This window comes from Lynx rufus, unplaced genomic scaffold, assembly GCF_022079265.1.
Source record: "Lynx rufus isolate CCGP_SWC_20201006 ecotype Redwood Valley unplaced genomic scaffold, mLynRuf1.p SCAF_5, whole genome shotgun sequence".
NCBI lineage: Eukaryota > Metazoa > Chordata > Mammalia > Carnivora > Felidae > Lynx > Lynx rufus.
The window spans coordinates 84,874,715-84,935,662 of record NW_025814867.1 but is presented as its reverse complement, the minus strand read 5'-3'; the positions used below and the strand labels follow the sequence as shown (position 1 = coordinate 84,935,662).

At 48.2% G+C, this 60,948-nt stretch overlaps 1 protein-coding gene across 1 annotated transcript; it reads left to right on the top strand.

Annotated features, from left to right (window-relative positions):
- Positions 1-4,759: 4,759 nt before the first annotated feature.
- Positions 4,760-28,261, top strand: TMEM44 (transmembrane protein 44). The gene is given in 11 exon segments (XM_047100325.1): positions 4,760-4,896; positions 8,047-8,173; positions 9,896-9,989; positions 11,042-11,208; positions 11,379-11,465; positions 16,080-16,250; positions 18,396-18,524; positions 20,383-20,487; positions 25,483-25,641; positions 27,990-28,005; positions 28,008-28,261. Coding segments are annotated over 11 exon segments (1,446 nt in total).
- The last annotated feature ends 32,687 nt before the right edge of the window (positions 28,262-60,948 follow it).

The window sequence follows — 60,948 nt, the reverse complement described above, 5'->3', positions numbered from 1 at the left end:
CAAGCCTCAGAGGAGCCTGCTAAAGGAACTGATTCACTTCCCGAGGGCCGACCACGGAAAAAGCCCTTTGGAAGGTCCTGGCAGAATTTGGGAGGGGTCCTAACTCCAGGAGGGAGGGGAGTAGATTAGCACATACAATCCTGAGTGTTCCCCACCAGATGAAGAGCTGGTGGGTGCCAGCAGCCTGCCTCTCTCGCCCCACATCCTCCCTCGCTGCAGGACCTCTGCCATTTGCAGGCATCCGCCAGCCAGCGTCTTCCTGCCGCCAGGACAGCTTTCCAAGATTGCTGCCGCACTAATTGCCAAAAGCAAACTCGTTCTCCAAAGCCCAGCTCGTGGGTTTCTTGAAAGCCCTCCCAACACCCCCCCTACAGACACACACAATGGTAGGGGCCACCAAAGCTTTGTAAACATGCTCTCACTACAGAAGGGCACTGTACCTTTTTACAGCCTATCTAAAAATCAATTCATTCGGTAACTATGTTCCTTATTACGTGCTAGGCAGTGAGTCAGGTGCTGGGGTACAGATCTGAGCTCAGCAGCCCCGGCTGAAGACTCTCACAGCGGGGTTGAAGGACAACACCTGCCACACTGTAAGGGGTGCCCTGGTTGAGGAGGAGCACAGGCCCAGGGGCTTGTGCCTGTCCCCTATAGGACCAGGACACAGAGGCAGCCTGGGCAGGGAGGACAGCAGGTGGAGGCGCCTCAGGAGGGAAAATCGCGAGTCTGGTTGTAGATGTGTTCAATCGGACATGCGAGTGGAGATGTCGAATAGGCAGCTGCGTATATGAATCTAAAGTCTGGGAAGGAGGTCTGATCTGGAGATAGATACTCGGGAGGCACAGGCACAGGGGCGGTATATAAAGCTAGAAGTTCAGATGTTTCAGGCGTCTGGTAAAGAGAAGAGAACCAAGACCCGAGCTCTGTGTCTCCACGCCATTAGCTATTCATATTTTCTTTGAACCATTATTATTATTTTTTTTTTTTTTAGTGGATCAGAGGTTCTTCCCAGGAAAGACAACAGCAATAATAACTTCCAGATGCTTCACCTCCAGGGTTTCTACTAATCCCAGTTGCCCTGACGGAGGCACTATCATCCCCACTCGACAGGTAAGAATACACAGTTGCAGAGGACCCATGCTTTGCCCCAAGTCACAGGTGCGAGGAGGCAGAGTGAGAACTGCAGTCCGACTTGCGGGCTCCGAAGCGCCCATTTTTCCCATTGCATTTTTCTCTGAGCCAATGTGTCCAGTGACTGGCAATGGCTCCCCACACTTGTCCAAGCCCCCGAGGGCCATCTCCACAAGCCCGTGTTCCTCGTATGAATCTCACAGGAAGCTTGCGGGAAGGCAGTTTAGTAGGCTGAATGATGGCCCCCCAAAATACAAGGTCTTAATCCCTGGAACCTATAAATGTCACCTTCTGTGACATCCGAACTCTTCACAGACGTGATTAAGGATCTTGAGACGGGGTGCGTAACATAAATTACCTGAGCAGGTCACAAGGGCCATCTTTATAGGAAAGAGACAGAGGGAGATTTCACACACACAAGACAAGAGGGAAATGTGACCACGAGAGGAAGAGATTAAGTGACGCGGCTGCCAGGCAGGTAGTGCTGGAAGCCACCAGATGCTGGATAAAGAGAGACAATGAAGAGATTCCCCTTCTAGGGTCCCCGGAAGGGAGGCAGCCCTGCGGCCTTGACCGTGGTCCAGCGAACCTGATTTCAGAATAGGGAGAGAATACATTTCTGTTATTTTAAGCTGCTAAGTTTTTGGTAATTTGTTAGAGCAGCCACAAGAAATGAATCCATGCAGATTCCAAGGACACACGCCCAGAGAGTTGGATTTCGCCAGGCTGGTTTTTGACAGGCAGTCAGAGTGATCCTGAAACCATGATCCATGATCTATGGACCACACCCCTTCCAAAGGCTTTGGGAGGGGGCTCAGGATTTAAATGCTTAAACTAGGGGGTTTAGTCTGGGGTCTAGCCCTCCACGAAATCCACAGTTGAATTTCAGAGACTATAAATTCCTAAAGATTGTATGAACACTGTGTGGGGGTGCATACATGTTCATATTTTTCAGGGACGAGGTCTTCCTCAAATTCTCTGAGTTCACCGCAAAGGCTGAGAACTAACCACTCTGAGGAAAAGCTGTTGAGGTGCGTAAACCTGGTCCAGGGTGTGGTGGGAGGAATGAAGCAATTTTTCATTTATTTTGTTTTTTGATGTTTATTTTTGAGGGAAAGAGAGAGCATGAGAGGCAGAGAGAGAGGGACCGAGGATTCGAAGTGGGCTCCACACTGACAGCACAGAGCCCGACGTGGGGCTCGAACTCACGAAACCACGAGATCATGACCTGAGCCAAAGTTGGATGCTTGACCGACTGAGCCACCCAGGCGCCCCAGAATGAAGCCATTTTTAAATTGGATCCAACCTCCAAGGGCTTATACTGAGCCTGAGGGAGAGGAAAGTCATCATAAGTGAATCAAATTAAATGGCGGTATCTTTAAGTCTCAACAAAACAGAGCATAAGGTAGCCCTGCCTAGGGCCTAGGGAGAGGGTGACATGAGACGGGGAAGGTGTGTCCTCATTTCAGCGAGATAGTTAGTGCGATGGATTATCTTTCCAGAACAGTAAGTAGGCAACGTCACTAGAGAAACCGGGGAGCTGGGCAGTCACAGGTCAGTATCCACAGGTCGGCTAGAAGAATCCACAAAGAATCAGCAGGCAGGGACTTCAGGGTACTTGGTTATCATCTATGAGACACTTGGCTACTGTATTTTTCCCCTTTTTTTAAAAAAAAAATTTTTTTTTGAACTTTTATTTATTTTTGGGACAGAGAGAGACAGAGCATGTATGGGGGAGGGGCAGAGAGAGAGGGAGACACAGAATCGGAAGCAGGCTCCAGGCTCTGAGCCATCAGCCCAGAGCCTGACGCGAGGCTTGAACCCACGGACCGTGAGATCGTGACCTGAGCCGAAGTCGGACACTCAACCGACTGAGCCACCCAGGCGCCCCTGTATTTTTCCGCTTTTATTTTAACCTTTCAATCTTGTCTTCGCTGGTATTCATTTTGTATTACTTTATCTTATCATCATCATTTTTACATTTTAATTTTGGCCCCTTTTGTCGAATAACCTATTTTAATTTTACCTTTACTCGCTCTTTTGCTTGTTCAGTGTCACTCTCTCTCCTACTGGACTGTTAGCTCAATGAAGGCAGGGACTTGTCTGTTTTTCTCAAAAACGTGTCCCCAGCTCCTCGTCTGACAATGTCTGACAAATTATGTTTCATGACCAAAAGCGGTCATAACTTTAAAAATAAATGAAACAGTAAAATAATGTAGCCCCTTTAGAAAAACAGTCTGGGGGCGCCTGGGTGGCTCAGTCGGTTAAGCGGCCGACTTCGGCTCAGGTCATGATCTCGCAGTCCGTGAGTTCGAGCGCCGCGTCGGGTTCTGGGCTGATGGCTCAGAGCCTGGAGCCTGCTTCCGATCCTGTGTCTCCCTCTCTCTCTGCCCCTCCCCCGTTCATGCTCTGTCTCTCTCTGTCTCAAAAATAAATAAAAACATTTAAAAAATTAAAAAAAAACCATTATGCTAGGTGAAAAAAGCTCGTCACAAAAAGTTCACCTATTGGATGGGATTGCATTAATAAGGAATTTTCCACAACAGGCAAGTCCGTAGAATCCTAAGGTAGATTTGTGGTTGCCTAGGGCTGGGAGTGTGGAGAAGAAAGTTAACTGCTAATGAGTACTTGCTTTTTTAACAAGTGATGAAAATGTTGTAAAATTAGATAGCAGTAGTGGTAGCACAACTCTGGATACACTAAAACACTGTACACGTTAACAGGGTGAATTTTATGGTATATGAATGAGATCTCAAGAAAACTGCTGTTTTTAACAACGAAAATAACGAAATGACGGGGTCACCTTCTTTAAGCAAACTTACTAAAATCAACAAGGACATTTTAAAATTACAATAGCTTGTTTTCAAGAACAGCTCTGCCTGCCAGGACTGTGTGGCAACGTGGCTGGATGGGACAGCATGACGGCCAAGACCACTGGCCTCCTGGGGGCATCTTCTAGGGTGACTTCTGGAAGTCCGGCTTGGGCGACTAGAGTGGGGGTGGAGGGTGCCGTTGACGCCTTCAGACCAGAGAGTGGGAGAAGATGCGTTGGGGGGGGAGGGGGCTGTATCCTTCTGCCGCCCCCCTCCGCCCCCTTTCTTTTGTACCTTTTGAAGGATCAGACCAGCCGCTCACGCCCGGGATCCCCAGCACCCAAGAGCTGCGTCAGGCGCGAAGCATGTGTACCGTTCGGCTCAGAAAATGGGGCGCACTAATGGGCGGACAAAGCGCCTTACCGTGGCCGGGCAGGTCACGGTATTCGGCCCTGGCCGCCGGGAGACCGCAAGGGGTCTGCGAGCGGCACCGCCACCGCTGTCGGGGAGCGGGGGCTGGGGCCGCAGCCTTTGTGCCGAGGCCGCTCCCAGCTCCCGCCGCTGGGGGGCGGCCTCCGGCCCGCCGACCCCCGACAATAGCGCGCCGGGTGGGGAGCCGCGCGGTCCCGGAAACTTTTCCCTCGCGCCTCCGCCGCCGCCGCCAGCGCCCGTCTCCCGGCCGCGGACGTGCGCTGGGCCGGGGCCGCCGCCGCCGCCGCGGGGGCACCGGGCCGGGGAAAGGGGGCGCGCGGAGGCTGCGCCCCGGCGGGGCCACGCGGGAGGCTGGGGCCCGGGCCGGGCGGAGCCAGCGAGCCATGGGGGAGGCGGCCAGCCCCGCGCCCGCGCTCTGGGACTGGGACTACCTGGACCGCTGCTTCGCCCGCCACCGCGTCTGCATCTCCTTCGGCCTGTGGATCTGCGCCTCCTCCTGCTGGATCGCCGCCCACGCGCTGTAATGGGGACTGGGACCGGGCGGCGCGGGGGAGGGGGCCGGGTCTGCGGCGGGGGGCGCGGGGCGACGCCTCCCGCCAACTCCCTCCTGGAAACCTGGAGGGAAGGGGGCATAAAGCGGGGAGGCAGGAGGCGGCGCGGTGCCAGGATCGAAACGACCCTTCCGCTGTGGACTGAAGTCGGATAGGACTTCTTTCCGGATTCCGTGCACAGGGAGGGGGAGGCTGGGCTGTGGGCCAGTAGGAAGAGGCCGGGTCGTGCGGTGCGTGGAGCCCTCGAAGGCAGCCGCGAGTCCTGGGTTCTATTGTCACCCTTTCTCCATCGACCGGAGGTGTGAGCTGGGCAAGCTGTAAAGCCTCAGAGCCTCATTTTCCTCACCTAAACGGGGTTAATAACTGATGGGACGGATGGCAGGATTAAATGAGTTAGTTTCCGTAAAGCTCTTAGTATGTGCTCATTAAACATCCTTATTATTGCTCCTGTCCTGCCACCAACCTTTGGCAGAGGGCAAGGACCTTGGACAAGGCTCTTGGCGTTTCTGGTCTCCCTTTACCCCAGGCCCTCTGATCTGGGGATGTGGACTGGCTGTGATCTGATTCTGGCCAGTACCTGGAGCCATCTGGCCAGGTGGTCACCATAACCTGGGTTCTATGAAGTCTGGCTAAAGAGGGCCTCCAGATCTTCGGGCACCCTGTCCCAAGCTGGTGCAACCCAAGTATTCCCTGGCAGAGGAGAAAGGATCAGCACCCCGGGAGAGGTTGGCACCTGCTCATCTTAGGCACTCTTAAGATGATATTTGATATTGTTGCGGAGATCTGGCAACCCCCCTACCCAGTCATTGGAACGCAAATGAAAAGACACTTGGAACATTTAACGTGGGCCTAGTGTTGCATTTATTAGCTCATGTCTTCCCTGCCACAACCCCACGAGGGAGGGACCGTTATTACTCCCATTTACCCCCCCAGGAAGCTGGAGGTTCTGACAGCTTTACTAACTTGCCCTAGCGAATGGAAAGAACCGGACCGCCAGACCCTTTTCGAAAGGGGCACACTTGTGAGGATTAAACTGTCCAGATCAGAGGTGGACACCAACGAGCCACTCTCTGTGCGTTATCTCATTTGGTCCTCACAGCCGCCCTGAAGTCAGCAGTATTAGACATTTCCTGAGCTGGAAACTAAAGGTGGGAGAGGTTAGGTAACTCCGTTGAGAATGCCCAGCCACTGATGGCTCAGAGCCTGGAGCCTGTTTCCGATTCTGTGTCTCCCTCTCGCTCTGCCCCTCCCCCGTTCATGCTCTGTCTCTCTCTGTCCCAAAAATAAATAAACGTTGAGAATGCCCAGCCAGTCAGTCTGATGAGAGCTGAATCTGCTTTTTCAGCCTGCCTCAGGTCTGGACACACCCATCTGTTGTCAGGACTTTGCCATCCCTGAGCCTCCTCTTGTCCTTGGGGAATGTGTATCCTCCGAGCTGTGTGTGGCCTGGGGTAGGGTCAGCCCGGATCCCTGACCCGAGGGCTGGGGAAATGGCTAAAGAACAGCAGGGTACAGAGAAAGCCTCCACGTGTGAAGCCAGAGGGTCGGCCATTAACTCAGCTGGTCACCATCGGCCTCACTTTTCTCCACTCTCTAATGGGAGGGTTGAAATAAACTATTTCTTTTCTTTTTTTTTTTTTTTTTTTAAGCCTTTGTTTTTTTGAGAGACAGAGACAGAGCATGAGCAGGGGAGGGGCAGAGAGAAAGGGAGTCACAGAATCGGAAGCAGGCTCCAGGCTCTGAGCTGTCAGCACAGAGCCCGGCACGGGGCTCGAACTCATGAGCCGTGAGAGCATGACCTGAACTGAAGTCGAACACTTAACTGACAGAGCCACCCAGGCGCCCTGAAATAAACTATTTCTAATCTGAATCCAACTCAGAGAGTCTCTAGAGCCTTCACTCTTAGGCTTTGAATTGGTGCCAGGAGCCCAGGGCCTAGATGAAAGGTTGCTGTTCCCACTGTGAGCTCTGGGCTTCGTCTGGCAGATCAGGAAATGTTCTGGAACCCAGCAGCCTTCCATCCCCATCCCCTGCTCCCAAGGGCCGACCCTCAGAACCAGGCAAACAGTCTAACCGTGAGGAGTGAGTACCACCCTGTGGTTGATGGAAATAAAACAAGAAGTGCAGTTATCCCGGCCCAGATATGTAACATGGAAACATCTAGAACAAAGTGTTTCTGAGATCCGATCAGGTGTTTCTGAGCGACCTCTGACTCCTTCCATCCTGTTGTGCCTTTCTGTGCTTGTTCTAGGGGAGTGGGGTGGGGCAGGAAGAGGGGAATAAGGGAGAGAGACCAGCAGTGGGCGACTCTAGGGAGAGGTCAGCCCAAAGTGCCATGGCATCTTCGAGGAGTTTTGCTCTCCGTGTATGTTAAGAACATGCTCCGGGCGCCTGGGTGGCTCAGTCGGTTAAGCGGCCGACTTCAGCTCAGGTCATGATCTCGCGGTCCGTGAGTTCAAGCCCCGCATCAGGCTCTGTGCTGACAGCTCAGAGCCTGGAGCCTGTTTCAGATTCTGTGTCTCCCTCTCTCTGACCCTCCCCCGTTCATGCTTTGTCTCTCTCTGTCTCAAAAATAAATAAACGTTAAAAAAATTAAAAAAAAAAAAAAAAAAAAGAACATGCTCAACTTGACAAGGGCCAGCAAAAGCCCAGCCGCCCCACTGCACACATGAACTCCTTAGCAGGATTTCACTTGAATTGAAAAGAAACAAGTTGCCTTTTTAATTTAGGCAATTAACTGTACTCTGCAGTTAACCACAGTGATTGGGTTACTTTTATAACCCACAAGCTTCCTTTCAAAAAATAAAACCCCATAGCTAGTTTGTTAGCATTGAGTGGTGGGTCATGAACTTGAGTTGGCCAGATTTGTAGGAGGAAAGAAATGCCTCTTCGTTAGAGAGGCAGGTCTGGCTCCTGCCACGGGCTGGTTCTGGAGTCTTTGATCCTTTATTTTCCCATCTGTAAACTAAGTTCAGAAATACCTGCTGAATATCTGGGGGAGAGAGTGCCTCACGAGGACACAAAATCACAGTTGCCCTCTGCAGACACCTGCATTGGGAACCCACTCATGGCTCCCGCGTTCCGTCCATACCCATCCACACCCCCGTCTGTCACCACAGGCTTCTCTATCTGAGGTGTACAAAGAAATCCGGACGGGACCAGTCAGCGCTGTGCGCGGCATGCTGCCTCCTGACCAGCCTGTGTGACACCATCGGAGCGATTCTGGCCAGACAGCTCACGATCCAGGTGCGTAGGGCCCACAGGGTGACAGTAGCTTCTGTCTAGTTCCCTCACCATTGAGGTACGGTCTCACCTCATGCCCGCGCCCCTGTTGGTCTGTCTGCCCCTGCCCAGTGCCCCTGCCCTGATAGCCACAGGGCTCACTGCTCACCTCCTTCAAGTCTTTGCTCAAAAGTCACCTTCTCGATGAGGCCTAACCAGAGCACTCGTGTAGACTTGGGCTCTCCCTCTACCGCAGGTGCTCCGGACTCCTTCGTCCTGCTCCGTTTTTTCCCAAAGCGGACCACCCCCCCCCCCTCAATACACCATCTGTTTTACTGAGTGTGTCTGTTGCTCATTGAACTACTAGTGTGCCAGTTCTCCGGGGGCAAAACTTTGTATTCACTACCGTATCCCCATCCCTTAAAACAGCAGCTGGTACATCGTAGATGCTCCATAAGTAGCGATTGTTGTGGTCATTGTTTTTAGAGCCTGGAGCCCAGCCTCAGTTCAAACAGGGGTGGCTGAGTGCTTTCCCAAGTGGTAATGCAGGCCTTGGGGCAAGTGAGAAACAGTTGCAAGCTCTTCTGAAGTCTAGGCCCTCAAACCTGTGTAGATGGGGCCTGTCCCAAAACACATATCCCAAAGGAATGTGCCCTGGAGAGGCACCTCATGGGGCTGGCACCCACCCAGGTAGACATGGAGGAAGGCGGCCTCATGGCCGGGACACACACCTGGGAGTTCTAGACCCTGCTTCAAACAGTATTGTCTCACAAACAAACCACCTTTCATTCTGGGTGCCCATTCTCATTGGCTGCTGGAACCCAATGATGCTCAGCCCGAGTCCAAGAATAGTAGCTGATGTTTATTAAATCCTTCGCTGCGGGGGCGCCTGGGTGGCGCAGTGGGTTGAGCGTCTGACTTCGGCTCAGGTCATGATCTCACAGTTCGTGAGTTCGAGCCCCACGTCGGGCTCTGTGCTGACAGCTCAGAACCTGGAGCCTGCTTCGGATTCTGTGTCTCCTCCCTAACTTGTGCTCTGTCTCTGTCGCTCTCAAAAATAAATAAATGTAAAGAGAAAAAAAAAAAATCCTTCACTACGTGCTTGGCAATGAGGGCTTGTCATGCATTCACTCATTTAATCCTCGAATTATCTTAGGACGTAGGCTCTCTCCTTATCCCTGTTTTACACATGTGGACACTCAGACTTAGCGGCTGAACAACTTTGGGAAGGATCCAGTAAGCAGCAGTGGCAAGATCCAGACTCCAGAGTTTGCTCCTCACCATTGTTACACTGGCATAGTAGCTGGTGCGTTTGTGGGTAGGAGCCTTGTGCTTTCCTGCTTGCCGGTGCTGGTCTAAGCACTTTCCCTGTAGTGCTTCATGTAATCTGCTTAGCACTGAGAGAGGCACCATGACTACCCCTGTTTTACAGACGATGAAACAGAGGCCCAGAGAAGTCCAGCGGTTGGGCCAGAGTCACACAGCAAAGAGTAACCGTGCACCGGAAAGAGCGCAGCATGGGAAGTGGAGGGCGGGTTCTGCCGATGGGCCTCCACGTAAGGGATTGCTCGTTTCAGCGCCCCGTTCTCCTCGTCAGGCAAATAGAGGTGATGACCAGCCTTTCCTGGGGTTGGCAGGCGGCTTCGGAGGAAGTACCTCATCAGGGGCAGAGGAGATCCAGGATGACAGGTGCTGTGATTGCTGGAGAATGTTTGGATGCCATGACTCTATTTCCTTTGCCCCCAGGTTTTCACGGGTGCCTACCTAGCAGCTGTTGACTTGGTAAACTTTGTGTTCATCCTCTTCCCGGTCTGCGGCTCCAAGTTGAAGTCTAATTTGGGTGAGTGTGTGGCCATCTGTTCCTGTCTTCATTCATCAGTGCGCCAAGCGCCTACCCCCTGTCAGGCTTCAGCTGGGCCCCTGCCAGGCACGGACACATGAATGAGCTCGGAGACCCCACCCAGGGCCGAGAGACGGGGCCCTAAACGGTCATTAACGCAGCTTTCGAGGAGGTGCGTGCACACCGTGGGCAACCAGAGGGAAGGATGTGACGTTAGATCAGGGGCCGCAGGGAAGGGTATTCCAGGTGAAAAGAACAGCATGAGCGAAGGCCAGGAGGATGGGTGTGCATGACTCGGGGGATGAACAGTGATATCTCAGTTTGTGAACCCGGGTTGGCCAAACACAGCCCCGTAACTTCCAGAAATGGATGCCAGGAATGGGCGCAGGCCACCTCAGGCAGAGTGGGGGCTGGAAGTTACTGAGGTAGGATGGGTCGCCCTGAGTATGCCGGACCGGGCGTTCTGAGAAGGGGCAGCCATGTGCCCCCGCCGTGGCGCAAAAGGGGAGTGCTTGCATCAGTGGGGTAACGTAAGATCCCCAAGCTGCTCAGCGCTGCCCAGAGGAGACGTGTTCCTACTACAGTTCTCGGAGGACTGTCTGTCTCATATTTTAAGGAGACTTCCAAGACCGTGCTCCTTTTTGGCTCACAGCTTCAGGCCCTGGCACAAACACCGTGATGCATTCTCCAAAGCTGTGCCGGTTCAGCTCTGTGCCAGGCTCTGTGGAGATTACAGAAACTGCCGGCCCTCGGGGGGTTCCAGTCTCGCAGAGGCAACTCTGTGTGCACAGACACGTGTGAAAAGAAAATGCTTTGAGGGCCGAGGAAGGAGAAGAGCGCCAGTCGTGCGAGTGGGTGGGATGAGGTGGTGGGGAGGAAAGATTCCTCCAACGGGGTGGCAGAGCTACGGGGCCTTGAAGGGTGGAGAGGATCTGGCCTGTCGAGCAACGTGGGAACCCGCTCTGGCATCGGAGATGGGTGCACACCGGAGATGCAGCTCTCCGTTGAGTTCTAGACCCCAGGGGCCTGTGGGATTTTGGTGTTTGTTGCAGGTCGGGGCTCCCGGGAGAGGAAGAGGAGGCAGCGGCTCAGGGCCAGTGTCTTTGCTCTGGCCCTGCCGCTGAGCCTGGGGCCAGGCTGGGCTCTCTGGGCCGCCGTCCAGAAGGCGTCAGGCCCTGTCCGAGGGCCCCAGCGGAGGCTACTGGAGAGCCTGCTGCAGGTGAGGCCGAGCCTGCCCAGGAGGGCGTGGGGATATGCATTCCCTTCCCTCTTCACGGCCCCAACAAATGCCCTGGGCAGGGGCAGGGGCAGCCCTAGCCAGAAAGTACTAAAAGCGGGAAAGGATGGGCTGTCTCCTCAGGGTGCTGAGTGTATCACCTGTTCCCTCAGGACAACACTGAAATCTTCGGCTACCTGCTGGGTGCCATCGCTGCCTTCGGCTCCTGGGCTTCCCGAATCCCCCCGCTCTCCAGAATCGTGAGGCTGGGTCGGGGCTGGGGCTGTGGGTCGCCATGGCGGGTCTTAGGGCATCTGGGAGCGTCTTCCGAGCTCCCGAGTCCTGGGGTGGAGGGGTTGTGTCGTGTGTGTGCATGTGTGCATGTGTGCACGTGCAGGGGGTGGGCCGCCCACCCAGGGGAGGTCCTGAGGTCTGCGAGAGCCTCTCACAGGGGAGCCCACTGAGGTCTCTCCAGAGCAAAGGAAAGGCAGGCTGTCAGGAAGAAGGCATTGGGGTCCGATAAACAAACATTCCACTAGGAGACGAGAAGGTTTTAGAGGAGAGAATCCTGCAGGTATTGGGGTTCCATCTGGGATCATTTTGCTGCAGATCCTGTCCAGGCATCCAGGGTGAGGAAAGCCCTGTGTTGGCCAGTTCTGTAGGAGACTTGAGATGTGACTGGAGATGTGACTGGAGATGTGACGGGAGATGCTGTGCTTACCCTTGGGAAGCTCCCAGTCTCATGGAAGACATGGAAATGCAAAGCAGAATATTTTAAATGTTTATTTATTCATTTTGAGAGAGAGAGAGGGAGAGAGAGAATTCCAGCAGGTTCCACACTGCCAGCACAGAGCCCTACTCAGGGCTTGATCTCAAGAACCATGAGATCATGACCTGAGCTGAGATCAGGAGTTGGATGCTCAACCGGCTGAGCCACCCAGTCGCCCCAAAAGCAGGTTATTTTAATGCTCGAAGAAAGAATCAGGTGTTAGGGGGTTCGCAAGAGGGAGAGAAGGCTCCTATGCTATTCCTATGAGTGAGGGTGAAAACTTCACACTGCCTGGTGGACGGGGCCAGAGACGCTTCCCATTGGCTCTGAAGGGAAGGCGAGATTGGAGGAGGCAGAGGTGAGGGAGGGAAAGCGGAGAGCACGCGGGAAAAGCCACTGAGGCAGGAAGAGCAAGATATCGTGGGTGTGCAGAACTGCTCTACTGTGCCGGGAGGGCCTCCCCGACAGGAATAATGGCCAGGCCTAACACAGGAAACGTGATGGGCCATCACTAGGTCTAAAGAAACCGCTTGCCCCAGAGCATCATTGAACAGCAGTTCCAGGATTTGGGGGGTATGGGGGGCAGGTGCTTAGTTGATCATTGGTAGGAAGCTGATGCCTGTGCTGTCATGGCCAGAAACCTCACGGGTGACGGGGCCTCCCAGCAAAGGCGCTGCCTCCGGATCAAGGGAGGGGAGAGTGGGGCGCCCCTGGGACGGTGGGGCTCGAAGCTGCATCACGTGAACACCTTCAGAGGGGCTGGTACAGTGCCTGGCTGTATTAGTTTCCTTGGGGCTGCCATTAGAAAGTATCACAGACTTTGAATAGCAGAAACGTATTGTCTCAAAGTACTAGAGGCCAGAAGTCCAGTATCAAGGTGTCCGCAGGGCCATGCTCCCTCTGAAGGCGCTAGGGAAGGATCTCTTCCAGGCCTCTTTCTAAATTTCTGGAAGTTCCTTGGCTGATGGCCGCGTAACTGCGCAACTCCAGTGTCCGCATGGCGTTCTTTCTCCCTGTGTGTGTCCTCATGTGGCCTTCCCTCTGGTCGTGTCTGTGCCCAGGCTTCCCTTTCATAAGGACACGGTCATACTGGATGAGGGTGCACTCTAATGACCTCATCTTTAACGTGATCATCTGCAGGGATCCTATTGCCAAAGAAGGCCACATTCACAGGCTCTGGAGGTTGGGACTTCAACATCTTTTGAGAGAGGGGAACGCGGTTCAACCCCTGATACCACCCACCTAACATAGCCCCAGGCCAGCCCCACCACTGACCTTCACTCCACTACATTTTATTCACGGCCTTGGTCACAACCTGAAATTAGCTCCTTCAATTATTTACCAAGTTGGTCCCAGGTAGGACATCAGCGCCATGAGAACAGTGGTCTTGTCTGTTTTATTTCCCCTGTATTCCAGGTGCTGGGAGCCTGCTCATGGTCGGCTCTCAAATGAGTTACCTAAGGGGTACCTGGATGGGTGGCTCAGTCGTTTGGGTGACCGACTCTTGATTTTGGCTCAGGTCCTGAGCTCATGGTTTGTGAGATGGATCCCTGAGTCGGAGTCTGGGCTAACGGCATAGAGCCTGCGTGGGATTCTCTCTCTCTCTCTCTCTCTCTCTCTCTCTGCCCCTCCTCCACTTGTGTGCATATGCATGTGTGTTCCCTCTCTTTCAAAAGAAATAAATGAACATTTAAATAATAATGATGATGATGATAGCAAGCGACATAATCTGGTCTGGAAAAAAAGAAGCTTATGGATGCAGGAACCAGAAGAGCCGTTTGGGGGCAGAAAGAGCAGCTTTGTTCTCTGTGGTCTTGGGAAATAGAAGCAAAACCAAGAGTGGAGAGAGGTTATGGGGGGTCCACATCCCAGTTACGGGTTAGATGCTTTGCATGGCTTCTGGCATATTGAGAGCAATTAGTATTGTTATTCTTGCCTTAGGAGCTAGTGGAGTCCCCATCACTAAAGGCATTCAAGCCTGATGGCCCCTTGGCAGGAAGATAGAGTTAGATTCTATTAAGGATAAGGTTGGGCAATCTCTGAGGCACTGCCAGCCTTGAGTATCTCTGGTTCCATAAAGAAGAACCCAGAGCTAGGGTCCCCTTATTACAGAGAAACTCAGCAGGGTTTGGGGTGTTCTAAGCAGCCTAGCCAGCATGGCCTTGAACCCTAGATCCCCCAGAAGCTGCTTCTAATTTACCCCTGCTGGGGGTGCTGAGGAGCAGAAGGCTGGGTGGCTTTGGTGGAAGAAGTTTCCATTCTTTCAGGAGTGCTTGAACAGAGCAAGGGGCATGACCCACCCGCTGACCAGTATGGGGTTGTGCTGGCAGCACTGGGACCCATCGCTGCTGCAGGAGCTGACGCACGTCCTGCTTCGAGCGCCCCACAATGGTTTCGCCAGGTAGCCACCCTGAGTTCTGTGTGACCAGCCAGACGAAGCCCACATGTGCTGGACAAAGACCTGCTGTATCTCCAGTCGGCAAGCCAGTCCCAGTCTTCAGCAGCTGCTAAGCACCTACAGCGTATCCAGCGTGTAGGCAGACAGAACCCAACAGGCCCCAGGACTGACCAGGAAGAGAGATGGGAGTTTTGAAGTCAGTGAGCTCTGTGCGCGGGTTGGCACATGAATGACGGCAGAGAGCCCACGCAGAGCAGCAGCAAGTGCGAGTCAAGAGGCAGAAGGCAGTTCCCAGCCCTGACCCTGCAAGTCACTGGCCATCAGTGTCCTCTGTAAATGGGGGTCAGTAGCCTGGGGGACCCCTAAGGGTTTCTCACCACAACAGTGCTGTCTGGGACAGAGCCACTTCCTGGGCCGAGTCAGGTGGAAGGGGACAGGGCTGCTTCCCGGGCTGTGTCAGGTGGGAAGGGCCTCTGGGGCCGACAAGCCAGGGGCCACCCTCCCCAGCCTGGCTGCTGTCTCTGTTTACCAGTCTTCAGGGCAAGGCTAAAAACAAAATAACCAAAAACAGGAAACCCTGGAAACCAAACCTGAAGAAATGCAAAGGGAAGTGTAACACTCCCAAGGAATCTTTTTGAGAGTTAAAATAAAAATGGGGAAAATCAGCCAAACCTTGCTTTTTCCTCTGAAAGTTTTTCAATCTCTAGCCAATACCTGTATATCTCTAGATACAGTCATTTAATGAGTAAAATAAACTACATATAATTTATACTTCTATAGATTTAAATATACTATGTTATTATATATAATTGAAAATATACAGTATTTGTGTATATACATATAAATGTATATATAAGGTGACTTCATACCTGTAAAAGGTATTTAACATATAAATATTGAATATGTTTCTTTTTTTTTTTTTTAACCAATATTGCCATCACTCTTTCTCCAAAAATATTCCCTTGGCTTCAAAACTTCCAGAATGTCACCTCTAATTGTCCTGACTTTTTCCGGCTGGCCAGGTTGAGGATTGGTGGTCCCAGGAAGAGAAGTCAATCCTTACCTGTTCATACTTCATCAAAAGTCCCTCCCGTTCTCCCAGGTGACATTCGTGAGCCACTACCCAGTGCCAAGGGTTAGGGGTGCCGAGATGGGCAGGACCCTGCCCTGCTCTCAGGAGCCCTCTGTCTGTTGAGATGTGTCATGTGTGATGGAGCCTAGAATGGGAGTTATTCACCCCTGTTAGGGTGGAGGTGTATGGAAGACTTCTTTTTTTTTTTAAGTTTATTTATTTATTTCGAGAGAGAGAGAGAGAGAGAGAGAGAGTGAGCACAAGTGGGGGAAGGGCAGAGCCCAACGTGGGGCTCGAACTCACCAACTTTGAGATCACAACCTGAGCCGAAACCAAGAGTTGGACACTTAGCCGACTATGCCACCTAAGTGTGGGGGGGGGCGGGGGGTGGGTTTGTTAGAGTTGAGCTTACGCCAGGTTTTGAGGCATGAATAGGAGTTCACCAGGTAAAGGAAGCAGCTTGAGCAAAAGCTGGAAAACTAATAGAAGCAGCACCTTTGGGGACTGGCCATGGGCAGAAGGCTTGCGCTCCAACCTGCCAAGGGCAGGACCAAAGGCCTAGATCTTAGAATCCTGCTCCGAGGGGGCTGGAGGACAGCAGTGTTCCTGCACAGCTCCCTCCTCTCTCTGTCCAGTGCCAGGGTAAGGCATTTCCCTCCATCCACCTGTGGACCCGGCTCCTGTCGGCCCTGGCGGGCCTCCTCTATGCCTCGGCCATTGTGGCCCACGACCGGCGGCCTGAGTACCTGCTTCGGGCCACACCCTGGTTCCTGACCTCCCTCGGCCGTGCTGCACTGGACCTCTCTGTATCCACGCTGGGCCTAGGGGGCTTGACTGCTGGTGTCTCATCTCCCCCTATCCCTGCGGTGTGCCCTCCTTCCCTATGGCTAGATGGCACTCTCTCCCAGGGGGGCCAGGGAGGAGGTTTGAAGCCTGGGGCAGACAGATGCAATGGCAATCATTTGCAATTTTGTATTCTGTTCCCTTTATATATATACTATATGGAGCAATTATCTCTTGGCTGGAGCTCTGAGAAGCCGCAAGCGGGGGTGTGCAGGCCCCAGGAGCAGACCCAGGTTCCAGTCTCAGTGCTGCTCCTCACATGGGCCGGTCCCCACCCTCCTGTGAACCCGTTTTCCTCATCTTTGCCCTGTCTTTCTCACAAGGCTGGGAAGGGGCTTTGCAAGCTGACCTGCCACGCAGGGGTGATCATCCCGTTCTGTTGTCTTTGGCACTGGAACCTTGGGTTGGGGAAGCAGAGATCAAAGCTGACAAGGGCTGCCCTTTGTCAATGACTGCTTTCTGGTTCCCCAGGGGTTGTCGCCTGATGTGATGACACCCCAGTGACCTTGACGTGAGAACCTCAAGGGCAAGCTAAGCTCAGACATTGGGCAGATAGAGAGGTGGACAGCGGGTAATTTGTGTATGAAGCACCTGTGGATTTATCATAAATAATTTAGAAATTGTTAGAAACTGTGATTTTCTCCTGTGCTGTACTAGTTTTCTGGGGCTGCCCTATTAAGTTACCCAACGTTGGTGGCTTGTCACAACAGAAATGTGTTCTCACGGTTCCAGAGGCTACAAGGCCGAAGTCCAGGCAGGGCCACACTCTCCCGGAGGCCCTGGGAGAGAAACTTCCCTTGTTTGTTCCAGCGTCTGATGGCTCCTGGTGCTCCTGGGCTTGGGGCAGTGTAATTTCATTTTTTACCTCAGTCTTCGCATGTTCGTCCCTTCATGTAGCTCTGTGGGTCCACCCTAATCCACTGTGACCTCATCTTAATTATATCAGCAAACATCCCCCCTTTTTTTTAAAGATTTTATTTTATTTTAAGGGGGAGATGCCTATTTTCTTTTAAATGTTTATTTTTTTTTTAATTTTTTTTTTCAACGTTTTTATTTATTTTTGGGACAGAGAGAGACAGAGCATGAACGGGGGAGGGGCAGAGAGAGAGGGAGACACAGAATGGGAAACAGGCTCCAGGCTCTGAGCCATCAGCCCAGAGCCTGACGCGGGGCTCGAACTCACGGACCGCGAGATCGTGACCTGGCTGAAGTCGGACGCTTAACCGACTGCGCCACCCAGGCGCCCCTAAATGTTTATTTTTGAGGGCAAGTGAGAGCAAGTGGCAGAGAGATGGGGACAGAGGACCTGAAGCAGGCTCTGCGCTGATGGCCCAAAGCGGGGCTTGAAGTCATGAGCTGTGAGATCATGATCTGAGCTGAAGTCAGATGCTCAACTGACTGAGCCACCGGGGTGCCCTTTAAAAGATTTTATTTTTAAGTAATCTTTACACCCAGCGTGGGGCTCAAACTCACAATCCTGAGAGTTGCATGCTTTTCTGAGCCAGCCAGTTGCCCCAAGACCCTATTTTTTTTTTAAAGTTTATTTATTTATTTTGAGAGAGACAGAGACAGAATGACTGGGGGAGGGGCAGAGAGAGGGAGAGCGAGAGGATCCCAAGCAGGCTCTGTGCTGCCAGAACTCACAAAACTGAGACCGTGACCTTAGCTGAAACCAAGAGTCGGACGCTTAACTGACTGAGCCACCCAGGCGCCCCTCCCCCGGACCCTATTTTTAAATGAAGTCACTTTTGGAGTTTCCAGATGGATATGAATTTGGGCAGGGGAGGAACACTATTCAACCCACTCCATGTACTGTCCCTTCAAGGGACAAGCCAAGCCCTTCAAGGAAGGTGTTTTTCAAAATGCTTTTGATTAACAAGTATTTACTGAGTGCTTGTTGGGGGGCAAGGTGTTGCTGGCTGCTGAGTCCTCGTGGGGGAAATGTGGAGAAAGTCAGACCTGCTCTGTTCTTAAATGAGCTCATGTCTGTTTTGGGGCCCACCCAGGCAGGATCATCTGGGGAGAGAGAGCCCTTGGGGTGCAGAGGCGAAGGTAGCCCTGGGTGGCTGAAATGCTGTGCTTTGTTGCACCTTAACTCTACCTCTCAGATCATTTTCCTTTCCTGGGTGATGAAGAGCAAGATGAGACGGGCCTTGGGGTTTGCCCCTGAAGCCAGAGAGAGCCCCGACACCCAGGCCCTTTTGACCTGCACAGACAAAGAGGAAGAAAGCCAGGAGGCAAGGTCTCGCCGGTTGGAAAACTGCTGGGCCCACCGGGGTCTGTGCGCAGGATGCTGGGCGTTTCTCGAGCTAGGACAGTTGGTCACTTTAAAAAACTACTACTATTTTTTATGAAAAAAAAAAACAAAAACAAAAACCCAAAACGCTACTGTTTATGCCCAGTGCTAAGGATGCCCTGAATAAATAGGATCTTCCACTTTCCCAACTACAACATATTTTTAAATGGGTTTTTGAGATCATTTAATAAACTTTAATGTATTTTGAGCAATGTAGATGAGATAGTTAAATGTCCGCTTAAGCTAGTTAGTAACTTCCTCATATATATAAGTTCACATACTACATAAATTAATAGGTTAATTTAGAAATAGTATGATTTTACCCTATTTCATAAAAACACGTATTCCTAGTTGCACATGCATCTCTGACGTATACATCATCACCATCACTAACACAGCCCTTTTTTTTTCAGTTGATCTTGCCAAAAAGCTGATCTTTAAAGGTGCTGTTTACAGTAACATCCCCCATATACATCGTACCAGAAAATGTGTTTGTCTCCTTACCGATTTTAACAGGTGACCTAAGTAGGCAGAACTTACTCTCTCAGTTTGTCTTTGTCAAAAGTCCTTGGTTCCAAAAAGCTGAGAAATTGCTTCATAATACAAGAGTGCTTGTAAGGACTTGAACATAAGGCAGCTCCCTCTTTTCTAAGATAATTTCTTGAGGAAAAAATCTCACCTGTTACCTAGGCTCCTCACTGTCCTTGTTTTTCTTCCAGAGAAGGTGAGTGAGTGAACTGGGTCCATCCCTTCGAATATTCTAGGTTTAACAATGTAATCTGACTGAGTTAACGAAACAGAAGATAGTGGTGGGCGCGGCCAAGGTAAAGGGGTTTATGTAAGAGCTTGGACCAAAGCTCCACATTCCCGTGGAGGCTCTAATGGGAGGTTATTTTCATTCCATTCTAGAAACTTGACGAAATTCTATCCCCAAAGGGAGCTAAAGTATTTAAAGAGAGAGAGCCCTGTGTGGCTTGGCATTCTGAAGGGATGACACAGAACCTTTGCAATGGCTTCCACGGTTCTTTACGAGTGATGGTTTTCAACGTGAGGTCCCCACACCAGCATCGCCTGGGAACTTGCAGGAAATGCAGTTCTAGGGCTCCATCAGCTCTACCCAATCTAAAACTGAGGGTGTTTTATTTATTTTTTTTAATTTTATTTTATTTGCTTTGAGAGAGAGAGAGAGAGAGCAAGGGAGGGGAGAGAGAGGGGGAAAGAGAGAATCCCAAGCAGGCTCAGCTCAGATCCTGACAAGGGGCTCAGTCCTAAGACTGAGATCATGACCTGAGCTGAAATCAAGAGTTGGACACTCAACCGACTGAGCCATCCAGGCGCCCCAGACTGAGGGTGTTTTAATGAGTGCACTGGGTGCTTCTGATGCACACTAATGTTTGAGAACCGCTGCTTTACAAAAGCATTTAGCACCTACTGCAGTGATTCCCAAACTTGGCCCAAACTTTAGAATCATCTGCAGGGGAGTGAGGGGCTTTGAAACTCTCCAGGTCACTCACGTCCATACCAATTAATCAGAACGTCTGCTGGGAGAGCTAAACATCAGTTGTTTTGTTTTCTAAGATGCCCAGGTGACTCCACTGTGCAGCAAAGTTTGGGAACCCCTGACCTACTGTGACATCAAAGACGGAGATAAGATACAGCTTATAGGAAGCAGAAAGGGAGATGGGCCATGAAAAAACAGAAATAATATTTTAGAGATGCTTTTGAAGGAACGGGATCTTGTTTTTAGAAAAAGTCTCCTGACTGAGAATTCTTTTTACCTCCCTGTCTCCACTTGAAAGAATTCAGACTGGGTGCCTCTCACCACATTACCACCCTGCAAATCACTGAGGACAATGGCAGCCATCAGTCGCTACATGGAGCTGACCATCGAGCCCGTGCAGCAGGTAAGCGGCCGGAGTCCAGAGGGGTGGGAAGTGGCCATGGAAGGCTTCCCGGAGGAGGTGATACTTTAGCTGCAGGATGGGCAGGATGAGACAAGAAAGCATGTAAAAGGAGGCAGGAGGTCTCCAAGGCCTCAGTGGGGGACAGATGAAAGGGTGGAGAGGAGGCAAGCGAGAGATCCTCGTACCGTGCCACCTGACTGTCATCCTGAGGGACAGGAGTCCAGGAGGCATCAGGACTAGAGACTCAGGGTCAGATGCGCCTGTTAGAGGTGTGTCTCTCAGGCAAGGTTGGGGGGCAGACCAGGGAAGAGGAGGTAGAAACAAGGCAGTCAGTGAGGGGCGCCGATAAGTCTAGGTGAGAGGTGGTGTGGCCTGAAGCAGGGGCAAGGCTGAGGCAGGTGGAGAGGCAGAGACCAAGTGGGGGGTTGGCGGGCAGAGTGCTGGGGGCGTGAGGGTGTAGGGTGAGAGAGGCTGAGGGCTCCCGATGACTCCCGGGGTTCCGGCCTGCCCACAGGGCTTCCCAGGAGCAAGAAAGTTAGAGAAGTGAGGGAAAGAGCTGACAGGAAGTCCGCCCCGTCGTCCCACACCCACTGCGACTTCTCGTGGAGGTTTCCAGTGTCCTCAGGGTCACTAAATCCTGGGTTAGCTCTATCTTTGTTGAGATTCAACACGCTCGGCCACCGGCTGCTTCTGGCTTATGGGGCGCTCGCGCTCCCAGCTCCCCATGCTTTCCTCCCCTCAGTGTTCAGTCTGGGCACCCGTCCCCACGTGGCATCTCACACTTGCGGTGTCCAAACAGAACGTGGGATTTCCGTGCCCTCTCCCTCCCCCATCCTCTCATCCTAGGAAACAAATTCCTCTCTCCCCCTCAGTGCATGCCTACGCCCGTCCAGTCCATGTGTGAGTCTCCTATTTACTTGGGGTAAAATAGATCCCACAGCCTCCTACCTCGTTTCCGTCTCCACTGTTAATCTTGTCCCACCCCCGCCACCTGCACCCTGCAGCCAGGAGGGGCGATTCCTTGTGTTCCTCCTTGGCTTGAAACCCTCTGGCTTCCCATTTCATACAGAAGAAACTCTAAAGTTACACAGACTTGCAAGGCCCCATGAGCCGAGCATTCCCTCTCTGACTGTGCCCTCGTCTCTTCTCTCTTTGTTCACTCCTCCTAGCTGCCTGGGATTTCCCTCCGTTCCTGTGCCTCCAGTGCTCTTCCTCCCCATTTTTTTTTATACGGCTGCCTCCTTCCTTTCCTTCAACCTAAATGTCACCTTCTCCAAAAGCCACCCCGGACTGCACACTCAAAAGTAGCCCGCACCCCTCTGTGCTATTTCTCTATGTTAAATGTGCCTTTTTAAATGCTCTGCAAAGTACTTCTCGCTGTCTTTTACTTTTGTTTGTTGTCTGTCTCCTTCTGGGGTAGAAACTTTGCCTCTGTCTGTCTTGTTTGCCGAGACCCTGGTGCCTCGGGCCACAGGCCCTCAGTAAAGGATGTTTGGAGCGTGGCATGAAGTTCAGTGGTAGCAGCCGCCGCTCAGCTACCACTGAGGGTAGGTAGCTCATACGGGGCTCAGTAGGAGCTGGGACATACGGGTGCTCGGAGAGTTTGGGCCTGAGAGATAGGTTTCAGTCTTTGCTGTGGTTCCTTGGAAAGTGGGTGCAAGTAACGCTATGTGACATAAGTGTGTTCAGGGAGATTCAGCGCCTGCTTTCACAGGCCCACAGGTTTGAGAGCCCATTTCGGCCATTAAACGCCTCTTAGATGGGAAGTCTGGGGAAGGCACAGGGAACCCCGGCAGCATCTGGCCAGTGTTTTGCACGAGAAATGTTTAAATCCTCAAACCTCAGAAACACGATAGTGCAAAACTTGCATTCACTCTAACGCAATACCTGAAGCTTGAGTGGATTCTTCCTGCAGAACAGACTCCATTAAAGAAGAGTGTGTCCCTCTTTCTCATTCTCTTCCACTGAGGCCTCCGGCACGTTTTTTTTGAGCAAATACTCACACTTGGCCTCTTCCTTCCGTGTCCACCAGAGGGCGAGTGGTGTCCCTGAGACAGCTCCCAGCAGGGAGTCTACAGCCTGGCTGTCCAGGGCTAGGGGCACCCCTTCTACAGTAGCCTGTTTATTGAGGGTTATTTGCCAGTCCCTGAGAAAATAATAACAGGCAGCACTTCTGTGATGCTTCTTGTGCTGGGCATAGTGCTTAGAGTACTGGTCTACGTGCTTTGTATACTCACGTAAACCTCACCGCCAACCCCTGAGGTATTAACCTCATTTTACAGATAAGGAAAATGAGGCACAGAGACATTAAGCAAGTCGCCCAAGGTCACACAGCTTGTCAGTGGCAGAACCAGGATTCAGAGTCTGTGCCCTTGACCACTATGCAACACTGCCTCTTACTTGGCATAATGTCTGACACCAAGGAAGCACTTGATAAATGGTTGGGTTTTTAAAAATTATTATTAATGCAAATTCTCATTAAGTATTATTATTTATATTGTTTTATTGTCTAATAATTAATCATTGTATTAGGATTTTAAATTGAGGCACAGAGAGGGTTAAGTAACTTGCCCAAGATCTCATAGTTAGAGAAGCACAGGAATGGGTTTCAGATAAAGCCCGTCTGATTCATAAAGAGAGCATGTTCAGGATGCCTGGGTGGCTTAGCTAGTAAAGCATCCGACTTCAGCTCAGGTCACAATCTTGTGGTTCATGAGTTCGAGCCCCGCATCAGGCTTTGCTGCCGGCTCAGAGCCTGGAGCCTGCTTTGGCTTCTGTGTCTCCCTCTCTCCCTGCCCCTCCCCTGCTCATGCTCTGTCTCTCTCTCTCTCTCTCTCGAAAATAAAATAAACATTAAACATTTTTTTAAAAAATAAAAACAAGAGAACAAGTTCTCTGTGCTCATTTCATGCCTGCTCAGTTGGCAAAATTTTCCTTTTTTTTTCATGAGAATGTCCCAGTGGGCAAGGTTGTGGTGAAATAGGTCCCCTGTTGGCAAGTGCATTGATGTATGTCCCATCTGCACAGCCACCTGGAAGTGGACAACAAGGACCGCAGGGGCACTTATTGTCTGCTCAGCAGGCCCCCCTGGGCACTGGGCACTGTCCTAAGGAAGGGTCTTCTAGAAGATGCAGCTGGGTTCAGCTGAGCTGAGGGGCTAAGGACCTTGGGGTCCTGGGGATCAATGGCTTGGAGCATCTGAAAACTCCATTTGCCCTCTTGATTCAGACTTGGTCGGGCCCTGAGGAATTTATAGAATCTATCGTTGATGGGGGCGCCTGGGTGGCTCAGTCGGTTAAGCGTCCGACTTCAGCTCAGGTCACGATCTCGCAGTCTGTGAGTTCGAGCCCCGCATCGGGCTCTGTGCTAACAGCTCAGAGCCTGGAGCCTGCTTCCGATTCTGTGTCTCCCTCTCTCTCTGACCCTCCCCCATTCATGCTCTGTCTCTCTCTGTTTCAAAAATAAATAAACTTAAAAAAAATTAAAAAAAAAAAGAATCTATCGTTGATGTTGCCTGGGAGGCCCGTGCCCCCCACCCCCTAGCCTGTCTAGCCAACTCTCGTGTGAAACTGTGTACTTAACCCATCCAGGGCTAGAGCCCCATGTGGTTTGGGGCCCAGTACGAGTAGCCATTCTCATGTGTCCAGGGCATTACATCTGAGCCCTGTGACACCCCTTCAAATGAGGCAAGGCAGGGATTACCACCCCCTTCGCTAGATACATACCTTGGCATGTGCTTCATTGTGGAAGATGTGGATCCAGAAGGCAGGCTGTTGCCCTGTGATGTGTCAGTGGAATGACCCAAATCCTGCCCACTCTGAAACCCTGGCCAACAGAGCTTCCAGGAGCTCTGACAGCCCCCAGGAGCTCTGTGGGGGAAGCTCTCTCTGAGATGGATGGATGGATGGATGGATAGACAGACAGATAGATAGGTGATAGATACAAATCTTGTAAGTCTCTTCCTCCCTTTAACCTCCCCAACCTGTTGGTGGGTATGAACCCATGCAGTGCATTTTGGCAGTTGCTGTCCAAATTACAAATGCACGTATCCTCTGATCCAGCAATTCCACTTCTAGAAATTGGTCCTTTAAAAACCCTGAAACCTTGGGTGTACGGTATAATTTATTGCAGTCAGTGTTGTAAAAGCAAGAGATTGGAGGGCTCCTGGGTGGCTCAGTTGGTTAAGCATCCAACTTCTGCTCAGGTCATTAACTCACGGTCTGTGGGTTGGAACCCTGCGTCAGCTCTGTGCTGACAGCTCAGAGCCTGAAGTCTGCTTCAGATTCTGTGTCTCCCTCTCTCTCTGCCCCTACCCCACTTGCACTCTGTCTCTCTCGGAGAAAAAAAAAAAAAACAGCCAAGCAAACAAGCATGAGACTGGAAATGCCTTCAATGTCCATCAGTTTGAGGACAGGTTAAGCAGATTGTGAACACTTACATGATGCCACAAAAGAAACAAAAAGAAAAACAAAAGCCTCTGCTCTAGAGCTATCTCTAGGACACATTGTTAAGTGAGAAAAAGAAAGGTGCATAGGAGAGTGTAGATGTGCTGGCAGCCTTTGTAGAACTAGGGAAGTCATATATCTGCATTCGATAGGTTATGTATGGACTATCTGGACAGATACACAAGAAACTGAGCGTTGGTTGCCCCTGGGGAGAACTGGGTGCCTGGGGAATTCAGGTGGGAGCGGACCTCGCATTCTACACCCTTTTGTACCTTTTAAAAAACATAAATATTCATTTATTTATTTTGAGAGAGAGAGGGGGGAGAGAGAGAATCCCAAGCAGGCTCTGCACTGCCAGCACAGAGCCAGATGCAGGGCTCGATCCCATGAACCAGGATATCATGACCTGAGCCCAAATCAAGAGTCTGAGCTCATCCGACTCAGCCACCCTTTGGTACCTTCTGAACACCAGCGCATGTGAATGCTTCGACAATTCAGAAATAAAGTAGACTAAGTCTCCCTGCCTGCCCTTTGCCCACACACCCTGCAGGCAGGCTGCAGCACCACCCGGCTGCCTGGCGATGGACAGATGAACCCTGGAGACGCGAACCTGCAGGAGCCGCCCTCTTACCCTCCCGTTCAGGTCATCCGGGCCCGCGTGTCTTCCAGCAGCTCCTGCGAAGTCTCCTCCATCAACTCCGACCTTGAGGTACTCACACGCTGCTGCCTGCCAGGTGCATGGCTTGTCCTTCACTGACACTTGCCAGGGCTTCCACGGTGCTCGAGCTGCTGTGCCCTAATCCGCCCACGCTGGCCTCCTGCCTGCCAAGCAGTGAAGGGGCGTGCATGGGGCAGCGCCCACGCGGGGTGTGTTGAGAAGAGGTTTCCACGGTCAAATGAGTCAGGGAAGCACTGCATGTCATGGTCCCATCTTAAAGAGTCACCCGCACGTTCAGGTCTTACAGAAATAAACACATGCGTAATTAACGTTTATTAGAGTCTGGGTGTTCCCCAAACCCACTTGACCGTGGAGCATCCCTTCCAGAGAGGAGCAGCAGCTACACCTGCGGTGTCCTCAGGGTCATACACAGGAGCCCCGTGGTGGACACCATGCCTGGCACTGTCATCATTTTGAGTTTTTGGATCTGTGAGCAAGACACATGTCATATTTTGGATGCCAGCAAGAGGTGTAACTCCCTGGTCCGAGCTCTTGGGTCACTGCCTGTCCCCCAGCTGTGGCTCCCAGCCCTGTTCTGTGAGGAAGTTTCCTGTTGTGGAAAATGAGAGTAAGGACAGGGTAGTGGGCACATGATGTCAACAGGAGAGTGTCCGCTGTCTTTTGGCAGGGGTTGGGTGGAGGAAGAAGGACAGTCCTTCACCCTGGGTTTGCCTTCTACTATTTTGGAGTTCAAATGCCCTTTTATAAAATGATGATAATAGTAAGGGGGGGGTTGGTGTTGGTTTTAATGGCCTTATTTTGCAAAACAGCCGCTTCGCCATCTTGGATAAGCCCCCAAACTTGTTGAACTCGTTGTGAAACCCCAAATCCAAAAGACTCAGAGCCACTGATCTGTGGGATAAAGTCCCGATTTGTTAATGTGAGGTTCTAGACCTTTCACAACTACCCCAGCCTTATGTGCCTTGCCCACCCACCCCTCCCCACTGCCCTAGCTGTCCACCTTGGCCATGGACTATTCCCTGTACCCAGGCCTCTGGGCCTTTCTTCCTGTGGTTTTCCCTGGCCCGTGTGTCAGTTTCTCTTTCCATGTGTCAGAATCCTACTCAGATGCCACCTGCTGTGTGAAGTTACTTCCATCCCGCCAAACTCACACACACACACACACACACACACACACACACACACACACGCACACGATTAATGGCTCTTTCCCTTGGGTGCCAGAGCACACACGACTCTCTTACACAACTTCCATTGTTCGCCGTGTCATCTGGTGAGCTGTAGCGGCTTGTTCCCCGGCCAGGCTGGGCATGAGCTTTTTAGGAGTGGGGCCTGAGCCACCTTCACCTTCCTCTGCCCCTCGATTCCAGAACACAGCTAGCCATTAAGAGCTGGGTTTTGAGGGAGCAATTCTGCACCAGACTGAGGACCCTTTGGGGTCCGTGTATCCCCATGTCACTCGGTGTTATTTCTTGGATCCAGTCTCAGAATCTGTAGGACACCCAGCGCACGTGGCTTGGCAGCCTGGATCCAGCGGCCTTGGCAGAAATCTAAGGTTCGAGGGGAAAGAATGAGCCTGAGGGCAAAGTGTGTTCTGTGAGAAGAAAGGACAGTTAAGTCAGTGAGTCAGGGAGGGGCTGGGGAGACCGAGAGGCAGTATTTGCTCTGTGGAAACAAGGGCAGCAAAAGCTGAGATAAGGATTAGACAGTGACCTTGAACCGTTGGGAAGTTGGTCTTGGCGGCAGGTTTATGCCCTTCTGTGATTTGTGGTCCTTGTCCTTCTCCCTTCTAGTATCTCTTTTTAGACATCCATGTTTTTCAAACTAAATAAGTTCCAAGGGGACAGGGTCACGCTTTTAAATTAGGCAAATGGGGGACTCCTGGGTGGCTCAGTCAGATGAGCATCTTACTCTTGGTCTTGGCTCAGGTCATGGTCTCATGGTTCGTGGGATTGAGCCCTATGCTGGGCTCTGTGCCAACAGCACAGAGCCTGCTTAGGATTCTCTCTCCCTCTCTCCCTGCTCCCCCCGCCCCAAATAAATAAATACACATTAACAAGATAAATTAGGCAAATGGAAATGAAGGCTTTTGCCCATGCTAAAAGGAATGTATGTTTATAAAGTCACCTGCCCCAGCTCAGCCCGCAGAACAGCCCTCCAGCCCCACTCAGGGCTTTCCAGAGTGGCCTTCTCGCTTTCCGGGGCAGCCAGCACCTGTGTGCTGAGCGCCGGGTGGAATTTCTTCCAGCGTTGAAACTGTTCCTGTGCTTTTTAAAGGCTTTTTCTTTTTCTTTCTGCCTCTGGGGTGCAAGCAAAGATTTGAGTCCAGCTTTGTGATGCGAGAGTGCTTAGTCATTTCTCCCTGCTGTGCTTCCTAGCAATGCCATAGACCTGGTGAAGAAGCTTTGTAGAAATTTTGCAAGAAGGCTGTTTCTGTCTATGGAACAAAGTCTGTGTTGTGTGTACATGTGTGGAGGATGAGAAGAGGGCCAAACACAGACTGCTGTCTCTGAAGAAGGTCAGGTCCTTGTGTGTTCCTGCTAATTCTGTGCCTAAGTCTCTTGACAACCAAGATCGCTCGTTCCCTCTCCAAACCCTGCCTTTGCACCAGGAACGAGGACACATTCCTTTGGATGTTTGCCATTTTTAAATCCAAGTCATTCTTCTAAGGAAAAAAATTGTGTATATATATATATATATACATACATATATATGACATATAGTTATATATTATATATGTAATAGAATATACTTAAATAAAAAAGATTTTAGGGGCGCCTGGGTGGCGCAGTCGGTTAAGCGTCCGACTTCAGCCAGGTCACGATCTCGCGGTCCGTGAGTTCGAGCCCCGCGTCAGGCTCTGGGCTGATGGCTCGGAGCCTGGAGCCTGTTTCCGATTCTGTGTCTCCCTCTCTCTCTACCCCTCCCCCGTTCATGCTCTGTCTCTCTCTGTCCCAAAAATAAATAAACGTTAAAAAAAAAATTAAAAAAAAAAAAGATTTTAAATATATATTTATTATATATACATTTATATTTGTGTACACATTTATTACATATATTTTTATAAATATATATTTATATAGGCTATAAAAGTGCTAACTTTAGAAGAAAATACATACAAATATGAAAGACGCCAGAAATAGGTACCAAAGGTCAAAATCAAGTCCAGGAAGGGGCACCTGGGTGGCTGAGTCGGTTAAGCTTCTGACTTCGGCCCAGGTCATGATCTCACGATTTGTGAGTTCAAGCCCCACGTCGGGCTCTCTGCTGACAGCTCGGAGTCTGGAGCCTGCTTCGGATTCTGTGTCTCCCTTTCTCTCTGCCCCTCCCCTGCTCATGCTCTGTGTCTCTCTCTCTCTCTCTCAAAAATAAATAAACATTAAAAAAATAATAATAAAAAAAATCAAGTCCAGGATGTGGTTTTACACCCTCCATGCATCTGGGTCTTTCCCAGAGGGGGGCGCCACCTGCAGTGAGGCAGTGAGAAACAATACTTCCTGAAATGTGTAGTCAGTTACCTGGTTTCCCCGGGGTGAGTAGAGAGGCTCCCCGGAAGGCCCCCAAAGGGAGACAGGCTGTGGAGGAGACCCAGCCCTGACCCAGGAACCACACAGGCTCGGGGGCTTTTGACCTGCAGCCTTGGGTCTGCACCGGACCTCCTGAGTTTTAGCTTCTCCTGTGCATAGGTATCCTGAGACTTGCCCTACCTGTGTTGCAGGGTGATTGGGAAGATCAAATGGGTGCAACTGGTGCTTTGCAAGACTTCCAGAGGTGCTCCACATAGCGTCGTGGGAAGCAGGCTGGGGGTGGGCTCGGATATGCACTCTTAAGGCCGTGGAATTGGGCAGCACTCCTTCATTCCTCTGGCCCTTCTCTGAAGGTGGAGATAATGACTGCAGGGAGGGTGGTAAGGCTCCGACAAGGTTGGGATGTGAAGAGCACTGTTCCCATAGATGCTCACCCTGCAACCCCAGCTTGGGACCGGTCCATCTTGAAGGTCCCACTTAGCACCATGCCCTTAAGCGTAAGAGTGTCTTTGTGGAGGGGATGCAAGTAGAGGCTAGCAGTGCCGAGTCACTTCCTAGAAGTAGGAAGGCTTCCATCGGGAAAACAAGAGTCAAACCTGTTAAAAGTATCATGATAGCACAGCCGCTCGGGCTGCTGGGTCTGCCTCGCTGCCGCCCTCGGAAAACTTCCTCTGGCCCCGAAGTCCAGGAAAGAGCCTTCCACTTCCACCGGGACCAGCGCAGGCACTCCTAACTGCCTCCTGTATCCATTCTCCTCCTTCCATTGCTGTCCTGCCGGGATCCTTGCAACACCGGACCCCCGCCCCATGCCCGCCCTGCCCCAAGGCCTTTGTGGCTTCTACCTGCTTATAATGTAAGTCCAGCACACTTCACCTGCTGGCCTGGGCCAGCTCCCAAGTTCTTCTCTGCGTTCCTCTGCTTCTTCTCCCGCCTTTCAAGGCCCTGGCTAAATCCCGCTCCCTCCAGGAAGCCTTTCCTGTATTCCTGAGTACAGTTGCTAGATTTAGCAGACAAAAAACACAAGATGTACAGTGAAGTTTGAATTTCAGATAGACACACTTATTCTAAAACATTATTTGTGATCTGAAATTCACGTTTACTGGGTGTCCTGTGTTTTGGGGTTGTTGTTGTTTTTATTATTTTATTTTTAATTTTTTTAACGTTTATTTATTTTTGAGAGAGAGTGTGAGCAGGAGAGGGGCAGAGAGGGGGAGACATAGAATCAGAAGCAGGCTCTAGGCTCTGAGCTGTCAGCACAGAGCCTGACGCAGGGCTCGAACTCATGAGCAGTGAGATCATGACCTGAGCTGAAGTCGGATGCTTAACCGACTGAGCCACGCCGTCGCCCCTGTTGTTGTTGTTGTTGTTGTTTTTAATGTTTATTTATTTTGAGAGAGAGAGAGAGAGAGAGAGAACAAGGGGGGAGGGGCAGAGAGAGATGGGAACAGAGGATCTGACGCCATGTCAGTGCTGACAACAGAGAGCCCGATTTGGGGCTTGAACTCATGAACTGTGAGATCATGGCCTGAGCCGAAGTCAGACAGTTGACCAACTGAGCCACTCAGGCACCTCTCAGTGTCCTGTGTTCCTGAATCAAACTTGATCATGCCCACTCTGGCCCTTCCCTAGACCATTTCGGTTTTTCAGGGAAGCATCTGAACAACATTTACTGCAAACAGTGAGGAACACACTGTCCCACGTGTCAATTCTATCTCAATAAAACTGGAAAAAAATGGTTAAAAAAAAATCAGGAATAGAAGCCAAGGCTGCCAAGGCCTTCCCACTGGGAATTGACCTAAATACAGTGTTTGTCTCTCCTTGTGGCTGGAGTTTGGAGGTGCACCTGCCTAACCCTGCAGCCCACTGTTTTAATACACAGGACTTCTCTGTCTCGGCCCCTTTGTCCCAGCCTCGGAATGTCCCTGACGTGAAGCTGTCTGTCGTCTTTGTAAAAGAAACCAGCCCGCTGTAGGTCAGGATTCTCTCGCTGATCCAGTTTATAATGGGCCCGTTCAGCCCCGAACAAGGAGAGGTTGAGCGGTTAAACGACCCAGAGCCACCAGTAACAAGGGGGGTGTGGGGGGGGACACTTTCTACAGAAGCCCGGCTCTTGCATACAGACTTCATGGCCCGTGAAGCATTTTCCCATCCCCCATTCCATCTTCCCCACAACAGCTGGGAAGGAAGGGCAGGCAGAGAGGGCAGAGAGGGCAGAGAGGGCAGGTAGAGAGGAGGAAAGAACACATGGGGGTGAATCCCTGCTCGATCTGGGGTAAGTGCTATGGAACTGCTTAATGAACTAGAGAAATAGGAAGGGTGCAATTTTGAAGCATACAGTAATTGTTTTAAAGTCTGTAAAGGCTCCAGGTCAAAAGGAAATCCACTTAGTGAATTCTGGGAGAGAATCGTAGCTGGTGTGTGCCTGGCCAGTCTTAACATTGTATAGTCAGAGGAAGCAAAAAATTTTATGATCTGTCCTGAGTCCAACACCATGTCACCTCCCCAGTCTTGGGAAAAGTCGCTTCTCCCTAAATGTAAGATGATGACACGGTCTAAAATGTAATCCTGGAAAGTGACCCTGTTTCCTCAATGGTTTCCTAAAAGTCTTCAGGAGCAAAGGAAAATATACTGCGTGCTTGGTAAACAGGGGCTACAGGTTGCTTCTTGGTTTCAGAAGCAGAAAGAAGTGTGCCTTTAGAAATTAGCTGAGTTGAAATATTATGTGCTGTGTGGTTCATGGAGGTGATAGAATCATGGTCCTAAAGACAATTTAAAGATCTGTGGTAATACTCAAGGGAGAAAAGCCATTGGCACATTTTGGTTTGTGTGTGTATGTGTTTGTATTTCAGAGGGCTAATCAATAACTGTTCATGGAGGTTTTTTCTTGGGGTAAAATTCATGGGCTAGAATCATTTTGTTTTTGAAGAAAAATCTGTACAAAAATTAACAAATTTTGCTCTTGAAATTAAGAAAGGATTAGAAAAATGTTATTTTATTTTTACTTTTACGGGCATGGAGAGAGATCTCAGTTACCAAGATTTGGGTTAATTGCACTCCTTAGGCACATTATCATCGTTGGCTTAAAAAAGGAACTTCTCCTACTTCCACTAGAGGGCAGGGTTCTTAAATTTTAGATTATGATGCTGAAGATGTGGAAAGGAAGTTTCAAGGTTTCTTATCAATCCATTTGAGGGACACGTAAGCCTGTTTAGTTGTTTGCTTATTTATTTGCTTGACTTTAAATAAAGTTTTTTTATTTTGAAATAATTTTATATTTACAGAAAAGTTGCAAAGGTAGTACAGAAAGTTCCTGTGTGCCTTCACCTGTTTTCTCATAATGTTAAATATCAAAACTGAGTAATTAACACTAGTGCATTACTATCATCTAAACTAGAGACTTTATTTGGATGTCACCAGTTTTTCCATTAATATTCTTATTCTCTTTCAGTATAGCACATTGCATTTAATAATTTTTTTAACAAACAAAACAGCTACTCACTGTGGTAACATCAGATTACTGTCGCTGTTTTTGCATGAACATCTGTATTTTCTAAAGAAAGGTGAAAGTTAGCATCTTTTCTTTTGTCTCTTTAGTTCGGTTACATTTGTAAAAGTTACTTCACTTTTCAACCACTACATTCTTACCAACATTTCTGTCGTTTGCAGTGTGTGTAGAACTGTCATTTTTTTTGTGATTTCATATCTTTTCCAATTAGTCCTGTAGTTTTTTTTTTTTTCAGTTTATGTCTCCCTCCCCCAGCAGGATGTCATTAAAAGATGAATACTATGGAATTATCACTAATTTTGTTAAGTCTAATAATGGCACTGTTGTTAGGATTTTTTAAAAAATGTCCATGGGACACGTAGGTGGCTCAGTCAGTTGAGTTGCCAACTCTTGATTTCAGCTCAGGTCATGATCTCACAGTTTATGAGTTTGAGCCCCACATCCGGCTCTGCTGTGTGGAGCCTGCTTGGGATTCTCTCTCTCTCCCTCTCTCTCTGCCCCTATCCTACTTGCACTCTCTCCCTCAAAATAAATAAATAAATAAACACTTTTTAAAAATGTCCTTATCTATGAGAGACATACTAAAATATTTACAGACTAAATTATTTATTTAAAAATATTTAAACAAATAAAAAAATTGGGGAGCTAGAGCAAATAAGATAAGGTATGTCCATGGGTGTTCATTGGATATTCTTTTGTTGATATATGACTGAAAAATGTACAATTAAAAATTTGTATGTATACTTTTTTAATGTTTATCTTTTAGAGAGAGAGAGAGAGACAGAGAATGAGCAGGGAAGGGCAGAGAGAGAGGGAGACACAGAATCCGAAGCAGGCTCCAGGCTCTGAGCTGTTAGCACAAGGCCCAACACAGGGCTTGAACCCGCAAACCGTGAGATCATGACCTGAGCCCAAGTAGGTTGCTCAACTGACTGAGCCACCCAGGTGCCCTTTTAATGTTTATTTATTCTGAGAGAGAGAGAGAGAGAGAGAGAGAGAGAGAGAGAGAATGAGCAGAAGGGGGGCAGAGAGAGAGAAGGAGAGAATCCCAAGCAGGCTCCATGCTGTCAGTGCAGAGCTATATGAGGGGCTCGATCCCTCGAACCATGAAATGATGACCCGAGCTGAAATCAAGAGTCTGATGCTCAACCAACTGAGCCACCCAGGTGCCCCTAAAAACTTGTTTAAAATGGAGATTTAAGGGGCACCTGGCTGGCTCAGTAGGTAAAGCATGCAAACTCTTGATCTCAGGGTTGTGAGTTTGAGCCCCACATTGGACATACAGATTACTTTTTTTTTAAAGTGTTGGATTTAGGGGCGCCTGGGTGGCGCAGTCGGTTAAGCGTCCGACTTCAGCCAGGTCACGATCTTGCGGTCTGTGAGTTCGAGCCCCGCGTCGGGCTCTGGGCTGATGGCTCAGAGCCTGGAGCCTGTTTCCGATTCTGTGTCTCCCTCTCTCTCTGCCCCTCGCCCGTTCATGCTCTGTCTCTCTCTGTCCCAAAAATAAATAAACGTTGAAAAAAAAAATTTAAAGTGTTGGATTTGGGGTACCTGGGTGGCTCAGTCGGTTAAGTGTCCGACTTCGGCTCAGGTCATGATCCCATGGTTTGTGAGTTTGAGCCCCACATCTGTGCTGACAGCTCAGAGCCTGGATTCTGCTTCAGATTCTGTCTCTCTCTCTCTCTCGCTCTCTGCCCTTCCCCCCATTCATGCTCTGTCTCCCTCTCAAAAATGAATAAACGTTAAAAAAAATTTTTTTAAGTGTTGGATTTTTAATTAAAAAATAATTATTAAAAATATTTTACATTTAAAACAAATCTTTTAAATGGAAATTTAAAATAATTGAACAGTAGAGGCTTTTTTTTTAATTTTTAAAATTTACATCCAAATTAGTTAGCATATAGTGCAACACTGATTTCAGGAGTAGATTCCTTAATGCCCCTTACCCATTTTGCCCATCCTCCCTCCCACAACCCCTCTGGTAATCCTCTGTTCTCCATATTTAAGAGTCTCTTATGTTTTGTCCCCCTCCCTGTTTTTATATTATTTTTGTTTCCCTTCCCTTATGTTCATCTGTTTTGTCTCTTAAAGTCCTCATATGAGTTAAGTCATAGGATTTTTGTCTTTCTCTAACTAATTTCGCTTCGCATAATACCCTCTAGTTCCATCCGCATAGTAGCAAATGGCAAGATTTCATTCTTTTTGATTGCCGGGTAATACTCCATTGTATATAAATACCACATCTTCTTTATCCATTCATCCATCGATGGACATTGGGCTCTTTCCATACTTTGGCTATTGTTGATAGTGCTGCTATAAACATGGGGGTGCATGTGTCCCTTCAAAATAGCACAACTGTATCCCTTGGATAAATACCTAGTAGTGCAATTGCTGGGTCATAAGGTAGTTCTATTTTTAATTTTTTTGAGGAACCTCTATACTGTTTTCCAGAGTGGCTGCATTGGTTTGCATTCCCACCAGCAGTGCAAAAGAGATCCTCTCTCCCCACATCCTTACCAACATCTGTTGTTGCCTGAGTTATTAATGTTAGCCATTCATGGTATCTCATTGTGGTTTTGATTTGTGCTTCCTGGATGATGAGTGATGTTGAGCATTTTTTCATGTGTCGGTTTGCCGTCTGGATGTCTTCTTTGGAGAAGTGTCTATTCATGTCTTTTGCCCATTTATTCACTGGATTTTTTGTGTTTTGGGTGTTGAGTTTGATAAGTTCTTTATAGATTTTGGATACTAACCCTTTATCTGATATGTCATTTGCAAATATCTTCTCCCATTCCGTCAGTTGCCTTTTAGTTTTGCTGTTTCCTTCGCTGTGCAGAAGCTTTTTATTTTGATGAGGTCCCAGTAGTTCATTTTTGCTTTTGTTTCCCTTGCCTCTGGAGACGTGTTGAGTGAGAAGTTGCTGCCGCCAAGATCAAAGAGGTTTTAGCCTGCTTTCTCCTCGAGGATTTTGATGGCTTCCTGTCTTACATTGAGGTCTTTCATCCATTTTGAGTTTATTTTTGTGTCTGTGTAAGCAAGTGGTCCAGGTTCATTCTTTCGCATGTCGCTGTCCAGTTTTCCCAGCACCACTTGCTGAAGAGACTGTCTTTATTCCATTGGATATTCTTTCCTGCTTTGTCAAACATTAGTTCGCCATGTTTGTGGGTCCATTTCTGGGTTCTCTCCTCTGTTCCATTGATCTGAGTGTCTGTTTTTGTGCCGGAGGATTTGTCTTAATGTGAGACAACAATGGCAAGTCCTGTGGACTGTGCAGGTTGGCAGCTATTCAATTTGACAGACATTGACAGATCGGTACGACAGACGTCTGTAGGTTCATAAGCGCTCTATGTCAGAAACACACGTCTCCCAGGCACTGCGTGAGGTGCCAGACGAACCAGAGCGGACCGTCACACCACCCTTCAAGAACCCGAGTCAGGCATGTTTGAGCCTTGGGGTGGAACCACCCATGCAGTAAAGGCTGATTAAAAGTGAATCTTGGCTGGTAGCAAATGTCCTGTATTTTTGAGGTGGGGATTTTATTTGCATCTCTTTTAGTTTTATGGGTTTGAGTTGACTCATCTCAGCCATGTGGTTAATAAATGGAAGATTTATTATTATGCCTGATAATAATTCCTAATAATAGTAATTTTTAAATCTGTATAATTTTTCCAAGGACCTGCAGCCCTTCCTAATTATCACAATTATCCTGTTGATCATTTAGCTAAATTGTAGCCACCATAGCTGCTGCCTTTCTGCTTGCTGAAGTCAGCTTTTCCTCTGCCTCCAGATCACTGAAGGGCCTGCCTCCTCGCTCACCAAGCAGACAGTGCTGGTGCTGAGCTCTGCTCTGCTCTGTGATGCTGGCAAAATCCTTCCAACACTTTTTTTTCCATCTCTTTTTTTTTATTCTGCAGCAGAAGTATTGGGAAGCCTTAAACTTGGAGCAGGTATGGACAATCATACTCTATTCCAGAAGGGACATCCTGTGGCTTGATTCCATTTCCTGTTTTTGTGATCTCCCCCCCTTGGATGGCCGGGCCCATGCCACATTCCTTTAGTTAAAGAAAGAATGAAAACGGAGGCGAGTCAGAGGATCAGGGGATTTTCCAGGCTCTCTCAGTTCAGAGTTCTTTCTGCTGTGCCCAAACCATCTGGTAGGGACTCCGAAGATGTGTAACCCAAGGAGAAGCATGGTTTGGAACAAAGGTCCATGGACAAGCGGAGTAGCTGCAGGTTACCACTGGTGGCGGTGCTGGGGGTGGCTGCAGGGGTGGAGATAACCATTCCCCAACACTGTCACCTTGGGCAGCTGGCAGCCGTCTCCCTGCCACCCTTGCCTGCGAGGGACAGATAAGCACATGTTTTATGACAAACACCTGTGCATGTCATCTCCCAGGATTATTTCTGGTAAGATCATCTTTTGCTCAAATTTTCTTTATGCCTGGATTCCAGCAATGTTTTTTTATTGCTTAAAGTGAGATTTTGAAACACGTTATTCTGGGGATTCAGAAGAAAGAGATTTAAAATGCTTTCAAAGGCTTAACCCACTTCAAAGAGTGCACTTGATCAAAGTGGCTCTGTTTTCCTGCAGCTGAATTGGTCAGGAGTAAGTAGCAAGAACAACTCTTAAGACGCCATTTCAGGAGCTGGAGCCAGGGTTCTGAAATATCAGGGCAGCTAAAAATCATGCAAGGAGCTTGGTAAAATGTTAAACCTTAGTTCCCAAACCAGACAGGGTCTAGGATGCCTGGCATCACCCTTCCTAATGAGCATCCTGGCTGCTTCTGGTGAGGTTGATCCATAGCACACTCAGAGAACTGTGATCTAGAACATGGGCCTCAGCTTGGAAACAGCATATATTGAAAAGCATACTATCCATCCTCAAAGAATGGAACAGGCCCCTATTTCCACTGCTGGGCACCTGTACCACAGAGGCTGAAGGGCCAGGGGGGCTCTTTAACTTGGGATTTTCTTGCTGTCCCCCCAAGTCTGCAACCACAAGTAAATAAGTTAGCACTGGAAGGGCTGGCAGAGCCCCAAACAGGTACTGGGGGTCGAGCAGCACCAACCCGATCAGCTTAGTCCCTGGCCTGCAGGGTCACTGGGGATGAGGTGGCTGTTTTAACATGATGCTATTTTTCAAATTATTATTATTATTTTTTAATGTTTATTTATTTTTGAGAGAGGGAAAGAGTCAGAGTGAGTGGGGGAGGGGCAGAGAGAGGGAGACACAGGCTCCAGGCTCTGAGCTGTCAGCACAGAGCCCAACGCCGGGTTTGAACTCACAAACCATGAGATCATGACCTGAGCCGAAGTTAGATGCTTAACTGACTGAGCCACCCAGGTGCCCCAACATGATACTATTTTTAATCAGCAAGTAGTAGAACTCAGTTATCAGTAAATCACTAATTGAATTGGGCTCTTCCTTTCTATTCAAAACAAAGCCACATTTTGTATTTTACAACTGGCATGGTGGGGGCATTTCTCTCAGTGATGCCCACTGAGTGGCTCAGGGAGCCTTGCAGACCTTATCCAGGACCCGTAAGGACTGGGCTGTTTTATTCAGCTTAAGTTTGAGCTGCTGGTGGAGTGTTTTTCGTGGAGTGCATGTCCACGACTGGCTATGTTTTCTTGTCCAAACGGATAGTCAGGTCTAGGCTAACACATCCTTTCCTATATTATTTCCTGGGTCTTTTAATAATGTCAAATGTAACCTTGCCATTCAGAATCATTAGTCATAGAAACTCAGAAACTAAAGAGATCATATGTAGTTACTGATCCAACACTCCAGGTTACCCGTGGAGAAACTGAGGCCCAAGAAAGAGAAAGCAAGTTAGTGGCAGAAAGAGGATTTGAGTCCAACCCCCACTTGCCCCCATGGCTAGACTCACCAAGGAGTCCCTGCTCTTGGCCATGTGCAAAGTTCTGTCATTTGTCACATGAGAACAATAGGAGGACTTTGCAAACAGTGTCCTCAATGCTATGACTGCTTCTCTGTTTTTAACCTTTTATTCCTAACCTTTCCCATACTTGTCTGAATCAGAGTAATGAAATATTCTCTGCCAGTGACCACCATTCTGAATCAAGCTTTAAGTGTTCTGGACAAGTCTGCTGAGCCTCAGGTTAACAGGAAATGCATGGTGGGAGGAGGGGCAGGTAGCAAGGGCAAACTGGTGCCCTGCTCTTAAGAAGCTCATCATTTCCCTGGAAGGACAAGGTGGTGCCCAGAGAAAGGGCAGGGCTGTGCATGTTCAGCTGCAAATGAAGGGTATGGGCAGTACAAAGACAGAAGGGGGTGAGCTCAATGGGTGAAAGCAGTCAGGGTAAGCTTCCTGGAAGAGGAGGTACTTACCTGGGCCATAAAGAAAGGGTTGAATTTGCCTGGTCTATTCCAGGAATGAGTTAGGCATGGAGGTGGGAAGTCTCAGGATAAAAGGAACATAACTCAGTCTCACTAGAGTAAAGATAGAAAAGGGGGGGTAGGAAGGGAAGTGGGGCTGGTCTGTTCAGGGTGGCTGTCCATTAATTCCTTGATTTAAACTTATACTTGTCCCATTAGACCTTCTTAACCTGTCCTTATTTCTCCTTGTCTGTGCCTGGGTCATGAGAACCAGGACTGGAGCTATTGTTTGGGGTGGGGCATTGTAAGAGATGGGAAGAGTCTGTTCCACCAAGGTACCATTTGTGTCTTTTCTCCACAGTGGGACCCTGAAGATGTAAATCTTGAAGGGAACAAAGACAACGTGGAGATGCTCAGATCCCAGGTGCACAGGTGCTCCATGGGGCCAGTGGTCTTGACATCTGATGAGTAACACCTGGAGCAAGCCCATCAGCTCAGAGCCCTTAGTCAAGCCTGTGTCAGGAACTGAGCAGGGAGCAACCTGCAGTGACACCCATGGCGGGAATTTAAGCTTCCGCAGAGGCCGCCCGTGAAAGCAAAGAACCAGGAGCTGTCACTGACCTTGGTTGGTCTGCATCACAGCTCAGAATGGAGCTAAGACCTTGGGTCCTGTGGACAGACCGGGCATGTGGTTTGTTTTGAAGATCAGAAGTTCACAGACCACTCTTGCTTCGAAGTAGAAACCTTCATCTAAAGGGCATTGGACCTGCTCTTCCCTTTCCCTTCAGATTCAGCCATACTCTCAATATCTGCTAGGTGACAGGAACATCTAACAAATAGCTAATGTGTTTGGATCTCAGTACAGCCTCATTCTGCAAGACCTGGCTAAGCCCAGGAGACGAGAGAGGTGGGAACATGTGCTGGAGATCTGAGACATGATCCCTGGTATTAATGGGACCTGGCTCCTGCCCTTCCAGTCACCCACTTGGGTTTTCTTCTGGAAGCTAGAGGTAGGACTGCTTGGTCAACCAGAAGTTTATAAGATCGGTGGTGTTGTAAGGGCAAGCAAAACAAATTGCCTTAGATACCAGCACTTGCTCCAACTTGGCAAGGTGTGTGCTGGGCAGGGTTTGCAGGTGAGGGGGACTGTCTGCTTCAGGAGCTAACATGAAAGCATGTGGAGGGTGGGAGGCATGGTGGGAGGTGTCAAATTCAAGCACAGCAATCCCGTTTTAGGATTATTTTGATACTGTGATCATGGGAGGGGGAAAAGAGGGAGGGAATGGGGCCAAGGTGGGAGGAACACTGGAGTGAATAAATCATGATTGAGTGAGTTGAGGCATCTCACTGTGTAGTACAGAGATGTCTGAATCCCAGCACGGCCACAAAAGCCAGCCACAAGGGGAACTGGGAGACATGCCGAGAAACACAGCTCTGCTCCAGGATGGCCCCTGGCAGCCTGTGTGACTCAGTCACACAGCTGCCCAGTTTCTCCGAAGGAGTAGTGCAGATCCCAGCACAACGAAGAGAGTGCCTCAGGGAAGCAGATTGGTTCCATAGATCTCTGTGGAGATACTAATCCTCTGAGTGCCTTCTAAGCTGGAAGTGAACTCTATCCCCTTTATCCAACTGCTTTGATCCCTGGGTGTCTTGTAATGGAGTTTGCTAAAGCCAGTTTTGTGGCTTTGTGATCTTAACCACAGAAGCTGTTCTTTGAGAGAAGATGAAGATTTGAGTGGGGGATGGGGTGGGGAGAGCATTCCAGATGAAATCCTACAGAGGACTGGACACCAGGAAGGATGGAATCTCGTCAAGGAAGGATGAGTCTGATGTGGCCAGAATGGGTGGTGCAACAGTGGCTAAAAGGTGAAGAGGCTGGCAAGGAACCAGGCCGTGGAGCCTAGGGAGCTGGCACTTAAAACTGTGGCTAATTGGTAGCCATGACTGATACCAGAGTAGGAAGGTGATGGACATGCCTCAGGTAGGCCACACCTGGTTGGTGAGGCTTTTCTACCTATGGCCACAACTTTTCAGGAAGCAGAAATGTAGTCATGGATACAGTAGGAACATGGAGAACATTTAATCTGAGTGATAACAGCAGGGCAGGAGGAGGGCTCAGCTTTAGAAAGATAAGGCACAGGGGCAGGATATCCTCTCTGGAGTCTGCCTGTAGCACAGCCTCCCTCTCGCAAGGGGAGGCTGGCCCGTGCTCCCTGGAGCATCAGAAACTGGCTGGATCCTGATGGAAGTGGCCATTTATCCAAGAACGTCAAAACAGCCTTGCTGATTGAGCAGCACAAACTACTTGAGTCCCAGATGTCGTCTGTCTCCCTAGATCCCATCGTCCCAGGCTTCCTTCACAAACCAGTTCCTATGGCTGTGGTCCAATCCTGCCTCAAAGCTGAATCCCAGGTCTCTTCACCCAGAGTGAACTATTAAACTGAAAATGTTGGAAGCAAAGTTTGGTCTCATTGTTCAAAGAGAACGTGCCTGTTATGCAAAGCTCTGGAACCCTGGAGCCTCTGTGAAGAGGTGCCAGCCAAAATGCCTTTCTCCTAGTAGGAGTGTCCCTGCCCCAGGCCTCCACTGTAGCTTCATCCGCACTGTTAGTCACACCGGAAGGATATGGGAATTCCTTGCTCTGAAGACTCACCAAGGGGTAACCTACACAGGGGACAAACTGCCCACTCATCCGGATATGAGAGATGGTGTAGTATGGTCTCAGTGGTGCTGCCTGTTATCTGCGTGGCTTGGAGCAGGTCACCTAACCTTCGTGACCTGAGGTAGACTGAGAATAATACCTATCTACAAAGCTTGTTGTGAACACTAAGTAAATCAACATATATGAAATGCATAACACAATACCTGACTCAAAGGAAGACCTTGAAGAGGGATTGGTTCCCTTCCTCCCTATACTTCTTGGCCACTTATGTGCTGAAAGGCAGTGAGTAACCCAAAATAGCAGCTCCACAGACAGAAGGGACTTCAGCAGTTTGAATCCCTTTGACAATCCTAAGAATTGACTAGCTAGCCCTTACTTAAGCTCCTCCCCGTCCAAAAAAGATTTCACCATTTTATATTCCAAAGAAGTCTGTATCCTTTAGGGAGAGTTCTGATCACTAAGACTTTCTTAAAGTCCTGTCTAGACCCTGAAGAACCACTGTCTCCTTATCTCCTGCCAGTACTTTAGCATGAGGAAGAGATCTTTGAACAACATCTGATGCCACACTCACATCATGTTTGTCACAATGGGGTATGAACTCCTCCTACAAAGTAAGGAGAGGCACTCAGCCAAGGAGCATGGCTGGGCTCTAGCTCCCAAATCTGATTAAGTGTGATCCTGGTCATTTCCCTTTCTGGGTCACAGTTTCCTCATTTGTAAAACGGAAGTTAGGCCAGATTTCTTTCCTGTATTCCCTTTTATGAATATGCCAGTGAGTTTGTTTCCCACAGAAGATTGGCATTTTTATAAACTCTCAAAAAGATATTAAAACATAAAGACAAATTTCAGATTTACTGTGAAAATAGATTTCATTATATAATATATACTTTTGTTTGAGTTTTGCTATCCAATTAAGATAAAATCTGTCTATGCTATAACACAAAGAGATCACAGCATTTGACATTTAAAAATTTTGCAGATTCCATGGTACCTGGATGCCTCAGTCAGTTGAGCACTTGACCCTTGATTTCGGCTAAAGTCATGATCCCAGGGTCATGGGATCGAGCCCCGCATCAAGCTCAACACTGAGCATGGTGACTGCTTAATATTCTATGTGTGTGTGTGTGTCCCCCTCTGCTCCTATCCCCCGCTCATGCACTCTCTAAAAATTAAAAAAATATATATATATTATTTGCAGGTTCCTTCCAGTACTGAAAACCAAAAACTATTAACACCTTGTTTCCAAACTTGGGGATTCTGGTGACTTCATTTAGTTTATTAATACGAAGAGCCTCTATTATTGGCAGGCTCAAGGCTCACTCTTGCTAAACCATCTCTCATATTGAAGGATATATGAAAAATATTTTCCACAGTGCAAGAAAAGGGATCTGTATCAATCACTGAGGAAAAGGCTAGAGATGTCTTAGGAGTGTCTCAAGACTGACTTCTAAATATTTCCAAGATTCTGTCCACTTCTTTTTCAGTGCCTACTTGATCATCCTCCGCATTTTTCAATCATGAGGGCATTGCTCTACTCTCTCCGACTTTACACTGTTCATTGTTCCCCTTCCCCCCAAGTTCAGGGTGATGCTTTAGCAGAGACGGCTCTGCCTTGAAACAAGCCAAGCTATAATGCAATGTTGACAAAGATCTTTTTCAAGTTTACACATCCTGTGCGATATTACCCCAAAGGTCATCATCAGGTGAGAGGGACGACCTTAAACAAGAAAGAAGTTCAAGAAACGGTGATAAATCAAATGACTTAGAGAACATCTGATCTGCTTTTTCCTTACCAAACTCTGAAAGCTAAACAAGCACCAGGCATCCAGGACTGCTCCTCTGGGGCTGGACACTTCAACAGCGCGTTCACTTGAAGTGCCTTCAGATTCACTTCAAATTAATCCATTGCTTGGAGAACTCATCATACCCCCCACCCCCATTCCGTTGGAAATTTTCCACCAGCTGCCGGCATTGACGACAGAGGTTCCCGGCTCTTCCTTTCCGGGTCCTCAGGGTCTGCAGCTGTGACTGCAGCTGTGACTGCAGCAGGGCTTAGTCCCTATGGGGTTCAGGTGCGCTGGCCCCTCTTCAAGCAACGTAGGACTACGAGGGGAGGTGCGGGACCGCTGCTGGCCCTGCCAGAACTTAACCCCGGTTCCTATCGGCGGACTTCTTTCCCGGGGAAGCCGCCAACCCCTCGGCGTCCAGCGGTCCACTCAAACCACCCGCCGGGCACTTCCGGGAGGAGAGGAACTGGGCGGTCTGGCGCATGCGCACTCTACACCCACCGCGCTGCGCTCAGGTTCCCGCCTCGCGGGCTGGCTGCAGTCGGGAGAGTCGGCCTGAGCGGTCGCTGGTGTGCGAGTCGCCCGGCTTGCGTTTTAAAGGGATGGTTCTAAGATTATTCTACCGTACCTAGCGTAGTTGAGGCCACTCGACATCCTTTATGGTGTACTGTAAGTCACTCTCATCTTTGTTTTTAAATACACATATTTTTTGAAAGAAAGGTAGTGCCGATACACAGTTTTTTAAAAAAGCAGGTTGTAACAAAAAGTTTATGAAGAAAAGTAACAGTGCCCTGCTCATCCCCTTCACCTTTATTCCTTCCATTTTCAATTCCTCCCTCCCGTCCTTCCTACCAGTTTTACCTTTTTTTTTTTTTAATGCTTATTTATTTATTTTGAGAGAGAGAGAGCGGCCTATGTGCAAGCAAGGAGAGGGGCAGGGACAAAGGAGAGAGAGAGAATCCTACAGGGCTCAGTTTCACAAACAGTGAGATCATGACCTGAGACAAAACCAAGAGCTGGATGCTTAACCAGCTGAGCCACCCAGGTGCCCCAAGGATTCCCAGTTCTAACACGGTTAAGATAAAAACTTAACAAAAGACAATTTCAAGTAACAAAAGTAGTAGAACACAGGAGAGTGTGCCACTGTTAGGAGCTATTTTGTTTTTTTTAGCAATTAAAAAAATGTTTTAGGTTTATTTATTTTGAGAGAGAGAGGGAGAGAGTGAATCCCAAGCAGGCTCTGCACCATCAGCATGGAGCCCAATAGGGCTCAAACTTACAAACCGTGAGATCATGACCTGAGTGAAAAACCAAGAGTCAGGTGCCTAACCGACTAAGCCACACAGGTGCCCCCCTTTTTAGCAATTATTTTAAGAACATCATTCACTAGTAAGATCAGAAGAGCCTTATCAGTCATTCTTAGTCTTTCCATTGCAAAGGGATGATGTGAATTCTTGTAGTAGTGGCTTCTCCACTGTGGAAGCAGTTAAATACACCCCCAACTAAAAAATATCTCCCCCTAAATTCCCTGTCCTTTAAAGTTTGCAGCATAAACATCCTTGTTTCAAGAGAAACCCTGTGGCTCAAGCAGATGCTGTTGTTCCCATCCAGCTCATTGCCAAGTATGTCCCCCAAGACCAGATAAAGGTAATATAATGGGAGACCAGATAGTAAGTACTCCCAAACTGAGGAAAGTAAGCAGGAGAGAGCCCCTGGGAAAATATGACAGCCTAGTTGCTATTTAAAGGCAGGGCAGGAAAGTTAAAAGGACAGAACTTTTTCAGAGTTTTTCAGAGTTCTTAGTATAAATAAGAAAAGAGGCATATGGAAAAGAAAATGTATGCGTAACTTTGCCCGGGATATGTTTATGAATTTTATAATTTTTAATGCTTTTTTGTTCTTTATAGACTTTTTCAATTAGTATATATCTATTATATAATTAGACAAAATAAACTAAAGAAAGTTGTAAATGAATATATGCTACCCCTCCAAAATCTGCATAAACATTAGGAAAAGGGGAAATTCATGTGTAACTGTACTGTGTGTTGTGCATGCATTTTTATCTTGTTCTGTCTGTGTATGTAGAAATTATATTTCCTTTATACTTTTTGGTATTTTACACCTTTTCTATAGTGAGTATGTATTTTTTTTTAATTAGGTAAAGACAAAGTGATCCACCATAATAATAATTGATAGGCAAGGATCTCAATAAATGCTAAAAGCATCAGGTGGAAGGTTATTGGGAATATTCACAGGGTCTCAAATATCACCCCACAAATTATGAATTACAAGCAGAAATGGGTTTCTTTACAATGGTAAAATCTGGAGGATGTTACCTTGACCGAGTAATCACATTCACATCACCAAAATGAGACAATTTGGCATCATTTCCCTCCTGGTGCAATATCCTGAACAGGATACAACATCACCTGTGAAATAGTCTTGTCCAGTATTTTGATTGGAACCTATATATACTTTTGAGGAAACAATCAGACAAATCCAAATTGTGGGACATTCTGCAAAACAATTACCTTGGGTTTTTTTAAATGTCATGAAGGACAAAAACAAAACAAAACAAAACAAAGCAAAAAACAACCAAACAAAAGAACTAGAAAGTTGTACTGGTATAAAGGAGTCTAAAGGGAGGGATGGGACACTATATGGCATTATTGGGGCAACTGAGGAAATTTCAATACGTACAGTATATTAGCTAACATTGTTTCATTTTTTTTGAGAGTGATAATAGTGTTAGGTTGTATAGGAGAACACCCTATTCTTTTTTTTTAATTATTTATTTTTTAATTTATATCCAAGTTAGCATATAGTGCAACAATGATTTCAGGAGTAGATTCCTTAATGCCCCTTACCCATTTAGCCCATCCCCCCTCCGACAACACCTCAAGTAACCCTCAGTTTGTTCTCCATATTTATGAGTCTGTTATGCTTTGTCCCACCTCCCTGTTTTTATATTATTTTTGCTTCCCTTCCATTATGTTCATCTGTTTTGTCCTCATATGAGTGAAGTCATATGATATTTGTCTTTCTCTGACTAATTTCATTTAGCATAATACCCCCCAGTTCCATCCACGTAGTTGCAAATGAGAATGCCCTATTCTTAGGATACACATGCCACACTACTTAGGAGAGAAGCATTATGACTCAGCAACTTTTCAGTGGCTTGAGGCAGGTGAGGAATATATATTTTTCAGGTGTGTATGTATATGGAAAGAAAGAGATAAAGTGAATGAGATGAAATGAACAGCTAGTGAATCTCGGTGAACAGTAGGTATGTTCGTTAGATGATTCTTTCAACTTTTCTGTAGGTTTGAAGTTTTCCCGAGTAAAAAGTTGGGGAGAAGGTACAGGAGTAAAGACGCTCACAGTCAGCTCCACCAGGAGACGGCTTTTCATCATACTCGCCAGTGGAGGACCCTGAAACCTTAGGGCTTTGCGAAAGAACCAACCAGATTACTGCAGGCTGCTTTTCAAGCAGCTTTCCAGTGTGGCTGGATTCAGAGCGGGCTAATTGTGGGATGATGTCAGGACACAAAAGATGGACAGATTCCAGTTTGTCTGGTACTGAATAAAAAATAGGTCCTATATCTTAGACAGCCCTGATAAGGCGCCTCCAGGGATATGAGTAATGGTCAGACCCAGGGGATGAACCAGGGCTAAGAAAGCTGGACAATGGAGAGCCCAGAGCACCGTGACAAGGAAATTCTTCCCCTGAATTGCCTTTTCCTATTGAGATAAGATAGTTCACAATAAAGCGCCAGGCTCAGAAGTGCTGCATCAAACCCAGCGAGAGCAGTCGCCACTCAGGCCTGTGAGCCACAGGACTGCGTGCCTGGCGCTGTGGGCACCTGGATGGTCTCCAGAGGGCCTCGGGGGGGAGTCACTGACCTTGGACCCAGAAGGCCTGGTGGTGAATCCCAGTCTCACCACTCCCCAGCTGTGAGACTGATTCCTGCTATTCTTGTTCACAAGAAAGTTCATTCCTCTCCTATCTGCCTTATCGGTGGGCCACAAAACCTGAAAACAAACCATGAAAGGCCTTTTCAACTCCTAAAGGCCAGTAAAATATTGGTCATCATCATTACCTTATAGGAATGAAGTAGTTTGTTTTATAGCTTCTCTCCCCCCCCCCCCTTAGGGGTCCAAAGTGAGTTGGGCCTTGAGTACATTTGTATTGTGAAATTGTGTGAGTACAGCCCCTTTGAACCTCTGAGGAGGCAGGATTGAGATACTTTGAGATGCTCACTTTCTCCTGGGCAAAGAAAGAGTAGCAGAAGATGTCACTGCTTTGGGATACCTTACCCAGGAAATAGATCCCCCCCATAGACAAGTGGTGACTCATCCACGCTGTCCCGAGCTAGTGAGTAGCTGGGCGAACACTGGGAGTGCGGGTCATTGTGCTGCACTGGAGGGGAAGCGGGGCCTCCTCCTTAGTCCGAGCTGTGGGCCTTGGTGTCTCATGTGAGGTAGAGCAGAACCGGGAGAGTGGAATGGGAGCAATGCCTTTGACCTTCAGGAGGAGAGGACTGAGCTGCTACAGAGAAGAGTGTAACTTAGTGCAAGCGAGAACAGTCACGTGGGCCTGCCCCAGCTGCTGTGGTTGCACAGAGCTCCCCGACACTAGAGTTATTCCAACCCAACTCCATCACCCCTCCTTGAATAGGTTTTGGGAAAGATGCACCATTGCCCAGAGAGTTGGATCAGATGATATGCCACGGCTCTTCCAAACTTAAGAATCTGAACTCCTTTTGTCTAGCCAAGAATTTGGATGAATCTGTCCTCTGCACACTAGCCACATGACCTTGGACATGTTTATTAGCTTTCCGAGCCTTCATTTTCTCAGCTGTAAAATGAGGTTATTATCTCAAAAAATTGTTATAAGCATCAACAGAGATAAGGAATGATTCCTGGTGAAATCATAAACGTCTTCTCCTGTCTCTGTACCTTACCCAGTTCTGGGGTGACCAGGTAAATACCTGGAGTGGCTGTCCCATGGATCAGAGCAAAGGTCACATGTGCTTGAGGAATCAGCACTAAATCAGATTTCACTAGCCATCCTCCCTCCAGGGTGTTCCCTTTGGCTCTTTTTGTCTTCCCTATCTCCTGTCTTTAATCTCCCCTTCTTCCTTTCCCTTGTGTTCACTCAGCTAGCACTTTCTGAGAGGTTCTCTGTCCCAGATACCCTGCTGGCTGGGGCAGTGCATGAATCACATGCAGTTGAGAATGTGAGCAGTGTCTTGCCTGGTGCTGACAGAGAACGGAAGAGGAGGGCCATGCTCTAAGGGAGGCCTGTGCTGTGGGCTTACAGAGGGGCGGTCCTTTGGCGAGGGCAAGGCTAGAGGAGTGGTGGCCAGACAGGGAAAGTTTACACTAGGAATAAGATGTTTGAGCCTGTCTTTGAAGAACAGATAATGACTTTCTACACAGAGAAGATGAGGGGTGAGTATAAACAAGCATACGGGTCTGTCTTGAGCCCCATGGCCTTTGGTTCTCTGCCCCAGTCCTTAACCAGCTCCTTCCCTCTGGTCAGCTTCTACAAGCAGCTTCCTTTTTTTTTTTTTTTTTTTTTTTTTTTTTTTTTTTTTTTTGAGGTAGGCAGAGGGAGAGGAAGAATCTTTCTTTTTTTAATTTTTATCTATTTTTGAGAGAGAGCGAGTGAGCATGCTGGAGTGGGGGAGGGGCAGAGAGAGAGAAGGAGACACAGAATCTGAAGCAGACTCCAGGCTCTGAGCTGTCAGCACAGAGCCTGATGTGATGCGAGGCTCGAACTCACAAACTGTGAGATCATGACCTGAGCCGAAGTTGGACACTTAACTGACTGAGCCACGCAGACACCCCAGGCGGCTTCTTTCTAAGCAAGATGATGTGAAAGCTAGCCACGGTTCCTGGAATCACTGCTGCCTGCTCACTGGGGGCTGTAAAACATCACTGTGAAATAAAGGGAGTAATTCTTAACCCTGGCTGTGCCCTAGAATCACCTGTGGTTTGTTTTCGTTGTTTTAATTCAGGTTTCCTGGCTCCACCCTTTATATATTCTGATTCAGCGTATCTGGAACAGCCCCCCCCCCCCCCGGTTATTGGTATGGCCTGCTCTCACAAATCCAAGGTAGAAATATTGTCACACCCACTTTGTTTCTCCAGTCTCTCACTAAAGACTGCCCATGGTTTACCTCAGGAAGCTCAGCATCCCCTCGTAAAGATCTCCAACTCTTGCTCAGTTCGCTGAGAACCTGAAAGGCTTAGATAGTCTAAAAAGTGAAGGTGCTGCGATGGGGCTAGGTGGCATTCTTCCAGCCTCCATTCCCAGAGGAGAGAGGACGGATGATGAATGGTCCACTACTTATCTATCTTCCCCATGCCCCACTTTCCCCATCTGCGAAATGGGAATAAAAACAGTCCTTACTTCATAAGATGGCAGTGAAGACTAAGGGAGCACGGAGCACACAAGAGCACACAGCGAGCACTCAGTAAATGATGGCTGTGGCTGTAGAGGCAGCCGGGCCAGCCTGTTGTTAGAGGGGTGGGCTCTGGAGCCAGACTCTCTGGTTCACAGCCTAGCAGCTGCTCTCGGTATAACCTCCATGCCTGGGTTTCCTTCTCCGCGCAATAGAAGTGGTCATGACTCCCTCCCAGAACTGATACTGAATGTTATTAAATCAATGAATAAGTGCAAGGCACTGAATTCAATGCTGGGCAAACAACACTTAAGAAAGGTTAGCAGTTACCATTACTTCTGCTGTGATCTCTCGCTGCCTCATGGTGTCACTGTTGGACACCGATCCCCTCGGTTCTCAGCTGGTGTGCGCCCCCTGCTCCCCACAGCCTTTCAGGCCCAGCTGGGGCCCTTGGAACAAGGGACAGCAGCCTCCCCCTTTCCTAATCATGGCCAAGGGTACCCTGACTTGGTCTCCTAAAATAGCAGTTCACCTACACAGCCTCCTCCCCGGGAGACCAGCTAGCTGAGCAAGGCTGAGTCAGACTGGTTCCAGCCCCTCCAGCTGGCGAAACCTGAATCTTCACTCTCTTCCCCACAGAGACCCACCCTGCGCCCGCAGCTTTTCTGTCACCGTCTTGGAGTCTAAGGATCTGAGCGTATCCCTTTCCCCAGTGAGGCTACTCTTTGAAGGAAGTTACCAGGGTGAGTCCTGGGGCCCCACACCCCATTTTGTTCAGAAGGCTGTCTGTCCTCTGTGGTGCCAAGTGACTGACCCTCATTAGGAAGATTCCCCAAGTGATTAATTACCACGTGCCAGCACGTGCCCTTGTGGTGGAACCACGGCCAGGGATCCTCAGGCACTTTTTTGTTTCCTAGAGAAGAGGGCAAAACCCCACACATCTACTGTCTGCTTCGAAATCACATCATGTGCAGTTTTTACAAACCACACGCGTGATTCTAATAAGCAGCCAAGGCAGAGAATCACTGAAATAAGAAGACTGACACCTAATGGTTATTAATACTCACCTGTGCAAATGGCTGTGCGCTTATTCCCCAGAGGCTGCCATCCCCAGAACATTTTGATCCTAAAATATTGGAGCTAAATCCGTCCTTTGAGATCAGCTGACTCGATGATTACCAGACTCTGTGCACAGCCTAATCATCAGGTTGGTCTGTTTATCATATAGATTCTCACGTATTGCTGATGCACTGGGTCTGGGAGTGGAGAGGGCGGGGACCCCAAATCCTACTGAGATGCAACAAGGAGGGGACCTGTGAGGAGGGTGTGGACAAAGTGGATGGAAGGCTGCCCACAGAGTCGTGCCCCGGCAGGGAGTTGTTAGAGGCAAGGGCGGCATCCCAGGTAGAATCAGACAGGGGAAGGGCAGAGAGAGAGAGAGTGCGGGCCTCGAACGCAAGAACCATGAGATCATGACCTGAGCTGAAGTCAGTCGCTCAACCAACTGAGCCACCCAGACGCTCCCTCAATGTTAAATCTTAAATCTCTTGCCAATTAATATATCCCCTGTCTGGCTATTGGAGCATAATTTCAGATGGAAGAAAAATGTATGTCTAAAGCAGGAATCCCAATATCAAAACCCTCCGTGAGAGTGGAGGTGAGCCCTGGGAATGCAAGCTAGGAAACCATTGCTGCCAATGGTCAGTGAGGAAAGCCTTGGGCTCCGATGACCTCATGGCTCTTTTCTGTCGCTGGTGACTGGACACTCCCTTCCCTTTGCCCCCCTCCACCCACAGGCATATCAGACAGATGACCACAGGAGCACAGGGGAAAAGTGCTCCCCATCGATAACACACATTCTCATGTGCTGCTGTGGCCTCATCTCCTGAATGTCCTGTGATGTCAGGCTGAGCAAGCCTGAGTGAGGTCAGTGGGAACTCTCTCCCTGGAGACCCAGGAATTTTTTGAAAAGTCGTACAAGGACAAATGCCTGGTCATGCCTTGAATTCTCTGTGTGAAACCTTTAGCTCTGACAGCTCAAGTCCCATTTGCTCCTTGGCTTACCATGCATGGTTTTGTTTTTCTGAGAAGTGTTCGCTGTGAGAGGTGAAAGAGTATTTTCATCTGGCTCCAGAGGAGTCAGCAAGGCAGGCTATCCAGCCAAGAAGGAGATAATTACTGAACCAAACTAGGCTCAAATGCTACTGCCTCCAGAGCCCTTACCTCAGAAGGGGTCTCCCACTCCTCTGCATTCAGGCAGTGACCCTAAGTGACCTTTCCTGAGCTCCAAAGAACTCAGTTAGTGATAAGGAACTCAACGTGTGGGGACCAGAGCCTCCTAGGTGTCACCATTCCCAACATAATGCCAGAGCCTCACCAAAGTCCTTTCCCCACATTCTCATGCTCTCAAACCTCTGACCGCTCCCCAACCTTCCCCGCCTCCTACTTAGCTAAATATTTGGGAGCTGAAACAATAGCCTTACTGAGGCAGTGGTGGGCAATTACTGGAAAGCCATGTGATTGTCCAAATTGAACCAATTTGTCAAAGACCGTTTTCCTTTCACTCATCACCTCCCCCACACCCCATGATAAGATAGGGTCCCCAGAGCACAATAATCCTTTCCTGAGATACAATGTAGAGGCTCCTGAGAAAAGGAACAAAAGTGAGGCTAATTTTGGCTTTTCTGGGACTAAAGGAAAGGAGGCAGGCCAGCCCCATCCAGCTCCAGGAAGCCAGGGTGGGCCTTGTTTCGTTGCTCCAGGGTATCTGCTCAGACCACCAGGGGATTTGGAGAACAATGCCAGGAGGGTGGGGAGGAGGGGAGCAGAGTCCTGGCCCTGGCTGCAGTGTGGGAAGCCTGGTCCCAGCTCTGAAGAGGTCTCTAAAATGACAATCTGTGACTTCAGATTTGAAATTGGTTTTAACTGTAAACTCCTCACCACTGCTCCCCAACTAAATCAGTAATGAATTAAGATTTGGGGATCCTGGGGCGCCTGGGTGGCTCAGTTGGTTAAGTGTCCAACTTCGGTTCAGGTCGTGATCTGGTGGTTCGTGAGTTCGAGCCCTGCGTTGGGCTTTGTTGACAGCTCGGGGAGCCTGGAGCCTGCTTTGGATTCTGTGTCTCCCTCTCCTTCCCCTCCCGCTTGCGCTCTGTCTGCCTGTCTCCTTCTCTCTCTCTCTCTCTCTCTCTCCCTCCCTCCCTCCCTCCCTCCAAAAAATAAATAAATATTAAAAAAAAAGATTTGGGGATCCCTACAGACAAGCAGTGGTCTTCATGCTCTTCAGGGCTCCGTGATGCCCCTAAAGTTGTAAGCTACTGTTGGTATGCATCAGCACTTTTTTCCAGGGTGAGGGTCCTTGACTTTCCTCTGATTCTCAAAGGGATCCACCGTCCCCAAAAGATGTGTACCTCTAGGAGGAGTGCGACACCCAGGCAGAGCTCCTGTCCTTTATGGCAACGCTGGACAGATTTCAATGTGCATTAGAATTGGCTGGGTATCAGGTTAAAACGTAGACTATGATTCAGTAGGTCTGGGCAGGGCTCAGAGTGTGCATTTCTGACAAGCTCTAGGTGACTCAGAGTCGGCTGGTCCACAAACCACATGCTTGAGTAGCAAGGCTTGAGGGCTTGCCGTGGGTTTCTTACTCCAAGTCTGGATCAGGGCCATAGCCTCCTAACCCAACTCTCGACTACCTCCCGATGGCCACTGGAAGTGACATAATTCTAATCCCATTCTTCCTCCTTCCCCCCACCCCCACCCCAGCCTCTATGTTAAATAATGGCACTGAAGAATCCATAAACAAAATGTTTCATGATTTGTCTTCATCCTATCTTTTCTCCCATTGTCTCGCTCCACGATTAATTCCGTTCATGCTGGGTTACATAAGCACAAGGACTGGGGGGAGCTGGACCAGGGTCTGAATCCTGTTCCTGTCATTTACTAGTTTTGTGACCATCTGAATTCCAGTTCCTTCATATGTAAAATGGGAATAAAAATATCTACCTCATGGAGTTACCATGAGCAGCAAATGAGATAGTGTGTGTAGAGCATTTAGCACAGCGCTTGCATGTAGCAAATGCTCAATAAGCAGAAGCTGTTGTGACTTAATCACCTATGCCCTAGAGTTTCCATTTGTCACATAATGCCCAGCTTGGATTGTCCTCCCAATCCTGCCTGCATCAACTGCCATCTCCTCCTCCCCCTCCCCAGCCCCAGGTACCATCCTGTCTTTCACCCAACTGTAACACTATAGGTGATTTCTTTCTCTAGCCTGCCTATAGACGTGGCTAACATAGTTTGGGGCACATATTTTTTTTTTTATTAAAAAAATTTTTTGTTAATGTTTATTTATTATTTTTTTATTTTTTTAAAATTTATTTATGTTTGAGAGACAGAGAGAGACAGCGTGAGCAGGGGAGGGGCAGAGAGAGAGGGAGACACAGAATCAGAAGCAGGCTCCAGGCTCTGAGCCGTCAGCCCAGAGCCCGACGCGGGGCTCGAGCCCACAAACCACGAGATCATGACCTGAGCTGAAGTCGGACACTTAACCGACTGAACCTCCCAGGCGCTCCCTGAATTCAGTGCTTTAGATTGAGGGGTTAAAAGGTCTCTACAGTTTGGTTCATTGGCTAAACCATGGATCTGAAGGTGGCCTACACAAAATGAAGTTAAATGCCAGAACAGCTTTGGCATATTGTAGAGGAAGGTATCCAAAAGCTTAGGGAGACTCGTATGTTAAAGTCAATTTATCATGTAAGACCTGCTCACCAACATCAGCAGGGCCAGGAGTACAAACCTTTTGCTCTGACTGTGAAAATAAGTTTGTGAAGGGAGCCTCAGCTTCCTTGTGGTCACTCTTGTCTATAGGTCAAACTTTCCAATAGGAACTGCAACCACCAAACTTATATCCCTCATGCAAGGGGATAATGGGATCTCGGAGCGCAGGTACCAAGTGATAATCACTTAATCACCAAAGACAAGCTGTGTGTGGTTACCATCATGGACAATTGAGCCCAAGCAATAATCACAATATTATGACTCATAGAGACCTATGGTGTTTAGCTGGTGGATCACGGTCCCTTTGGGGAAGACTGAAAGAAAGATTAACAGTGTTAGTAGAGTGCTTCCTCAAGGGAACCTGGTCTCTACTTCATTCACGAGGTTCTAGGTCTGCAAACTGGTTCAAGTCTAGGAATTGATTGAAGGGCCATCATGACTCTGTTTTTGGTGATCCAAGATATACTACTTTTCACTCAACTCAGAACTCTTATGCTCATACATAGGCAAGATTCTATGCTAATTCATGGGCTGTGGTCAGTGGTTTGGCTGGATGGTCAGGGACTTGAAAGGAACATTATTGGAAAGTTAGTGACAAGGAGGTCTGGGAAGGAGGTAAGTGTATAGACCTCTCTGAATGGGCAAAAGATGTGAATGTATTTGTATTCCATGTGAATGTTCACCAAAGGGTAGCCTTAGCAGGGGGAAAATTTAATCAAGTGGATAAGACACCCTATTTTATGGATACCTGTCACCTTATTTCCTCAGTCCTATCATTGCCTACTGGGTTCATGAACAAAGTGGGAATGGTGGCAGAGATGGAGGTCATGCTATGGGCTCAGCAACATGGACTTCCACTCATCAGTGCTGACCTGGCTATAGCCACTGCTGAGTGCCCAATGTGCCAGCAGCAGAGACCAACACTGAGATCATCTGGGGTGATCAGCTAGCTACCTGGTGGCAAATTGATTACATTGGACCATTTCCATCATGGAAACTTTGTTCCATCATGGCACTTTGTTCTTATTGGAATAGCCACTTAGTCTGGGTGTAGGTTTGCCTTGTCTGCACACAATGATTCTGCCAAAACTACCATAGGTGCACTTACAGAATACCTTATCTGTCATCATATTATTCCATACAGCACTGCTTCTGATCAAGGGACTTAACTTTATTGCCAGTGAAATGTAGCAATGGGCCTATGCTTGTGGAATTCACTAGTCTTACCACGTCCCCCCATCATCCTGAATCAGCTGACTTGATAGAATGGTGGGATGGCCTTTTGAAGACACAGTTACAGTACCAGCTAGGTGACAATATCTTGTGGGGCTGGGGTAATGTCCTTTAGAATGCTGTATATTCTTTAAACCAGTATTCAATATCTAATGCTATTTCTCCCATAGACAGGATTCATGGTTCAGGAATCAAGGGGTGGAAATGGGAGTCCCTCCACTCACTATTATTCTTAATGATCCACTAGAAAAATTCCTGCTTTCTTTCCTCGTGCTCTTAGGCTCCACTGGTCTAGAAATCTTAGTTCCAAAAAGAGGAATGCTTACACTGGGAAACACAATGATTCCATTGAACTAGAATTTGAGACTGACACCCAGCCACTTTGGGTTCCATACGCCTCTTTATTAACATGCAAAGGAGGGGGTTATGACTGGCCTAAGCAAAGGAGGTAAACATTTTTAAAGAAACTTGATACATGCAGGCACATTTTCTATCAATTCTTCCTTTCCTTATAGAAAAAGGAAATAAGCACATATATAGAACAAGTCACTTCCAAAGTTCCAAGATAGGTATTTGAGGGATGTGTTGGGTCTCTTTTACATGTCCACTTGGCTAGATCACAGTCCCCAGTTATTCAGCCAAATGTTAATCTAAATGTGGTGTGGAGGTAATTTGTAGATAAGATTAAAGTTCTTAATTGACTTATGTAAGAGACATTATCCTAGATAATCAGTTGGTTCAATGAGTTCAAAGGTCTTAAGAGGGTAGCTGAGGCTTGCCTGGAGAAGAAAGTCACTTGAGAGTTCCAGCTTACCTTTCTTGAAGGTCTGCCCCATAATTTCAGGCTTATCTAGTCAGCCCCCAGAAATACATAAACCAATTCCTTGCAATAAATGTCTTAATATATTCGTATATATCTCCTACTTGTTCTTCTCTAGTTGAATCTTGACTGATAGAGACGTTAGAAATGCCTGTCTCTAAAGTCCCTCCTATTTCCCACCTTCTCATCCAGCAGAGAAACCCAAGAGTTAGGGAGCATGAAGGCATGATTTTCTGAAGTAAATGGAAGAGTACCTTGTATTGAAACTCTAGGATTGGGAAAGAAGAGGGACCTTTGTTCCTCTACAAAATGAAAGATTAAGATTATGTTGACAAAGGAACATGAAGTACTAACATAGACTCATTGAAGGATTAATTAATCCTTTTTAATCTTTTTTTTTAAGTTTATTTTGAGAGAAAGAGAGAACACAACTAGGGGAGGGCCAGAGAGAGAGAGGGAGAGAGAGAATCCCAAGCAGGCTCCTCACTCTCAGCACAGAACCTGATGAGGGGCTCAAACCCGCAAACTGCAAGATCATGACCCGAGCTAAAAAACAAGAACCAGATATTCAATGAACCGAGTCACCCAGGCACCCCTTTATCTTGTTCTTTTTAAACCGAGATATAATGGACATGAACATTATGTAAGTTTTAGGTATATAAAGTATTGATTTGATACATTTATATATTGCAATATGATTACCATTGTAGTTTTAGCTAACATCTCCATCAGGCATGCACATAACATAATTATTATTTCTTTTTTGTGGTGAAAACCCTGAAGATCTAGTCTCTTAGCAACTTTGAGGTCTATAATACAGTATTGACCATAATCACTATCCTGTGCATTATTAGCTCTCCGTGTTGTATTCATCCACTAGTTGCAAGTTTGTAATCCATTTTTTAGTCTAACATTTTTGGGGGAAAGCAAGCTGCATTCTGAGGTGGAAGTCCCCTTTATTCTAGATGTCCTTTATTTTCATTGTTGGGTCTCAGAACCACCTCTCCTCTGTACCCAGTGGCAGAAAGTGGAGAGAGGAGAGTGAGATGCCAGAGGCTGAGTAATTTACAAGCACTAGAAGGGACTTAGACCCGGAGATTTCTGGTGAGAGTGTTGGTAACTCAGCAAAATGGGGTGGGGTGATGCAGGGACTCCGAGGACAGGGGCTATGAAAAGGAAAGAGAGATTATGAGAAGGGAGAGAAAGGCTAATATTAGAAAAGGACGGGACAACCACAAGGTATAGGTCAGGGCAGTGAGGCTTCAGACTTACACTCAGGGCAAAAGAACAAAGCAAAGGGATTCAATATTTGACTTTCCACAGTCCTTATTCTATATAGTTCGCATTTATCACTGCAGCTTTGAGTAAAGAAGTGCTCACCCTTTTCCAGGTTCTGATGTCTCAAAGAGGAAGGGGGAGACTCCCTCCCCCAAGATCAGTGTCTTCAAAAAAAAAACAACAAAAAAAAATCCGTGTCAGGAATTGGAAGCGCTTTCATTGAGGCTGCCCAGGGGGCACTGAAGGGAACAAGAGAGTAGTGCCTTTTACATGCCGTTTGCAAAGTGACTCAGAGCGTGGAACTCTGGGTGGAAGTTACAGGGTGACAGATTTCACTTCTGTGAAGAAACGTCTTTTAAATGCTCTTTTTGACTAAAGGGAAATGGGCTGCTTTGGGAGGCTTCTTGTCTCTGAGGTGTTAGTAGGTACTGGGTGACTACCTAGTGGGGGTAGTGCAGGAGGAATTCAGGCGGTAGACTCTGAGGTATTATTCAACAATAAAATTTTCCAGTTATACTGAGATAACTTAAAACAGTTTTTTAACGTTTATTTTTGAGAGACAGAGACAGAGTGTGAGCAGGGAAGGGGCAGAGAGAGACACAGAATCCAAAGCAGGCTCCAGGTTTTGAGCTGTCAGCACAGAGCCCAATGTGGGGCTTGAACTCATGAACTGTGAGATCTTGACCTGAGCCAAAGTCGGACACTTAACTGACTGAGCCACTCAGGTGCCCCTATACTGAGATAACTTTAAGAATATCTGGGACCAGGGGGCATTCACTTTCAGATGCCCCCTCTCTGTAAAGAGAACTTTCATACTGTTCTTCCTTTCTGATCTTATATTCTAATAAACTTTTGCCTGCTGCCCCCCCCTCCAAAAAAAGAATATTTGGGACCAAAACCATGAGATATTCTATTATAATCTCAGGGTTAAAACTCATCATAGAGAGGCAGAGATGGACAGGATCTTTAAAATCATCTCGTCTAACCTCCTTCCTTCTCCCCTTTTATGTAAGTGAAAAAAAGGTAAGGCTCAGAGAGAGGTGACTAACTCAAGGTCATATAGCCAAAAAGTGGAAGATCTGGACTAGAACCTGGAACTTGGAGGCAGATCCGTTCTCTCAATATCTTTGCTGGCCTCAGGATCAAATCTACCCAGCAATGATCTGGAAACGTACCAAGAAAAAAAATAACGGAGACAATTAAACCTTGACAAATGACAGCTTCTTCAGATATCATTTAAACACAAAGAAATATAAGGAACTCAACTGCTGAAGCGCCCTGATAACATCAAGGAAAAGGAGTCATTTCACATAAATCTCAGAGATGATGTCATCTAAACACAAGCAGTTAGTGGAAGTTCCAACTCATTATGAAGGAAATGATTCTTATAAATAGTTTTGATCTAGAGATACTGTTTGGCGTCTTCAAGCCATAGATTCTTGAAATAGGAAGACCTACCATAGAGGTCATCTGACCGGGGCACGTTGGTCCTGCACACACCGGGCAGGGTGAATGCCACTCTCAACTCTATGTTTCCAGGGTACCTCATACCAGCCACTGCTCCGGCATTTTGAACATTATAGTATGCCAAATTGAATGGAAGCTTTTTCTTTCAAACTGAAAGTCCTTTTTTCCTAATTATAAAATAAACATGCTCATTGTAAAATGTCAAGCAATACAGAGAAGAATAAAAAAGACTTACCAGAAATCTCACCACCCAGAGATAACCATTGTTAGCATTTTGATGAGTATCATTCAATTATTTCTCCATGCACGTGTGCTTATACTTGCACATCCATAGTTTTGTAAAATCGGGACCAGAGTAAAGGAATGGGCAGTTTTGTCACATTCTTTTTTTCACTTTTAGTATAGATCTGTATTTTCACTTTAATGGCTTTATGATAAACCTTAATATGCTATATGAATAAACCTTAACATAGTGAGCCAGACCCCGACTGATGGATCAGTTGTTCCCAGGCTTTTGCTAACTTGGGGGTTATTTCCTGCTTCAGGGAGAGAGGTCATGTTGGTCACCCTTGGGAGGATGAATCATCTCTGGAGACTAAAAGTAGCTTGCTTCCTCTCAAGTGGTGAGGGGAGTGATTGTGGGGCTAAGGCTCCCTGGAGAATGAGGGGGTCAGGGGAGGCTCCCTGAGAAAGGGAGTATAAGGGGCCTTTGGTTGGCTGGAGAAGCTGCATGCTCCAGATGGAAGCCTCAAGGAGAGGCCGGAGACTGGAGCCCATCTGACGTTGGCTGACTTCTAGGTCAACTTGCAAACCTGCCCCCGGAATGCCCAGAGCAATCGCCAGAACAGACGACTGGGCCACCTCCTGGTCCAGGACTCAGCCCGCCCAGGCCAGCCATTGCTCTGGGATCAGGACTCCACTCCTGGCCCCAGCAATAAATGTGGCTCCCTAATTCCTTGGTCACTAAATGAGACCAAAGCTTCATTCACTTCTGGGTTTTTGGGTACCGATTACTTAAACCATTGCTACTCTGTTTCCCCTCACAACTATAGTAAGAGGCACCACCATCAGCTAATTTGCCGCCCCCCCCCCACTCCCAGGTGCTATATGAGGCAGGGCCTGGGGGCTCTAGCACCCACCCACACTCTGGGGATACAGAGCATCTGTATCTGTGTCTGCATGGGATACAAAATTACCACCACCACCTTTAGCTGAGGAAGAGGGCAGACGACTTCAATCATGAGCACCTTTCTGCATATGTCTTTACATACTTAGCCAATTCTTTCCTTAGTACAAACTTCTCTAGGTGGAATTGCTGGGTCTGTGGCAAAATGCTAAACAAAGCTTGCGGTAATGCTGGGAGAGCCCAGGAAAGACCAGCAGGCCAACTGCTGACTGCCTTCACAGGGTAGTCACATATTGTAGACGTAGCCGCTGTCCAGGGTCTGGCCTTGAAGGCTCAGAAACTTGATCTCCTCAGGGCCCCAAAGTTAATGGGACTCAGAAAGCTGACTCACTCAGAGGAGACT